The 72,089-nt window shown below is 42.0% G+C and overlaps 3 protein-coding genes across 7 annotated transcripts in view; 1 reads left to right on the top strand and 2 right to left on the bottom strand.

Moving 5' to 3' along the window:
- The first annotated feature begins 10,006 nt into the window (after window positions 1–10,006).
- On the top strand, window positions 10,007–21,747 carry ARMC12 (armadillo repeat containing 12). Its single transcript, XM_054980414.1, has 6 exons — window positions 10,007–10,145; window positions 11,678–11,832; window positions 12,784–12,918; window positions 19,793–19,966; window positions 20,111–20,182; window positions 21,367–21,747. Exons 1-6 carry the CDS (start codon window positions 10,007–10,009, stop codon window positions 21,745–21,747), a joined length of 1,056 nt encoding a protein of 351 aa, XP_054836389.1.
- Window positions 21,748–23,285: 1,538 nt separating this feature from the next.
- BRPF3 (bromodomain and PHD finger containing 3) lies at window positions 23,286–51,413 on the bottom strand. Of its 5 annotated transcripts, none has more exons than XM_054981375.1 (12): window positions 50,059–51,413; window positions 49,100–49,256; window positions 47,623–47,754; window positions 47,086–47,214; window positions 46,387–46,699; window positions 45,725–45,991; window positions 40,038–40,541; window positions 33,611–33,704; window positions 32,088–32,185; window positions 31,556–31,653; window positions 26,565–26,719; window positions 23,286–25,723 (listed from the first exon to the last, which is right to left on the bottom strand). In XM_054981375.1, exons 1-12 carry the CDS (start codon window positions 51,405–51,407, stop codon window positions 25,540–25,542), a joined length of 3,480 nt encoding a protein of 1,159 aa, XP_054837350.1. In that variant the 5' UTR covers window positions 51,408–51,413; the 3' UTR covers window positions 23,286–25,539. The 5 variants fall into 5 exon arrangements, 4 of the variants coding, with proteins under 4 accessions (XP_054837350.1, XP_054837351.1, XP_054837353.1 ...); XM_054981376.1 differs by having other exon boundaries at window positions 40,038–40,538; XR_008597095.1 differs by lacking the exon at window positions 23,286–25,723 and adding an exon at window positions 28,733–28,821 and having other exon boundaries at window positions 26,654–26,719.
- Window positions 51,414–68,560: 17,147 nt separating this feature from the next.
- The window catches only part of MAPK13 (mitogen-activated protein kinase 13), a 25,591-nt gene continuing 22,062 nt past the window's right edge, over window positions 68,561–72,089 (bottom strand). The window contains exon 12 of the mRNA XM_054980026.1: window positions 68,561–68,876. Within this exon, the coding sequence (XP_054836001.1) occupies window positions 68,797–68,876 (80 nt within the window). The 3' untranslated portion in view covers window positions 68,561–68,796. The remainder of the gene's footprint in view (window positions 68,877–72,089) is intronic.

Raw genomic sequence — 72,089 nt, 5'->3', positions numbered from 1 at the left:
GTATCCTGGTCACCCCTTTCTGGCCGTGACAGTAATGGTTTTCCACTCTGAAGGTTATGCCCCAAGGCTACTACTTCCAGCTTCCGGCAGTACCAGACCTTTTGCTCAGGGGTCAAGATCATTATAAATGCTTGCAAGTTATTGACATGCACCTCCTACGGTCACAAATGGAACCCTTTCACAGCATGGTTGGAACTTAGACAATTGTCACCTTTTTTCTCTCAGTTGGTGCAGGTTTTTGAATATTTACTATCACTCCAGAAACAAGGGCTATCTGTTTCTTCTTTTAAAGTACACTTGGCTTCTATTTCAGCCTTTCATGAAAGGGTTGAGAACAAGACAGTTTTCTCCCATCACATTTCTAAGCAGTTTCTTAAGTATTTAATACTTTCCCACCAGTCCCTCAATGGAATCTGCCCTTTGTTCTTTCTCAACTCATGCTACCACCCTATGAACTAATGCATTCTTGCCCCCATTCCCTGTTAACTTGGAAAGTAGCACTCCTGATTGCCGTAATTTCGGCCAGACAAATGGGGGAGATCATGACCCTACAGGATGATCCTCCTTTTATTCAATTCTTCCCAGAGAAAGTTGTCTTACATACTAGCCTTGAATTCCTTCCTAAAGTGGTTTCAAAATTTTACCTACAGGAGCAAGTTATACTACCTGTGTTTTTTTCCAAACACTGCTTTGGATGCAGAATATACCCTACAAAATGTGGATGTAAAGAGAGCTTTGTTGTATTATTTACATAGAACAATGGGTATTCACAAATCCAAATCACTCTTTGGAAATCACTCTATTTTGGAAGTCACAAAGGTTTTGCAGCGTCCTCTCAGACTTTATTGCGCTAGATAGTGACAGCCTTTAGACCACGTTATGATAAGGCTGGGGTCCAATGTCCTTTGGTGATCAAGGCACACTGGACCGGGGCATGTGCTTCGTCAGCAGCGTTTCTGCAAGGGGTTCCTCTTCAACACATTTGTCAGGCTGACGCATGGTCCTCAGCTGAAATCTTCATAAAGCACTATTCTGTAGGCCCAAATGCCAGAGAAGAGTTGGCAGTGTGAACAGCTGTCCTGCATTCTTTGTTTGGCTGATCCACTCACACCCGCCTCCATTATATTCCCAATGTGGGACTGCACCAAAGTATGATGACAAAAATGGTACCTGTTGTTTGTCGAGTATCTTCTGTTTAGGCACACATTCCCTTCCTCCTGCCCTGCTGTGAATACAAGATTTTGCCTGTACTTTCCCTACTTTGGCAGCTCAAGAGAACTGAGGGAAATAGGGGCACTCCACCTACCTAAATTTTTTTTGTGGGAAAGGGACTTGTGTATGTGCCATCAAGACAGAGTGCCCCTCTTTTGAGGCTGACCTGCATTTATACTGTCCCAATGTGTGCCTGCTAAGAAGACACTTGATTAACAACAGTTACAGGTAAGTGCAACCCTGTTTTCATTAGTGACTACCAGGCCTGGTGACTAAAGAGAGCCTACATGTCCAATGTCCATAGGCAGTAAACCTCTGAATACTGCTGCTAGGCCCCCTCTTGGATACACAACTTCATTTGGTGAGGGGGGTTGAGTGTGCCAGTGAAGCTGAGAGCAACACCATGAGGAGTGCAGGCTTGGTTAAGAGTCTAAACTCCTAGAAGAGTCACTCAAGGCAGAATGTTCAAAGCTGAGACATCAGATGAAGACGCATACACATGCCCCCTTCAGGAATCAATGGTCATATCAGCAGAAGAAAATTGACTGTTCCAATGGTGATGGAAGTGGAAGAATTCTTGAAGTCCAGCTACAGTGCAAGAGCAGTAGTAGAAGGTGACACTGGCAGAGGATCTTTCAGAGACAACAGCAGTGTCACTTCAGCTAACCCTGGTTAGTTCTGTACAGAAGGTGGCAATGGCAAACCACTTTTGCTAATCTCTTACCTTGAAAACCCTAGGATGAGACAATCCAAAATGAAATAAGATATAGTGCTAGAAGACAAGACCCCCAAGGTCAGATGCACTCAATTGGCTACTGGGGAAGAGCAGAGGACCAGTATGAATAATGCTATTCTTAATGATGGGACTGGATTAAAGCCAAAAGAATGTCCAGTTGCAGATGTGAACAGATGCAAAAGGAACATTCAAAACTCTGCAATGTACATAATAGGAACATGGAATGTGAGAAGTATGAAGTCAGGTACGCTAGAAATGGTAAAACAAGAAATGGAATGTTTAAACATTGCAATCCTGAGTGTTAGTGAACTAAAGTGGACCAACTCAGGACATTTTCAGTCAGAAAACCATAAAGTGTTTTACTGTGGAAATGACAAAATCAAAAGAAACAGTGTTGCTCTAGTAGTGAGGTGTGACATAGCACAAGCAGTCAAGAGCTACAACGCAAAGTCTGACTGATTAATATCAATCAGACTTCATGAAAGGCCTGTTAACATAACCATCATTCAAGTTTATGCCCCAACTACAGATGCTGAGGAGGAAGAAATCAAAAACTTTTATGCAAGTGTCCAAGAAGAAATTGATCATACACCTAAACAAGATATTCTGATAATCATAGGTGACTGGAATACAAAAGTAGGAGACAAAGCAGAATCAAACACTGGAACATTAGGACTAGGATCACGAAATGAAGCAGGAGAGTGACTCATAGAATTTTGTGAAGCCAACAACCTGTTCATTGCTAACGCATGCTTCAGGCAATCAAAAAGAAGATTGTATGTGGAAATCACTGGGTGAATCCAGGAACCAAATAGATTACATAATCGGAAGCAGAAGATAGAGAAACTATTCTCTTTGCTAAAACAAGACTAGAAGCTGATTGTGATACAATCATGAGTTGCTTATATCAAAAATTACAATAAAGCTGAAGAGAAACACTACAAGAATCATAGCGCCAAAATACAATCTAAATAATATTCTTGAAAAATGTAAAGACTGTGTAAAGAATAAATTTGCAATACTAAGTTTAACTGATCATGAACCAAAAGTACTATGGGCTGAAACCAGAGATATTATCAAGGAAGAATGTGCAAAGACTACTCCTGTAGCCAAAAAAGGGAGAAGCCTAAATGGATGACTAAAGAAATTCTTGAAATTGCTAAAGACAGATGAGAAGCAAAAGGTAACAGAAATAGAGTTATAATTCTAAATGCAACTCTTCAGTGACTTGCACACAGAGACAAAGAAATCTATTATAATAACCAGTGCAAAGAAATAGAAAAGAACAACAAAAAAAGAAAAAGAGATCTGTTCCACAAGATCTGGAAAATCAAAGGGAAATTCAATCCATTGCCCAGGATGCTGAAAGATCAACACAGAAATATAGTACCTGATCAGGACAAAATAAAGGAAAAATGGAAACAATACACTGAAGAGCTATACAGAAGAGATGAAAGGATGACAGATACCTTCAAAGAAGAATTTTTTGACAAAGAACTAGAAATCTTAGAAAGTGAAGTAAAATCTGCACTCAAAGCAATTGGGAGAAACAAAGCACCTGGAGTAAATGGAATACCAATAGTGCTATTTCAAGTTACAGAAATAATCCGTCAACAAATATGGAAAACAAAACAATGGCTCACAGACTGGAAACACTCAATCTACTTTCCAATTCCAATAAAGGGGATGCCAAAGGGTACAGCAACTATACTATTGCATAAATTTCCCATGGAAGCAAAGTGATGCTCAAAATTCTACAGCAAAGACCATATAAGGAATGAGAAATGCTAGATGTTCAAGCTTGATTCAGGAAAGGAATAGGCACTAGAGATCAAATTATGAATTTACAATGGCTAATGGAACATACTAAGGAATTTCAGAAGAAAATCAGCCTGTGTTTTATAGATTATAGCAAAGCTTTTGACGTGTGGATAATATTAAAAGAAATGGGGGTGCCACAACATCTGATATCGCAGGGGAATGGAGATACCTGGCATAGAAATTTCAACAAAGAAGGACAGTAAATAGAAGAGCCTTACCTGGGATGGCCAGGTCAAAGAGGGAGAATGTTCCAACACCTATATACCGATTCCCAAACCATGGGCAATAAGGAGGAACTTGATCTACTAATCTTGTTAGTCATATAGGTGGTACTGGACTCTTGCTCTTTTCTATTATGTATTTAAAAGGCTGTCAGAGGAAGGAAAGTAGCTGTTCTTTTGGCAACAGAAGATAGGATTCAAAACAATGGGTTTAAACTACATACAGGAGGGAAGGTACCAGCTGGACATTAGGAAAACTAATTGGCTGCCTAAGGATATGGTGGGTTCCCCCTCACTGGCAGTCATTGGATGAATACTTGTTGGGGATGTTTTAAGCTGTTCCTGCACTGGGTAAGGGGTTGGACTAGATAGTCCAAAAGGCTCCTTCCAAATCTATGGTTCTGTGATTGTTTTGATGTGCAACCTGTACTGTGGACAAGACGCTACTGTTAGGACAGAATACGGGGAAACCAAATGCATATTATCTCCCTACCTGTTTGATTTCTATGCAAAGCATATCATAAGGGAAGATGGATTAGATTCAGAAGAAGGTGGAGAAAAAATTGATGGAAGGAGTATTAACAATTTGAGATATGCAGATGACATCACGTTACTGGAAGAAAATAGTGAAGACGTGCAACAACTACTGATGAAGGTTAAAGGAGAAAGCACCAAATCAGGATTACAGCTGAACATCAAGAAGACAAAAATAATGACTACTGAGAAATTACACAATTTTAAAGTTGACAATGAAGAAATTGAAATTGTTCAAGATTTTCTATTCCTTGGTTCGATCATCAACCAAAAGGAAGACTGCAACCAAGAAATCAGGAGATTGAGACTTGAAGAGCAGCTGTGAGGGAACTAGAAGAGATCCTTAAAGATAAGGATGTCTGAGGATCAAGACCAAGATAATCCAAACTACGATACTCCCCATTACTATGTATGGATGTGAAAGTCAGACGATGAAGAAAGCTGACAAGAAGAAAATTGATTCATTTGAAATATGGTGCTGGAGGAGAGTTTTGCGGATACCATGGATGGCCAAAAAGACAAGTGAGTTCTAGATTAGAGATGGGCACGAACAGGAAAAAAAACCCAACACGATGTTCGTTGTTTGTTGCCATCCACGAACAGGGATTCACAAACATCAACAGACATGACATGTTCACGAACATGTTTGTAGTTGGAGGTTCATGGGAGCCAGAACGGCCCCCTTTGGACTTAGCTGAACTTGAGCTGGGGAAAGAAGAGTCCATGGGTCTCCCCCTTATATGTCAATTTCTCTTCACAGTGGCAAAAACGGGACTGTCTGCTGGAAGCTACTTTGAGGGGTTACAAACTGACCTTTCCAATGTCCAATACCCACCAAATTTATAGGGGACATAGTCTTCACTGTCCTCTGAAGACCCCCAAGTTTCAGAGAGATTGCACCCCGGGAAAGGCATGATCCATGGGTCTCCCCCTTTCATGTCATTTTCTCTTCACAGTGGCAAAAATGGGGCTGTCTGCTGGAAGCTACTTTGAGGGGTTACCAACTGACCTTCCCAATGTCCAGTACCCACCAAATTTGCAGGGGACATAGTCCTCACTGTCCTCTGAAGGACCCCCCCCCCCAAGTTTCAGTGAGATTGGACCCTGGGAAAGCCAGATACATGGGTTCCTCCCTTTCTTGTCATTTTCTTTTCACAGTGACAAAAACTGGACTGTCTGCTGGAAGCTACTTTGAGGGGTTACAAGCCAGAAGGAAAGCTAGAAGGAATTCAGACAGAGTTCAGACAGTCCATGCCTATGTTGCCAGGGGAATTGATTGACAGGCGCCAGACTGTCTGGCTTTACAAACAGCTGATGAACGCCACAAAGAGGGCTTGGAACGAACGCATGTTCACTGGGAACAGGGCCTCAGCTTACTTGCGAACAGTGGATTGGGCTGTTCATGGCTTTTTTTTGTTCGTATTGCTGTTCATGCCCATTTCTATTCTAGATTAAATCAAGCCTGAATTCTCCCTAGAAGCTAAACTGACAAAGCTGAAGCTATTGTACTTTGGTCACATCATGAGAAAACAGGACTTTCTGGAAAAGTCAATAATGCTGGGGAAAGTGGAAGGCAGTTGGAAAAGAGGAAGACCCAAATCAATATGGCTTGACTCAATAAAGGAAGACGTTTTCCAGTTTGCAAGATCTGAGGAAGCCTGTTAATGATAGGAAGTTTTGGAGGTCTTTCATTCATAGGTTCACCATAGATCAGAGGTGACTTGACAGCACATAACACACACTCTGGTGCTAGGAGGTAGTATCATGAGGGAGGTTTTGGGCTCTATGCCTTGTTTGTCGAACCTTCAGGAAAACTGGTTAACCATTATGTGAAATAAGATACTAGACTAAATAGACCACTGGCTAACTTGATAGCACATCTTTTATATTGATCTGCTCCAGAATTCAGTGTCTATGCATGAATTGTCATTTTTTCCAGAGACGTTTAAAAGTGCATTTGATCTTCTATCATTGTATTTGTGCAGAATACAGGAAATGGTACAAGTGTATGTTTTAGCCAATGTAGGTTTTATAGCAGCATTATAGAAAATGGCAACATTAAAAGAACATAGGCCTTTTGTCGTCTCACACTTCATAAGAGGCTGTGACTGTAGCTGGAGCAAAATGTACTTGTGGTCTTTACAGATGTTATACTTGGTAATGCAGACATTGCACTATCACTTGGAGATCTGCTTCCAAATAAGGTGCATATGAACACATCTGGTTCTTTTGAGCAGGTACATTAGGCAAGAACATACCTGTGTTTGGGAATACTTTCAAAGGTACAGCCATGTTAGTGTGTTGCAATAAAAATAAACAGGGGTCTCATGGCACCTTAGAAGCTAAACTACATTTTATTTCAGCATAAGTCTGTGGATAAGACCCCACTTCATTAACAAACATAGAATCATGTAAAGCTATCTTATACTGAGTTAGACTGGCTCTCCGGGGTCTCAGGCCAGGAATTGAACCTTGGACTTTCTTTGTCCAAAGCAGACACTCTATCACCAAGTCATGGTCCTTCCTCATCAGATATATGGAATGCACAGTCATTCTGCAAGTTACACTTTCTGGAAGGGGGGAGCTTAGAGCAAATCACTGCTGGGAGCACTTTACACCAGCACTGCTGTCTTATCTTGCAGCCAGCGGCAGTCCCAGGCAGGCTACAAGACAGGCAGAAGTAAGGCAGAATAGACACAAAGCAGGACATGGAGGCAAGCAGGCAGAAGCCAAGACAACAACAGCAAGCCTTCGGGGAGCTGTGGAAGCAACAACGCTTCCAACTTTCTAAAGACTAATAAGAAGCTGGTATCCCTGACCCTGACCTTTCTGATAACTAGGGCCGTTTCCAGACAGCTTACCTGGCTCCGGAACGTTGCGCCATCTTGTGGGGAAAATGCAAAATATCGCGTTTTCTCGTGCGAGTTTTGCACGACATCATGCGACGTCGCGCAAAACTCGCATGAGAAAACGCGATATTTTGCGTTTTCCCCACAAGATGGCGCAACGTTCCAGAGCCAGGTAAGCCGTCTGGAAACAGCCTAGGTTAAAGTCCCAGCTCCTGTCAAGAACTACTACACCTCATCTCCTTCCTTGGAGAGAAATAGACTCAGGGCTGCTCCTTGTGGGTTCCTCCACCGGGTCCCTGTTTCTGCCTTGGTCCTCCTTTGTCTCTGATCCTGAGGTTCTGGAGGAGCCCCTGTGGGCACATGACCTTGGCAGGGCTCCTGCAGCAGCTCCAGGTCATTGGAAACTGCCGATGGGGTGCAGGACTTTCCAGGTGGTTCTTGGTCTGTTGGCTTGCTGGGGGCAGGGTCCGCAATTGGTTGCTGTGGCAGGACCGCAGGGTCACCTCAGAGATCTCAGGCCTGAGAGAGACTCCTTATCATCTGAAGAGACTGCCCCAGTGGAACTGAGGTGAATAATCTCAGCCACATTGTTCGCTGTATCCTTCCAGGAACAATTCAAGGTACTGCTTTTGACATATAAGATTTAAACAGCCTAGTCCAATATAACCTAGAGAATCTCACTGACAAAGATGAAACTGAATCTGTCTCTCATCTGGTATGCCCTACTAAAGACTAAACTAGAGTGCCCTCTTGAGGCTATTGCTCTTGCATCAAATAAGAATAATTAGGGCATGCAGAGAAGCATTTTCGGTGGAAATCCCTGGAGATCTGCCAGACTTTCAGCATGTCTGGCTTTTGGGAGCCAAGCCAGTAAACAATTCCAAGAGGCTGTTTTATTTTTAAGCCGCCATTAAGCTTTAGCTGTTCTAATTGCACATCAACTGAGCATTTTATATTTCTGTTATGTAACTTTGCGATTTTGGAATGGCGCAAGGTTATTTGTACAAATAAATGGTAGGATCTCCATGAGAATCTACTCACAATTTCCTATCCCTTAGATTGTGCAGCTCTTTAAAATATGCACATTCGTTCCTTTCTTGTTGGAGGGTGGGTGGGTGGATTTAACATCATCATTTCAGAGCACTCCAAAGCTGCAAACACTATTCTGTGTGCAATCCTAAAACAATGTTTTTTTCATATGCAAGTATTAAATCCTAGTAGACTTCCCTAAATTAAATGGCGTTCTAAAGCACATGAATTCAGGAACAAGGAACCCGAGCCTTTGATAGATCTATCCACCTGTATAATGCCACACAAGGAGGGGCCTGCACAGCTGAGGCAAGTTTCCCTTACAAAGAACAAAGAGCATATTGTTGGGTTGCTGTTGCCATCTGCTGGAAGGAGGTCCCTGTTTTTTACTGATCAAAAATGCATTAACTTCAGATTCTACCTTTTTCATAGCAGTTCCATATCAGATCTATATCCTCAGTTCAGGTTAAATTATTCCACTGGAAGCAAGAAAAGAATCAGATCTCTAATACTTTCCTGATCAATAACTGGCAGAGGAAAAGCATGAGAAGCAAGAACTCACATGGGGATGTACAATGTGTCTGTGTTTAGTCTTCAGGACACAAGACCCTCAGAGATCCCTGCAATGTATGAGTGCACTCTCCAAGCATAATGGGAATTTTACTTGTCATAGAGCATAAAGTGCTGACATTATGGTCAGTGCCCAGGCTGGAGACCTGCACTGAGCAGGGGATTGGACTCAATGACCTCCAAGTTTCCTTCCAACCCTAATACTCCAAGATTCTTCATCAGAATCTTGTTGATATTGGCGTAGGACAATGGAGCATGGCCATAACAGCTAAGGGCAAGGCTTGCCTCTATTGTAATAGTTTCCAAGCAGAAAACTTCCCTTTTTCCCATAAGGCATCCATTCGTTTTTTGGGAGGAAATAAAAGGTTATATTTGGGGAACACTGTTGATTGGAGGTCGAGCAAAGCCCTGCTTCTGCAAGACCCCAGTGTCTGGGCAGGTTTCCTTATTTCCCTAAGGGTCTCATATGGCCATCAATTACATTGCCCTATAGAATTCAGTAGGATTTGTACAAACCAAGCCACAGCCAGTCTTCTTTGTAACTTTGACCTGAGTCTTATTAAGGTATGACAAAGTGGTTGGACCAGATGTTTAATCATGCATTATTATTAATTCAAACACTGTTAATACTTCCCATTCAGTGCAAATCATAGAATGTAATATAAATGGTTTTTTCCAGTGCTGTAAGACTATCAACTTATAAAAGGAGAGGTTTATCATGGAAAAGCTCATTCACTCCTGTACTTAGCTTTCATCTATGGAGGTTCTCCCAGGCTTATCCTTAGATAGGGAAGAACAGTACTTGTTTCCATTTTACAGATGAGGACAAAAGAACAGTGACCTGTTGAACTGGTCAGCAGAACAGGAGAACACAAAAACCTTAACTTCTTGCTGCTTTACTTTTTGCAGCTGCTGTGACAGTGTGTTGCAGATGTCATGATGGAAGCTGGTGATGTCACAAACCATGTAGTGAACAGTCTAGCGTTTTCACTGAAGGGCCTTGTCAATCTGGATCACTGGGGGTTTGAAAGGAGATGAAGTACTTAGAGATGGTAACCCCCCAGAATTTGGCAACAATGGCTACAGGAGCTGGGGCTGTCTACCTGGTGGCTAAAACCATCATGGCAGGGATACAGAGCCCTCCCTACAACCCAGAGCCACTTCCCTTTGCCAGTGAGTAAGAGGGAAATACAGGGAGATGGTGAAGCATTCCCACAGCATTTTACTATATTCTGGTACTGGTTATGGCCATGCAAAAAACCATTCAGAAGAAGGTGCATCCATTTGGCAGATTTCAAGCTGTACTGGGTTAGCTTGTCAGTGCCAAACCAAAAACGTGGGCATCTGGCCTTCTGGATATGCTCCTAAATAACCAGGGGTAACATGTACACTTGCCTGGTCAATGTCCCTTGCATGATGTTATGTGTGAATCAGCTGTAACACAGGCTTCCCAGCAGCTTACAAAGGTTGATTCAGCTCAGACAGGAAGGACTGTACCCTTTCCCTACCCAGTTTGTTCTAGAGCTTTTCACAGTCTTAATCCTACAAAACTCTGGAAGTGCAACTGTTAAGGGATTTTTATTTTATACCTATATAGTTTGAGTAGAGCTTTATGTATCATGTATAAGTAAAACTTTGGTTCTCTGGCTCTCTTAAGTTGCATGCTGGGATGAGTCCTGGGCTGCCTCCCTCTCTTTGCCTCTCACATCACCTACATGTAATGGTCTTGCACAATTAACAATTCAGCCAGAGATAGTGGGAGATGGGGATGTTCTGGAGTACTGTGATTTACAACAGGAGATAGCCTCAAGACTGCCCTAATGTTGTGACTTTGATTACCCAGTACTCTTCTCTTTGTCTCCTCAAAGTACTCCTGATGGTATGCAAAAAAATAACAAAAGGTGTCATCATGAGAGCGTCCATTGTAACACTTAACAGATTTTAGTTGCCTATAAATCTTTTATTATTTCTAAGTAGATGTGTTTGCATTTGTATAGAAGTAACTTGATATTCCTATTTCTTTGACAACTTGTTTGTAAGAGGGTGTATAAGATAGTTGGCATGCCCTGGTGGTATACACTGTCAGAGAGATCTGTGGTACATCAGTTTATCCAGGGTTTTGCCCTATTCTTTGCCAGTATTTCCTGCTTTTTACTTGGTTTTACTTGGGTGCTGATTCTTGATATTGAGGCCTCCCAACATTGGGATGCGGGTGAGTCCCCTCTCAGCAACCAAGGGATGTCCTTGTGCTATCCTCAGAATAGTTGCATGAATGAAACGTTGGCTCTCCTTGGTCTCCTCTCTGCCCCTAGGCTTGTTGAGTGGCTTTTTTCAAGGTCTGCATTATTGTCTTCAAATTCCTACTTGGCATGTGCTCAAAGGCTGCCTTTATTTTGTCCATATCTCTGCAGTGAGACAATCTGCTTAATGAAATGTGAACTGCTAGGAGTTAAATATCAGATATCCCCAAGTGGCTGTTCCTGCAGCTGGCATTGTATTCCTTTTAAAACCAAAGCTCCAAGAGATCAATTTGTTGAAAAAGGAGAATGCATTAAATTATTATGGCCTTATCAGAGCATACTGGGCATTTTTATTCATTTCCATACATGTCCTGTTCATTGCTGATTTAACGTTCATACCCATCTCTCTGTTTACCTTCCCGCCATTCTCGATGCCTTTCCTTTCCTTCTTGCTTTTGTTGCCAGAACTTGCCATAGAGCAGCAGACTCCAAATGTTACTGTGAAGGACTCTGGAGAGCTCAGGGGATTGCTGCTTTCCCTCAATCCAAGGTTAGATGACTATGCCAAGAGAATGATTCTCCTTGGCATCACACGGTGTGTTTACCTACTGGACAAAGAGGTGAGAATCCAGAATTGCAACAGACATGGCACAGTTTGGAAGAGCAAGAAAAGCAGTCAGGCATGGGCAAGGTAGCTGGAGTCAACCCCTGGATTGTTAAAGCATGTTTCACAGGATCCGGGTAATACAGGATGGCAGCAGACCCATGCCTTTAAACACAATCTGCCAATAAACACATAAAGCTTACTCACACTAAGTCTGACCAAGGTCAGAATTGTCTCCTGTGATTGGCACTAGTTTCAAACCATTCCCCCAACCCCACAATTTCTGCTTGTCTTCTTCCCACAACCCCTTCCTCAGCAGCTTTTTCCCCAGTTGGGTTCACTTTGGAGAGGAATGCCCCTGAGGAATGGAAAACAGGGAGATGTGGTGGATGGAGGAAGGGTTCAGTGCCCTTTCACTGTATGATCCTTTGTGTTTGAAATCTCACCTTCACCCTGCTTTTCACACCATTGGCAGGATCATATTAGCAAACTGCTGCAAAGTGAAATGCGATCACCTGAGAAGCAAATATATTACTTTTTCTAATAAAGATTCATATTGATTTTTTTCAGAATATAACATATTAACATCTGGAAGATATAATTTAATTGGGCATTTTCTTGTTTATTCCTTATCTACAGACAATCATTAGAACAATAAAATCATGATCCAATCACTTTTCTGATCATGAAACTGACTTCTAAACTTTCATTTAAAATTATTTTCAGACTCCTAAATTCGGGATGTCTAGAAAATTAAGTTAATCACATTAAAGATTAAGTAAGTGGTTAAAATACTGAAACCACTGGAATCAAGATGGATCTGTTACCAGACTGTGCAGTCCTTCTCCAGTCTTAGCCCATTGAGTTCATTGAAAGTGTTATTTGAAAATGGATGGGGAGGAGAGTTGTACCTGGTGTTTCAGTACAGCCACATTACCCACTAATTTCCTGTGTTCTGCTTCTTCAGGCATCTGCCTGTACCTATGATGACATCACACTAGTGGCCTCATTCCTAGATGATCAAGACATGGGTATCAAGATTCAGGCACTAAATGCCCTCAAGGCCTTTGCTAGCATCTGCAAGTTCAAAATCAGAATTCAGGTGATTCTTTACAACAATAATTGTTCTTCTAGACCAGGCTTTTTACAGTGTAAAGGGTTGATTTCTGTGCATTGCCATTGGATGACTTACAGCTGAATGTGTGACTTGGCTGTGTTGAAAAGCTTTGGGTCTAAAGATATGGGAAGCAGTGGCATAGCGTAGGTTTGGAGTGCCTGGGGCAATTCCCGGGCTCCACAAGCACATGTGCAAAGTGTGCACGTACTCCCGGGACTGTGCGATGACGTTGCTGGAAGTGACGTCATCGTGCAGGGACTGGGAGTACTCCTACAATTCGAGCCGCTTGCCTCCCCGCCCCCATCAGGCAGCCCTCCATGGCAGCCGCCTGCCCCACCACCACCAGCTCAGCGTGCTCCTCAGCTGCGGGATGGCCAGCTCAGCACCCAACGAGCCAGCCGCCCCATCAGCGTGGCAGGTGGCCAGGGTGCCGCAGGTGGCCTCCCACTGAGTGCAGGCTGCCCTCGGTGCAGTGCCCCGTGGTACCCCCCCCAAAATTGTGCACCTGGGGCGACTGCCCCTTCTGCCCCTCCCCCCACACTACACCATTGATGGGAAGTGATGTTAATACTCTGTTTGGAGGATTGGATTTGTGAATGCTTTTTCAAAAAACCATGCAGGGATTAAGTGATGAACATGCCCATGTGAATTCAACCTTGGTACCAAAACAGATCTCGCACGAAAGATCTGTGTTAGGAGCTTCCAGGCTTTTTTAGAAAAGCAATCAGTAGCACCATGTGGTTCCTTTGAACCCTTTCCTCCAGTGCTTCTTTCCAGTTTAAAATACTTGTCCAAAGTTGCCATTTGATCTGTGCGGAGAAAACTAATTTATGTGCTTGTGCTTGTCTTTTTCCTATAGTGATTTGCAGGTTTGGAAAGGAATCTGGAAGATGCATGAGAGAAAAAGATTAAACACCCTCTCGCCTAGTGACCCTTCCCCAGTCTTCAAAGCTGCCTCCTGCCATTGCTAATTAGTTTTTATAGAAGTCAAAGATCCTAATCATGGATCTTTCACATCAAATCTGTTTTGACTGTTAGAAGGAGAAACAGCACATTTGATTGTGGCTGCTATAATATCAAGTAAAAGCATGGCTCCTCCCCCGCTGCTCCATAAGGAGAAAAAAAATCTTTCCTTTAAATGCTCTTAAACATTCATATCCTGCACTCACAGCCCTTTCAGGCTGATGAAACAGTTAACAGAGATATCACCGGGAAAATATAAAGGAAATCATCTTCTTGTTTCAGTAGACAGCAACAAAGAGGAGACAACATGAGTAGGGTCCTAAGTAGAGATGGGCACGAAATGAGGGGGGGGGAATGCACCCTGAGTTTTGTGGTTCATCGCGTTCCACAAACCACAAACTTTCATGAATGTCTCGTTTTATGAAACAATTCATTAGGTTCATGATTTGTCAGATCCTGGGGCCTTACAACAGCCCCCTTCTTACTCAGAGATGCCAAACTCATAAGGAGACTTCAGCAGCCTCTCCTCCAGCCACCCTCCAAGTTTAGTACAATACAAGGCCCAGGGTCACAAAAAATCAAGCACTCAATAAAAATGTAATTAGTGTATTATTCAAAAAGTGCAGAAGTGCAAGTGTGCAAAGATATTTTACATAATACAATATCACAACAATTTGAAATGCATATTTCATCAGAACAGGGGTAGTCTATCGGATAATGAGTCAATAAATACATTCATACAATCCAAAAAAATCATCACTGGTGTTGAGGAAGTGCAAAGAGTGCATGGAAACTGTCCATATGTCCAAAGTTGGAATGCGAACATGTCCAGAGACACCTAGCCGACGGGCTTTAGCTTGCTGTTACCAATTCCCGTTTCGGTGTTTCTTCTTCCTGGGCTAGACTCTATGAACTGGAAAAAGAACTTTCCCCATCAATATTATAAATTATTATATTATACAAAAATTAAAAGATTACAAACAGTCATTTCCTTACTGTCCAAAGGCAACTCTCCTCACGGCACACACCATACCAGTTAGAAAGAACCCGATAGATACAATTAATCCAAGACACACCTCATGTATAAATAACACGCCTTGGGTCACGAAATTGACAGAATGAACGGCCCCTTAAAGGAACAGTACTACCTGAAACAAGTACTATTAAGCTGCCATATACCAGAGATCGCAACTCAAATACATACTACCCTTTTTAGGGTAAAGGTAACCGTTTCTTGCTGGGTTCCCTTTCAGGTAGTATGTATTTGAGTTGCGATCTCTGGTATATGGCAGCTTAATAGTACTTGTTTCAGGTAGTACTGTTCCTTTGAGGGGCCGTTCATTCTGTCAATTTCGTGACCCAAGGCGTGTTATTTATACATGGGGTGTGTCTTAGATTAATTGTATCTATCGGGTTCTTTCTAACTGGTATGGTGTGTGCCGTGAGGAGAGTTGCCTTTGGACAGTAAGGAAATGACTGTAATCTTTTAATTTTTGTATAATATAATAATTTATAATATTGATGGGGAAAGTTCTTTTTCCAGTCCATAGAGTCTAGCCCAGGAAGAAGAAACACCGAAACGGGAATTGGTAACAGCAAGCTAAAGCCCGTCGGCTAGGTGTCTCTGGACACGTTCGCATTCCAACTTTGGACATATGGACAGTTTCCATGCACTCTTTGCACTTCCTCAACACCAGTGATGAATTTTTTGGATTGTATGAATGTATTTATTGACTCATTATCTGATGTTTTGATAAAATATGCATTTCAAATTGTTGTGATATTGTATTATGTAAAATATCTTTGCACACTTGCACTTCTGCACTTTTTGAATAATACACTAATTACATTTTTATTGAGTGCTTGATTTTTTGTGACCCTGGGCCTTGTATTGTAGTGTTGTCTGTGTCCCCAGGGGGTTCCTTGTGTTCTTGTTGTTACCCTCCAAGTTTAGTGCAGATTGCAATATGTTGACTGGGAGACCACCTCCCTTCTGTCCTCCCCTGAGTGCCATGGGCTTGGGGTGGGGGGTGGTCTCTGTCAAGCTAGGCCCCAGAGCCAAGCAATGCCCTGAGACTGGAGTGGGATGGAGTGGAGGGAAAAAGGCACCCTCACCCAACAACCTTCCCAGCAAGGACAAGAGCAGAAAATAAGAGGCTTTTTAGTCTCTTTTGAAGCAGCAGCAAATCCAGCCAAAAGCTCCCAAATCCACTCTCACTCCAAATCCCAGCAACAGCTCTTCCCTCTCCCTCTGTCTACTGGAACTGAAGGCAGGAGGCACAGAGCTGTGCCTTATATAAGAAACGCTCACATAGAGCAGAACAGGAGCTCTCTGGTTGGCAGACAGACCTACCTAACAGGGTTTGGAGGGATGAGATTGGTGTTCCCATGGCTACAGAAGGCCCATCTCCCCCCTGCTCGTTGCTCTCATAGAACAGAATGGGAGCTCTCAGGTTAGCAGGGACAGCTGCCTATCAAGGTTATATGGGCTAAGATTGGGATTTCCATGGCAACAAAAGGTCTGCAGACGTTCCGGGCCTATGTTGCCTAGGGAATCAATGGGTTGGCGCCAGCCTGTCTGGCATCATGAAGCATTAACAAATCGACTGAATCGGCCCCAAAAGTCGTGGATTTCATGAAAAACGCAGCCCCACAATATGTGTTTTTGCGATACATGAATTGGCCCGATTCGTCACAAAATTTGATTCATGTTTCGATTTGTGCCCATGTCTAATCCTAAGCAATGAATCTGTCACCTCTAGAGGGCACAATTTACTCACAAGAAAATAAGCCTCAGGTGCACTTGTAGAACAAGATCCTGGTCCAATAGCACCTTAAAGACCAACTAGATCTCCAAGCTCCCTTTGTCAGATATGAGGAGTGGAAAAAGGAAGGAGTCTTTATAATCCAGGCAGAGGATGGGAGGGGTATTGAAAATTAAAGAGTGTCCAGAAGCTATCTACAATATATATTGTAATTAGCTTGATAGAGCAGGGGTTAGTCACTTGCCATGAAAACCCCACCAGGGGGTTTCATGGCCATAAGTTAGCTATGACTTGACAGCACTCTCCACCACCACCATGAAGTGCAGAAAATTAGCATCTGTAATGTGAGAAAAATCCTATCTCCTAATTCAATCCTGGAGGATCCATTGTTCCAAATTTGCAAATAAACTCAATTTCAGTAATCTTGCTTTATAATTTTCTGCTTTATATATTCCCTTCAACTTTCTACATTGGACAAACAGGGCCGTTTCCAGACGGCTTACCTGCCTCCGGAACATCGCGCCATGTTGCGGGGAAAACGCGAAATATCGCGACGTCGCGCAAAACTCGCACGAGAAAACGCGATATTTCGCGTTTTCCCCACAACATGGCGCGACGTTCCGGAGGCAGGTAAGCCGTCTGGAAACAGCCCAGGTCAGTCCTGTCACAAAAGAATAAATGGACACACGCCTGATATAAAGATTTTCAACTTTCATAAAATCAGTGGGAGAACATTTGAATCTCCCAGAACATTCCATTGCTGATTTAAGAGTAGATTATAAGACTCCTTCCTTTTTCCACTCCTTGTATCTGACAAAGGGAGCTTTGATTTTCAAAAGTTCATACCTTGGAAATCTAGTTGATCTTTAAGTTGCTGTTGGACCCGGAGCTTGCTATTTGACTGCAGACCAGCATGGCTACCCACCTGAAACTATCTTCATAGGTGCACTTCTAAAATATACACTCTCACAAGTGCTTCTTCTGTGCTAAAAGGACTGGATCTGACCCACACATACTAGGTAAGGGGATATGCTTGCTCAGATTGGGGCAGAAAAAGGAAGCTGTGCTTGCTGTTGTACAGCATTTTTTCTTGTTAAAATCTGCTCCTGTATTGTACAATGGGAGAGTGCACATCTTCCAAAGAATTTCCTTTTTAAAAACCCACCAAAGAAAAGATTCACAAATGGCACCATCATAGGCTTGGGGAGGTCACTACTTACGTTCTAAATAACCAATATGAACCCAGGATGTTCTTTCAGACACCGTCATTTTTCAAACTAGTATCAAATTAGTAATGAATGGGAGTAGTATTTTATTTTCCCAGGTACAAAATAATGCACTTTGAACTCTTCCGAAATGAAATATTCCCAGAACAAAAGCACTACTGAGAGGACAGATATATACAGGTCATGCTCAGCAATTAGGAAATGAAGCATTCGTTATGCAAAAAGAAAAAACGTTCCTACAGAACACCTTAACAAAGGTTGACATCATTCTGAATTGCCTTGAGCCCAGTCTAGTATTTTAATAACACAAGGAATAAACAAATGAGATATGTGTTGCAATCAGTGTCTGCTTCTTCTTATCCCCTGGAACAAAACCATTTATATTCTCCAAGAAAGGAAGCACACATGGAGAATCCTATGCTGCCTCTCCAGAGAACTGGTTGGTGTGCTGCCCAAACCTGTTCCCTGGGAGCCCCTGGCACAGTCATTTTTAATTTTGTTCTAGGTCAGGGGTCTGCACATCTGTAACTCACCTCCCCAGTTAACCAGGCCAGACTCTGATGGCAGAATCTCTTTGTTACAAGCACCCTGATGTGACTTTTGACTTTCATTTTTGCATAGCTCCTCTCAGTGCATCCCATACATTGTGAAGGTTGAGATTTATCATATTGTTCAGGTTCTTATAGATTTGCCAAATCCAGGCAGGAAAATTCCTGGAGATTTTAGGGGTGGAGCCTAGGGATGATAGGGTTTGGAGAGGCATAAGATTTGGTGTGCTATAATGCCACAGAGTCCTGCTTCCAACACAGCCATTTTCTCCAATGGAGAAGGCTTTGTTTTAATTTCACTTTCCACTTGCCAAGTTTGTTCAATTGGTTGCTGACTGTGGCTAGTTGTGACCTAGCAGGACCCAGACTGCCTTGATGGAATTTGATGGATTATGTGAGTGGGCTGAGTAGGCTGAGAGGCTGGAACATTATTTTAAAGCAAACAAGACTGAAGATGTAGAGAAATAGAATTTTTTTTTTTTTACGGTGTGTTAGCAAAAGATGCATACCCTCTTAAGAAAGTTGGTGGAACCTCAAAAGCCAGGTGAGAAAAATTTGAAGAATTGTGCACTCTGGTACAACAGCATGTAAGCCCAGAGATTTCAGGAGTAGTCCAGTCCCTGAAGTTTTGTAGTTGCCAGCAGAAACCTGGTGAAGCTATTTCTGAATTTGTGGCTGAGCTGCAATCTGTGAATTTGGAGCTTCCCTAGACCGGATGCTACATGACAGGCTTGTTGCAGGCACACTTGATTAGGCAATACAACGCTGTTGGGATAAAGATGTCAGAGTACATCAGTAGGGTTTCAGGTGCCCACTGGTGGTGGGCAGACTCGTAGAGATTTGTCCCCTCATCTGCCAATTGCCCAGCGGTTGGCAGGAGGGAGCAAGCTCCTGGAGGTTGCCTGCCACCAGCAGGCACCTCAGGAACGCGCACCACGTGCTCCCAACAGGTGTGGTGATATCACTTTTGGAAGTGACATCATCACACCACCCGGGACAGTGTTCCCATGCTTCATTTGGGGGCTGATTTGGGGCCCCAAATGGATTGAATTGGCCCCATGCCATGCACTAGATAAGTAACAGGGACTCCACCCTCCCATTGGGTAGTGAGAGAGAACTGGCAACCCTATGCACCACATGCATGAAACTTTGAGTAGAAATGCTCCTCCTGCCAAAATGAAAGGTAAAAATAAATATTGTGAGCATTGACCTTGGAAACCATTAAATAACAAACATGGCAGTCAAAGTTCTCAGGAAGCAAAATTCTGTGATGTTGATTGCTGTGTGCAGTGACATGTATAATTCAGGCTGTTCAAGAACTAGGTTCATACCTATTAAATATTTCTTTGTTTTACAGGAGTTTGTCCCCAAAGTTCTTGAAATGATCACTACCTTCTGGGATAATGATGTGCATATTGCTGGGTTGAGACTGCTGAATGCACTGCAGTTGCCGGCTCAAACTCATTTGCTACCGAAAAAGCTTATGCCTTCCTTGATGGACATTCTGCAATCGGGGAGCCCTGTGGCCCAGGTATTAAGTTATGTCTTGCATTCAGCCCAAACCTCCTGTGCTATCAGTCTTTGAGGTCATTTTTGGAAACCAAGACATATACACAGGCATTCAATTGTACTGCAGATATAATATATCATCTTCATCTTCTCTCTTTCTTCTTAGGTGCAGGTTCTAAAATTTCTTAGCATGCTAGCCCAGAACGAAGATCTATTGTATGACATCATGAACTGCCAGGTAAGAACGACCATCCTACCTCCATTGGGAACCTTAGGGAGGAGAGCAGCAACAGGCAAAAAAGGAGGATAAGATTTGATTTTAGAAATCTGCTGAAGCAAAGAAGTTTCAGCTAAGAACAAATACAAGCATATGTCCTCATGAGTGTCTAAGATCTGTGGCTGGTTGCCACAAATCTGGTTACACACAAATAACATACACATGAAACTGCCTTATGCTGAGTCAGACTGTTGTCTACTCCGGCTGGCAGTGGCTCTCCAGGTCCTCAGGCAGAAGTCTTTCACATCATCCGTGATCTGATCCTTTTAATTGGAGATGCTGGGGATTAAACCCGGTACCTTCTGCATGCCAATAAGCCACAATCACTCCTTGTTGGCCACATACTGGATCTAAGCCATCTGTTTTGCCATGGGCTGACTCCAGGTTGAAGGAGGAGCTGGGTAATATGCTTTCTGATACCCCTTTCCTGATGAATGAGTTTTGACCCCCTCCCCTATTTAGACAGCACAGGAAGATGGAAAATGCTGCTTATATCCCTGAGGCCTTGCCCGATGGATGAGTTGTGATGGCTGACAGCAGCAGCCACCAGGCAGGGCATGAAAGAGGAAACGGGCCAATAAGAGTGGGCATGGGAGTAGTGCAAGGGTACTGCCTACCCTTTTCCTTTGGGAAGGGACAGGTGCTGCTGTTTGATCCTGACAGCCACAACCTCTTGCTTGCCCATCCGCCTGCAAAGGTGTACGGGCAAATGATTGACCTGCAAGGACTGTTTTATCCTCTTTCTCCTCAACGAGGAGGGGCAGGGAAGTTGCTTCCAGCTGTGGTGCTTTGATTCCAGAGGCTGTAAGGAGCAGCTGCCACCACTTGCCCCTTCATGCAAGACATGAGCAGTGGTGGGTCTCCTCAAGAGAAGCAGGCCTCCTCCAAAAAGTGAGCAGCAATATCAAAGTGCAACCCCCAGAGGGAAAGTTTCCTTGTGTGAATAATGTGTGGGAAGAGAGAGAGCCATTGAGCCACACAATGAGGGCAGGTGCCCAGTCCTCCCAAGGGAGCCAAATCCTGCTACTGACCCCCAAAGAAACAGTGCAGGCAGTGGTGGCTATTCCTGTGTTGAAGCCTTTCAGGTCTCAGCTGCCTGAAGATGTTGACTCATGATGCTGACCCTTATGCTGTCCCTTTCTAAGGTGCATCCTGAATTCATGAACCTCTTTCAACCTTCCCAGCTGGGAAATCTCCTCTTTGAGATGCTGGTGCTTGTGGAACGGCTAAGTGAGGGACGTCTGACTCCCCAGTACCAGTCAATGAACTGGCAGTACAATGAGTTGTCCCTTCATGAGGTCCTCTTTGGAGAAGACTCCCGTCTATCTGACCGCCTTCTCTCCCTCATCATTCACCCTGAGGAACAGGTGCAAATCCAGGCCTGCAGGGTCATCTTGAAACTCCAGCTAAGTGAGGGCCCAGAGATAGTAGCTGCCAGTGAAATTGATTCTAGCCTCAGTAACTTCCTCTTTGACTCCACGGGCAATGCCACTATTGCTGAATCCAGATTGATGTCTGAGTATTGAATCGTTGCAGAATGTAACAGATAATTAAATTATCTGAAGCAGAATAAGGCAAAGAAACTAATAAATTAGTTTGGGGAAGATGTGATTTTGTGTGGCTCCATCACTAGAAACGTTCCATTCTCACTAGGATCCAAGATCCTACCTAAACCTTGACCACCAGGACAATTGCCAGGTTAGTATATAGCAAAAAAGAAAAAAGGCAAAAGGTTTTCTGCGCCTAAGAGATCTAACTGGTTTACTGTGATTGGAATTTTCCTAGGCACCAGTTGAAGTGGTAAGTACATCATCTATTGAAGTCAGTGTTGTCTCCTCTGACTGACAGCAGCTATTCAAGGTCTCAGGGAGAGAGCTTTCACATCACCTACTTCCTGATCCTTTTAACTGGAGATGCCAGTGACTGAACCTAGGACCTTCTGCATGAAAAGCAGGTGCTCTACAAACGTGCCACGATCTCATTCATTGGAGTTCAGCCTTTCACATGTCTTAGCCAATATGATGCCACTAGGATTTCTGCTCCTAGATATGATGTACCTTGAAGAACCTGTGGGAACACTGAAATTGATGGAAATGCATACAGCAGACATGCTGGCCACAGTGCCTCAAGAGTCCCAAACATGTCTTGTTGTGAATCTTGATACCTGAGTATTTTCAGGAGTTGCAAATAAAATCCTCCGCTAGTGCCCAAAGCAGGAGAAATTAGTTGTTGGAAAATCTAAAGGTACACCAGCTCTAGAACCAAAGTCTAAGTGAATTGATCTGCGGCTTCATTAGCAGATCATACTAGATGTTCCACCATGATAGACTGATGGTGTTCTGACCATGTCGGTAAGATACTGGCCTCCAGATAAAACAACAGGGAATTGATGCCCATTTCCAGTTGATGTAGGTCTAGATCCTGACCCTGGAAGGTAGATTGCTGTGATGGTGAAGTGAGCCTGGCGAGGATCCCATATCCCAGCCATGGTTAGCCTAGACATTAGTTGCCATGGCTCTTTTCCAGTTTGGTTTTCCTTTATGAATGCAGCTATCACAATACTAGCAATCATTCAATTTTAGAAGAGGGAAATAAAGCACGTCCTAGTCCCAGCTTTGCAGGTCAGTTCACACAATCTACATGGTATGCTGAGGATATGTATTGACTTGAGTGGAACTGTGATACACTGAACACGTGCAAACTGATTGCCAGTTTGTTATTCAATTAAAAGGAGTTGTGAATATGCTCTCATAGCTGGAAGAATCTTATCGATAGTATTTCACAAAATTTGTAATATGCTTTTCATCTGAAGTTCAATATCTCAGAATAGCCTAAGTGTTCAGCCTTCCTCACATGAAATCTCAACAACATACATACAAGAGGTATTTCTTGTCCCAAGCAGACAAGAATCCAGGAGATTTATGAAAGTCACTGGGGTTACAGAAGATTGTTAATAACTTAGGTTTCAATTATCAAGCAGATGATCTCCCCAGATCAAGGCAATTCAGTCCAAAATTTTACATTAGAACATTTATTTCTCAGAGAGAAAATATAGTTTCAGACAGTCAGATTATAGTAGGTAAAATTAGCATTTTTTCCTTTACAAGCATAGAATTTTATTACCTCTTATACCATCTGATATAAACAGTTCTAGAAAGCAAATAAACTCACTTTCTACAATAAATAGAGCCATCTGTGCTTTACAGCAGATTGACAAGTCACGTTTAGGTCCCATAGCAACAGCAGAATAATTAGCCAATTCAAATCCTTAAAATGCAATTTAAAAAATGAAATAAAAGTCAAATGCAAGATCTTAAAACAGTTATACACAGGTCACAAGTCCACAGCTGAGCTACAACCTGGGAAAAGTGTATGTCGCTTTAAATTAATTACACTGTGTGCATACAAAAGATCCAGCAACATAACTGAGGACTTAAGAATGGTAACAATCGGCCTGAATAATTTAGAACTATATTTTACAACTATGTACATAAGTTCCTTCTGTAGCCAAACTCTTTAGGCATTACTGACTTAAAAAAAATTCTTTTCACCTCCTTTATATGTTACAGATATTTTCCATAAAGTGTGGTTGTATATAAGATGTATCCCAATATATAAGATGTGGTACTTCTACAAAAAGCAGACCACGTAGAAATGGCAGTGATCCCCCCATATTATTAATCTTTTGTTCCACAATCTTTTTAGTATGAAAAAATAAAATAATAAAAAACTGAATTGAAAAGAAAAACATTGATTTATTCAAATTACAATCTTGCTCTGCACCTTTGGTTCATAATGCTTAAAAACAAAAGAAAAAAATCTAAGGTACACCAGAATTCAGACATGAAACACTTTGTCAACTTGCAGACTTCTGCACTCCCTGTTTTTCCAGCACATGCAATGTAAAAAATAGTATTCTCTGAGCAGCCGTGCTCTGTTTTAAATGGATCTCAATAATGGGGGCTCACACAGCAGAAAAGTGGAGAGTGAAGCGCTTAAGGAAAAGTGAAGTATGAAACTTCAGTATGTTCAGGTAAGTAAGAAGAGTGATAACATCCTGATTTAACACAAAATAAGAAAGGGAAGATTTACAGGGTAGAGGAAATGTGATTTGACATGAATGCCCCTATCCAAAGCTGCACAATTCAGTATACATATGGCACTCAATGCAAGCAGGGATTGCATCATTCAGATCTGGAGTAAGTTCTGCACATGCACTGAGGTGCACAGCAGCCCCCAATTCATCAATGGGCAACGGAAATAGTTTTGTATTCATGTATTATCTTCTCTACATGGGCAAGAGGCTGATCCTGTATCCAGCAACCATCACAATTTATGGATCAGGGTGATGGTGATGGAAATGGGGCAGCCACCACTCATTCTGTAAGCAGCACCTTCACACGGAGGCTATGGATACAAGTTATGTTTTCCTCAACTCCTATCTATCTAACAAAACTGTTGCGGCAAAGTAGATGCTTAAAACACTGTTCTGCCCAGTTTTAATAATGTATTCATCAGAAGGTGAAGCTCCTGAATTATTGAACTGAAATGTAAAAAAACCCTACTTCATAAACTTAATCATACAAAACATTTTAAATAGAGATTTCTTCTTCATATTTAAAGCTCTGACATGTAAGTGTGCATGATGGAAAGAGGAAAACTCACCATAACGTTTTCTGTTGGTTTGACTGAACATGAAAAAAATATAACGCATTTAAACTTAGGAATTAGATTTGAAAAACTAGGCTGTAAATGTATAGACACAGAGAGGCAAATCAGAGCTTTAAAAAATGACATGGGAAAAGTATGGTAGATATTACTGTAAATTTGGCACACAAGAGTCTTCTATATTGGGGCTATTTATATCGCTGGCAGGCTCCCGAAAATCCTTCAGGACTAGCTGAAGATTGAAAACTCAAGAGACTTGGGGGGGCTTCAGTTCCAACCAGCAAATGAGTTCAGCTTTCTCCTGCCATATAACCTGATCTAAGTTTCTTCCAGGGCCAAGGCATTACAGTGCAGATACTCCTGACCCTCTTGCTGGTCAGACCACTACCTCCTTCTGCTGGCTCTCTTCATTGAGACGTATTCAGAAAGAAACCAGACAGACTTTTGGCACATATCAAGGACTTTACAGGAGTTTTCCCTACAGCTAGGAATATTGCATCACTCCTCTGAACATCAAAAAAAACCCAAAACCCCACAGCACGGAAGAATCCTACTGATCCTATTAATCAGTGCACACCCACCACTGCCTCTATAGATGCAGACATTATTCCTGGGGTAAAAAGGAAGGGCAGAGCAGGTTCTTTCAGCCCCTACAGATAATTTGGTGTGACAAAAGGATGATCTCCCCGGACTCGACTCATATGGATCATGGCCCGATCATAAGCCACCTGGACAGATTTGCGGATGCTGGTTTTTCGTCCCTCCATCATTTTTAGTTTATCCACAGTGTCATCTACTCCAAGGGGAAGAACTTTGTCCCGTGGAAGCCACTGCCTACAATTTAAAAACAAACATCAAGTCACAAATTATTTACTGAGAGTATAGGGAATACGTTTTCCATGACCCTCAGCCTAAAACTGAATTTAGACATTGCTATAAACCACAGTTAAAACAGTCTGTGCAGCTATGAGACTTAAGTCACGGATAGTGGTTTATCTGCTTTTTGCTTTCCCTATGCCTCCAAGGACATCCTCCACATTCCACTGTTTCCATGGCTAAGAAACGACAAGAAATGATGTTGTGATGCTACTCTCCAAAACTGCACAGACATTAAGTGTTCAGAATTCATACACATTTGCATTATTTAGTTTAACTGGAAAGGAAGCTCTTGAGAAAGATCAGCAATTCTGTTGAACAGAATTGTGACATGCAAACTCTCCAAAGAAAGAAGTTGTACAATGGTTTTGCCTCAGGTTGCTACAAACAGACCTTTTCATCAAGCACTTATTTATTTAAGGATGGAAGGTTTGCCGGGTAGCTACATTCTCTAGCATTTCCCCCCATTCTTTTGTGCTGCTTTATAGCTTGGATCTCAACAAGGATTTCCATACATCTAAGGGAGGGGGAAAATTTGCCAATCCTGCCTCCTGTGGAAGCCCCAAACACCCCTCGTGCTGCTTCTGGGGACTGGAAATCCTCATAAATAGTTGGAGGAAGGGGAATCAGAGGTATCCTGTGGGAGTGGAGAATTATCAAAAATCGCCTTCCTCTTGCATCTGTAGAAATTCTAGGCAGGATTCAAGCCTATATTTTTAACAGTAAGTTAATCAAAATAACTTCCTGACACTCTATAGGATAAGAAATGTTTCCACTTCTTCTATTCACATTCACTCACCATGTCCTCTTGTTATCAAAGAAAAGGACAAGGAAAAGCTTTTCTCCAGTTTCTGCCTGTTTCTGCTCCCCTAGCTTCAATACCTCTAGGGGGGGAACAGGGATTGGGACTCCATTGTGAAGGAGACCCTCTCGAGGCATTTCAGGATCAATTATCTGTAAATACAAACAAGTAATAGCAGTAAGATTCTGGAAACTCATAACTAACCACAGAGCTTAAAAATTCAGCCCTATTTTGTAGTGCCTTAGGACACTGGGGCAGGGGTGGGGGGGAGTTAAGCATTTAATCTATGAAATGGGACTTCTTGATTTAAACTGCAATTAAATGAACATGTCAGAGCATTTACACAGAGCACCCAAGCATTTACGCTTGTAGTACAGAGCCAAGAGATCTGTGAAAAGAAATCTGTTAGTGGGAGAAAAGCAAAACATTACTAATTATTTAATATGTGCAGCAGGGCAGAGCCCAGAGGTGTTATGACTAGAAGGCTTTTAAGCAAAAAGCTTTAGTAAAAAGCTTTGAACAACTGTGCAGTGATCATAGCTTATTTGTACTCTACATTTCCATTGGTCCAAGTTAGTCATTTAAAGTAACACGTAAGGAAGATGACTAATATCCTTTTATACAAGGCAAAGATATTCACTATGAGGCTCCCCACCCCAGTTGCCTCTTCCAAACCCACACCTTTTCAAAAGAAAATCCGATATACTTTTCTCTATTTTTCAGCACTGAACTACTCTTACAAAAGGTCAAGTGAAGAGAGATTTGTGTGTTATTTTTGTCAAATCAGAAATTAATGTGAACTAGTATTTTATTCAAGTGACTCCACCACACCTTCAAGCACAGGAATAGTACTAGCTAGCTTACCCAATTTTATTTCATGCTAAACAATTTTATTCAAGTACAAGTTACTGATTCGTGGCTTTTCCTCTCAATTTATTTTTAGTAGATCAAATACTGCCAAACCAGTGTCAGTTTTGGAGCATGATAAATAATTTAAGCAGATGTAATGGACCACAACCTTTTCTCCACAAAACAGGTATGCTACTCATCATTTTTAAAAAAGAGGCAATGTATATGAGATGGTATTTATTACTTGACAAGCTACTAGCTTCCACATTTCCAAACACGGAAGGATAAACTCTAGTAACTGTAACACAGTTAAGCTACTTTGTGGTTGCAATCCTAAGAACACATTCCTGGGAGCAAGCCTCAAAAATAAAATGGGACTTGCATTTGCTTAGGATTGCTTCCTATGATTATTTGAAAGAAATTACCTAAATGTCTTAGTAAAGAATGGGTGGCATAGAACATGTCAACTTTATACAAAAAAAAAATAGGCAGGAACTCTTGTATGAGACAATGCAGCCCCCACCAGCCCCACTACCCTGATCTCCAGCACCAGCTTTTACGGCTAACTAGGGGGAGGAAGAAAGGATCTGTGAGCCTCAGCACCACCAAGCAAGCATTAAGAAGGATCCAGGCTGTAAATTACAACAATAAGGAACAAAACTCTATAGGAACCATCTGCTAAAGGCCAATGTTTATTAAGAGACACACAGTTAAATTGACTCTTGAACATATTTGTTTTCATTCAAAAAGAAGCATTTATTGACACTGGCCTTAGTAACTGATGCGCTCAAGGAACTACTAATCTGAACTGACAAATATCCTTGAAAAAACTCCATTCATCAAGTGCTTCCAAAGTCTTTTCTACAAGTCTACTCCCCATGCAGATGCTGAGCATACAGCAAACATACCACCAGGGAGCTGTATTTTTATAATCTATTTAATAGAAGAAAGCATACAGTGAAGGATTTCACCACACGTAACAGTACTTACATCATTTATATCATCCAATGCTCATGCAATAAAGTGAATATAAACAAAACAGCTAAGCCATAGGGAGACACAAAAGTAATGTACTGAAACATATTTCATGAGTAGTTCGGTTGATAGACCCAAATCACAAATCTAATAATTTGCTATTTTGGCAGTAGAAACACTTAAAATACTTACAATGCAAACCTATGCAGAGAAGCTCCAGTCTTAAGTGCATTGATTTCACTGGACTAAAACTGGAGTAACTCTCCACAGGATTGCATTGCCGATGACTCTGTGTTGGACTGTAAGTGGCACTCCATTTGGAATGGATCTTTGTGTCTCACCATTCCCACTGCAGCCTGATGTGCTCTCCAAAATACAGATCCTTGAGGCTGGTGGACCCTCAGGAACAGCATGCACTACAACAAGGGTTCTGCAGTGGAAGGAGGGAACAGGTAAAAATTGCTCCTACCCCCACCACACATCTCCTTCCACACATAGAAGACGACTTAGGATTCAATCTCATTTACTGTTGCATAAGGAAGCATGAAGAATACTCATAAAAAATAGCCTCATACCTATGAAAGTTAATGAAAGCACTGACGGATCATTTACTAAGACAATACAACAATGTAATACATGGATTTTATTTTAGTTCTTCCATGGAACTTCCAGTATTACATCTGTTTTGACCCTTAGATCCATGTCTTCAGATGGAGGCTCAGTTCTCTATAACTGCCTAGCTATGGATGTAGCCGTTCCTTTGATTGACAGGAACTGCCCACAGTCATTCACCTTCTGAATACATTTAGAAAGGGCTCTTGCACTGTGCTATATGTGGGGCTGCCTCTGACACTTTGGCAGCTTCAACTGGTACAGTATGCAGCTGCTGGATTACTCACAGGTTAAAATTATTTCTTCCGTATTAACTGGGTGTAGATAACAGAGCTGGCTATTATCTTTAAATCAGTCTCAGACCAAAGTACTTATCTCCATATGACCTGGCCTGACAACTAAGGTCACTTGCTGAGGTCCTTCCCCCCTTCCTATTTTTGAATGTATGGTTGGTGCCTACTAGAGATAGGAACTTTTCTGCAAGGCTCCCCATTTACAGAACTCCCTCCTTTTAGATCTCTGCCCAGCACGTAATTTTCTTAGTTTCAGTCACCACATCAAATTGTTTTTATTCTCCCAGGCATCTGATATTGAACTGACAGTTTTATTCAATCTTTCTCCCCACTCCCACTCTCCTTCTGTGAAATGGGTTAACCTGTTTGATTACGCTGTATATTAACTGTGTTATTGATCTAGCCATGTTGTTAGATCTCCCAACTTTCTCATTATGGTGAAACACTACACATATTGAGATAATCAGAGACACAAGTTGAATGATATATCTAAGGGGTCCATTACTGATTGAAAGATGCAAGCCCTGACACTCCTATGATTCTCTTTGGGAATCATAAGAAAATAAGATAGCCAGAGCAGTCTATTGTATTTCCAATGGCCACTTGTACAGATCTGCTGCTGACCCGATATGCTGCTTTTAAAATCAAAGATGGCAATGCAGACCACTTATATGGTTGAATCCAGACTATATTGGCCATTTCCACCAATTCCCCCATCCCAATGCAAACCACACACCTCCAGTGTTGTTGCTCAGAATCCTCTATCTCCTAGGAGCAGCAGTTTGTGGAGATCAGTGGACTACAGTGGGAGGAGAGAAGCAAGATAGTTCTATTCTGCTAATGGAAATTTAGTCTGGATCCCAGCCAGAGACTTTGCCTTTATATTATTTCTTCCCAGCACAACAGATCCAGTCGTGATTATGTAAAACCTTGCAATATTTTCATGCATTGGTTAGGTCAGATATGTATAATGTCACCTATTTCTCCATTTCATTCTGGACCCTCATTATTTTAACTTTCTTTACTTCATTTTAGTTTGCATTTCTCACAGACTCACTAGATGTCCTAAGACTACTGGACTCTTTTTGATTTTGCTACTACAGACTAACATGGCTAACTCCTCTGGATCTATGTCCTAAGAAAGACTCTTAATGGGTGCTTTAAGACCTTATGAAGAGCCCTGCTAGATCAGACTAGTGTTCCATCTAGACCAGCATCCTGTTTCACACATCAGCTGACCAGCTGTCCTGGAGGGGTATGTTAAGCACAATTTCTTCAGAGAATGTCTTCTTTTCCCCAATTAACTGAATTGAAACCTAAGCAATAGACACTAGGCCAGTGATGGCGAACCTATGGCAAGCGTGCCACAGCTGGCACGCAGAGCCCTCTCTGTGGGCACGCGAGCCAAGTCGCCGATCGCTAGGTCCAGGGCTCATTTGGAGGGGGAATGCCTGGAATGGCATTCCAGTAGCTCTGAGCAGAGATCACATGGGTTTTGGCCCTGCCCACGTGATTCCTTTTCCTCAAGGCTGCCTCCCTGTTGCCCGTCTCTTTAGCAGCAGGAAGCGGAGGCGGCAGCCAGGCTGCTGGGGCTGGCTTTCTAAAGAAGAGTAAGCTGCTTTGATTTAACTTGCTTTACTTTCAGTCGTGGCTCTTGAGCGACGGGAGAGAGAGAGTGCATGCAAGCAGGGCTGCTGGTCTAAAGAAGGGCAAACTGCTTTGATTTAACTTGCTTTACTTTCAGACGTGGCTCTTGAGTGAGTGAGAGAGAGAGAGAGAGAGAGAGAGAGAGAGAGAGAGAGCATGCAAGTAGGGCTGCTGGTCTAAAGAAGGGCAAACTGCTTTGATTTAACTTGCTTTACTTTGTCGCGGCTCTTGAGTGAGGGGAAGAGGGAGGGAGAGAGAGGGGGAGAGAGAGTGCTTGCAAGCAGGGCTGCTGGTCTAAAGAAGGGCAAACTGCTTTGATTTAACTTGCTTTACTTTCATTCATGGATCCTGAGTGCGAGACAGCGAGACAGCGAGAGAGAGAGAGAGAGAGAGAGAGAGATGTTAATTAGTTGGGACAACTGTATGAGTTGTTTTTTCTTAACTAAAACCTCAGTATTCAGGTTTAATTGCAGTGCTGGCACTTTGAAATAAATAAGTTAGTTTTGTGTTGCAGTTTGGGCACTCGGGCTCAAAAAGATTCGCCATCACTGCACTAGGCCATCAGCATGTCATCTGTAGAAAGAAGGTACCGTGCAAATGAAGTGTACATACCAATGCAGGGTAAGAAGGGTAGCCACGACACTTTGCCCACACAAGCTCCAGTGGTTCTAGTTCAGTTTGCTCCTCAAAGGACATCAGTAGATTTCTACCTAAGAAGTTTCAATAGAAACTGATTTAGGACCTTCTTCAAAAGGAAATGCAAATCTATGGCTTGAGGCCAGCATTATAAGCATGAGGGTGAGGAATGTTCTATCCAACATATCACTTCTGCTTTGAATGTTAACTTAAACAGTGAACAAAATAGCGATTTACAAGCAATTTTGAGGGGAAGATAAACAAGTGGAAAATTCTACCTCCCAGTTCAGTCCTCAGAGTATGCAGAAACCTGGACACAGTCTGCAGATATGTCTTTGTGACAGGCATTCTGCTTACAGCTGGATCCCTACCCATGCCTGATCAAAAACAAGTTGCTTAGGATTTATAGCCTAATCTCCTCTGGCACAGCCAACAGAAAAAGAGCACCCATAAAAGACAGAGTCCCACCTCTCTGCCTTGAGCGTCACTTACACTGTTGTCTTCTCACCTGAGCTATTGTATTCCAAATCTCCATTTATACCATCCAAGAATGGGACCCGTGCAAGAGCAGGCTTTCCTCGGCTACGTTTGTGAGGAATCAGACCACTATGATAAAGAAATATGAAGAGAAAGGAGATCAGGTTAAGCCTTATCTCCAACATGTAGCTGAGTTCAGTCCAGGTTGTGCCATGGAGTGGAGGATAATATGGAGCTCGGCCATGGAAGTGCATTTGTTTTTTGGAGGTGGGGGTTACAATGCTACCGTAACATAAGAACAAGCTTAAGTCTGTGATTCCTCTGGGTCTGGGAAGGGATGTTAGCATCATTCTGTTACAAACACCATGTCTCGTGGGAGGCAAGAGCGGCAGCTAAAGCCATATAAATGACAACAAGCTCTTAAAAATAATTGCTACATGTCATGGTGGAGAGTGCTCTCAAGTCATAGCTGACTTATGGCGACCCCTGGTGGGGCTTTCATGGCAAGAGACTAACAGAGGTGGTTTGCCATTGCCTACCTCTCCAACCCTGATCTTCGTTGGAGGTCTCCCATCTAATTATTGACCAAGGCTAACCCTGCTTAGCTTCTGAGATCTGACAAGATCAGGCTCACTTGGGCTATCCAGATCAGGGTGCTATATGTCACAGGTAGTCTAATAAGTGGGTTGTTGGTGGTGGAAACACGCAGCTTCTTAGAACTGCAAAGGAGGGAAAGAAACAAGTTGATGTAACGCTATCTGGAGGCAAGGTGGGAAGGGTTGGAAAAAAACAGTTCAGGGCAATTGTGTTTCTATGTGGACTGATAAAGTGCCAAGCATTTCTGTCATGTTAGAAGACAAGGAAACTGGCATGGATTTTTACTCAGGCTGGCAGGCTAGTAGTAGGGAATAGGGATCATGTTTTAATGAAAGACTAGTTTTAAAAAGAGAAATAGGTCTGAGGCTTTCTTTCAGTGCTCTTGTTACCATGGGTCAGAAGATGGATTATTTGAAGAACTGAAAGAAAAATACAGGTTGATAGAAGTCACAGAAAACAAAGATGTCCAGGATACAAATGCAATGTAGGCATCAATGTTATAATTTATTTGGTACACATTACGCAGAATAGCCCTGCCCTGGATAGCCCTGGTGAGCCTGATCTCGTCAGATCTCAGAAGCTAAGCAGGGTAGGCCTTGGTTAGTACCTGATGGGAGACCTCCAAGGAAGACCAGGGTTGCAAAGGCAGGCTATGGCAAACCACCTCTGATAGTGCCTTGCCTTGAAAACCCCACCAGGAGTTGCCATAAGTCAACTATGACTTGAGGGCACTCTCCACCACCACACAGAACAGATGCCTGGGAGAAACCACTCCCTTCTCCATCTGCAAACCTGACACAATACATGCAGCTGACACAAGATCATGCTGCTAACGGGCATGTTCACTAGAGCGCTGACTATGCCAAGAAAGCCCTGCTATCATCTATTTGCAGAGGGGAAAAGGACTAAGGGGGATAAATATTTATTCTAAGCAAGACCTTTAAAAAGAGAGCTTACCTCAAAACATCACTCGGGAGACCACTGCCAAGGCCAGAACTGCACTCTGAGTCAGATCCACTCTCTATATGTTTCCTGAAGCCATTGGTCATTGCTATTGAGAAGAATGGACATGACAATGAGTCTCGCTGTGTGCACTGCACTTAAAAGATCGTTAGACATTAATTAACAGAAACAGAAGATCACAATTTTATTATGTACCTAACAAGGCCATCTCAAACAAATTGTTGTGTTCAAAGAATGCATTTAAGAATTAACAAAATGCATGAAATTCTTGTCCCCAATGACTGGACACAGTTACAGTCAAGAAGTGCCTTACAACAACTATCTTCTGGTTCCAGGCTAGTCCTCTTGCTTTTATCATTACCAACTGCTGTCCAGTGACGAAGAAATTCTCCTCAGCAATCCTCTGGATATCATTGCCAGTGGGAAAAATAGGGAAAGGCTCTGGATCGTATGAAGAGTTACTCCAGTCTAAGCCTATTGATTTAAACAGGTAGACTGGAGTGACTGCATAGCATTATACTGCAAGGCCAATAGCCACTGATGGACCTGTCCTCCATAAATCTGTCTACAGCAGAGTCAGCTAAATTAGTGGCCATCACCAGCAGCAAATTCCACAAGCCAATCACTCTTTGAGTGAAGTCATACATCCTTTGGTCCATTCTGAATCTACAGCCCATCAATTTCATTCAATGCCAGTGAGGTAACAGGGATAATAATGTACTGAGCTGCTTTAAAAATGTATACAGTATTCCACTTTCTCCCTTACAGCACTTGTTTTAAAACAATAAGCCATTATATGTATGTGTGCAAAAGGTGACTTCAAAAATTCATCTCAGGAACACTACAGTTACTTTTAAATCACACTCAGAACTGCAGACTATAACGTAAACTCATTGCTGTTTCAACTAAAAAAGCATGGCAACATCCATTTCACAATGCAAATACTAATTCAAGGAAATCAACAGCAAATTTCTGGTGCTCTTATTTTCCTCTTGTGCACTACATAAGGAATATGATAAACTGGGCAAAGTGGTTTTAGGTAAGTAGCTGCATGGTTCTGCAGTAGAACAGCAGGACTGGGGTCCAGTGGCACTTTAGAGACCAACAAGATTTTCAGGATATAAGCTTTTGAGAGTCAAAGCTTCCTTCTTCAGTTGGGACGTCAAAAAAGGCAGTATTTTTTGTGAGCACACAGAACACGTTTCTTGTTCTACACTACACTAACACTGACAGCACATACACCTGCACTGAGAACAAGCAGTAGTCCAGAATGTGATGAAGTATGAGATATGTGTGTAATTACATGTGACATGAACTGAATATATATCTGTCACTCTTCAAAACCATTTTAAGGATATACCCTTAATTCTCAGGTAAGCAGTCTTCAAAAAGTATAATAAACTTTATCAGACTTTTCAGAAATTAGATTGTATGGTGTGAACAGATAAACTAAAACAGAAAGAAGCTATTCAAAATATTTTCTTGCACCGTTTATGGATTACAGGGCATCTGTAAAAAAAATGGCTATTATAACACAAGCAACTGATTCATAACAAATTTAGTTCAGATCCATGGATTTGAGTTTACATATCACCAACAACCTCATTCCAAACAGACTGTCAGAATAATGGATATGCCTAAACCAGTTCAGGTGATAATGTCCTGAATGTACTATGAAGTCCAAAGCTTAAATCTCGTTCCTGATTATTTATGCATTTCTTTTATATCCTGCTTTTCTTCCATTATGGAACCTAAGGCAACATACAGAGGATCCTTAGGAGGTCTCTTATCTAGACATTGACGTATTTAGCTTCAGCAAGGATGTTGTATCCAGTGCCCTCAAAACATATTCTGATTAGTGATCTGATTAGTCATTTGCTCCCATTATTTTTTTCCTGAATAGTGCTACTAAATTTCACCTGGTCCCTCACCACAGCCATTGTCCCACCATGCCTCCTCAAGTAGCAAGTGTTTTTTTTTCTTTTTAAAATGTTCTGCTTTAAATACCAACTGCACTCCTACATATTTATACAGCACTCAGTCCCCTAGGGACTTCACTCCCTTCCTGTTGGGGATGTTTGTGTACATTTGTTTTTGCCAAAGCATAATCTCAGATGCTTTGCTCACCCATACCGGTCCACCCTTGGGTTTTAAACAATTAAACTCAACTGTATCATATTTCTTCCTGTTGCTTATTTTAAAAAAAGATTAAAAGAGTTGCTGTCAATCTCAAGAGGAGAAAGAGTGTGTTTCATGACACATGTTAAGAACAACATCAGAATAAAACACGACAAGGAAAGGCCAAAGAAAATGTTAAGAGGGTGAGCCATTCAGGCATGTCAGATGAAGACTAAAGAGACCCAAGGTATAAACGCTTGTTCAAGTCATGGAAAGCAGTGAGTGATCTTGCCCCAGCAACTGTCACTCAGCCTCACCCATTTCATTGGACAATTGTGAGGATTAAGTAAGAGGAAAGGAGAAAAGATGCCCAGAGCTCCTTGGAGGATAACCATGTAACATATAGGGAAGGAAGGAAGAAATGAAACAGTGAAACACAGACATACACTTTTTTTAAAAAACAACCCTACATTTCCACAAACTGGGTTTGGGCACAGCACTGTCCTCTTGGAGGCAGTTTGCCTGTGCAAGCACCTATGAAATGAATGTAAGCCACAGCGGTGCTCTAGTAAGGCTGACATTCATTTCAATTAGATTTACACAGATAACCTTTCATAACAACTGCACTGTGATCTCTGACACAATGAATATGGAATAATCCTGGAAAGCATGTTGGTAAGAGAAATCATATTCTGCTAGCAGATTTCTCACTGACTGACATGTTTTAGTGGCAAGGGAAGTGGATTGTAGCTGATGTTAAAACAAAAGCAGCTATGTTCAGTGTTGGAGAAGGAGCAGATCACAGAAGTGAGGTTGTCCCTGTTTTCTTATGGCATTCTACGAACATGATAGTATGTCTTCCTGGTGATCCCAGCACAGCCTGAGAGACCCCCTCCTCACTCTGAGTTCTCCTTACATTGGAGGAAGGGTGGTTTCTCTTTCTCCCTGTCAAGTGGAAAAGGTTCTCTCCCCTGAGTCCTTTGGCATATACAGAGGCCTTGGAGAGGGACTGGTTTCTCACTCTGCACCAGGTTTTGCAGCACCTGGAAGCAGCAAGAAAGATTCTTTCTTCTTTTCCCTGTAAAATTAGGCACAAAGTGAAAACCTGACTGCCCCTGCCCTGCCACAGCCCTCTGACTATGCCAGATAACTCATAAGAGAGGAGGAACTGAGGGAAACCATGAACAATGGAAAATGATCAAGACCAGTCCAAATTTGTGGACTGTCAAACAAATATTACAAAGTTTAAAACAAATAATCAAAGTTTAAAGAAAAGATATTTTGTATACATGTAAATATTACCAATACCTGTCTCTCCAGCAATGTCAAACATAGTTGGAATTATGGCACGGCTAACAGGGCCAAAGACTTTGCCCCAGCCAAAACTATAGGATGAAAATAGTTCAACAGATTATCTATTTCAGTCTCCTGAACACCAACTCTTCTATTAAATTCCTCCCTTCAAGTCTAATTTCAACTATTTCTGCCAATTACATTTTTATTCTTTTCCTTAGGAAATGTTTGCTGTATTATCCTAAGAGGAACAAGTAGACATGGACATAGCATTAGCCAAGCAGGAGGTGTTACCACTTCCACAACAGGCAACATCAATAGATGAACTGAAGCAACATCACACAAAGCTACTGCACTGCATTGGAGAATATGGAGAGCGGTTAACTTGCCTCCACAGCACCTTAAAGGCATTTCAGCCATCAGAAAACCAGCCATTATCAGCAGATATCCAGGACCTTATGTTAGCTGTACAATCTGATCACTGAGAACATATTATACCAGCACTACAGCTTATGCACTTCCACCCTACAGAATTTAGGCCCACTTCTCATTGATAAGCATGACTGAAAAATATTAGACTAGGTTAGTCTCTACCTATTTGTCTTCTCTATGTCCCATCAAAATATTCACTAAAGAATGCCCTCCCAAGAATTTCTTCTGCATGCAACAAGAGCACAAGACAAATGTTATCGGTGGTGGTCTTACAGGTGTGTAAACTGAGCACGTGTTGGATCTTACAAACAGATGCATATATATATAGGGAGTTACAGGAGGGTAGCTATGTTGGCCTGTAGTAGAAAAGAAAGATTCAGGTCCAGTAGCACCTTAAAGACCAACTAGATTTCCAGGGTATGAGCTTTTGAGAGTCAGAGCTCCCTTTGTCAGGTATCTCATGAAGAGAGTTCTGACTCTCAAAAGCTCATACCCTGGAAATCTAGTTGGTCTTTAAGGTGCTACTGAACCTGAATCTTGCTCTTGTACATACAGGCAGGTGTGAGTAAGCCAATATTTTCAACCTGATACAATGTCTGATATTTTCTGGACTGGATCCTGATACTGTTAAAGGCTTTCTCAGTATTTCCCATTTCTGATGATTTTTGTTCCAATATCAGAAATATTTGGAATCGGGTTGGGGAGCCTTTCACTGTTTACAGCTGGTCTGCAGCATAACAGCCCTTTAAACTAAAGGGCCATTATTTTCAATGAGAAGACCTCTCCTCCTTTTTTGAAAATAATGGCCCTTTAAAGTTTAAAGGGCAGGTGCACCTGAACAGCTGAGGGTGCTCTAAATAATGGGCAGTAGAGCAAGACTCAGGTTGCCAGGTCTACCATCCATTAAATGTTAAAGGGGTTTCACTTTCAGCAGCTGGGGTGGCTCTCCCTTCTCCTTTGCTACTCCTGCTGTCTGCTAAGGAGAGGAGAAACCTGCAGAGGGGCTGGGTGTGCCTCATCAGTGAGAATAATGGCCCCTAAAATACTGGCCTTTCAAACTTTAAAAAAGCATTACTTTCAGTGGCTGCGTTGGCTCTCCCTCCTCCGTCATCACTCCTCCATCCTACGAGGGGGAAGCCTGCAGCCTAATTAGGTCTTGCCCCAGCCATTAAAGAAAATGCCCCTTTAAAGTTCAAAAGGCCATTGTTTTTAATGGACGGTAGACATAGCCTCTAAATCCTGAGGTAAGTTCTACCATCAATTATTTTGAGCACCCCCAGATCAGCAGCACATCTGCCTTTTACATTTTAAATGGACATTATTTTTAATGGAGATATACTCGGCCTTCAGAGTTTGGAGGCCAGGTCTTCCTCATGAAAATAACGGCCCTTTAAAGTTTAAAAGGTAAATGTATCATGGAATGGTTAAGAACCATTCATTCATTCCATTCCTCTCTCTCCCACCCTACTCTTGCTGCTTCTGGAGGGAGGGGTCATTTGTAAAATTATCTTTTTAAAGGGAAAATTGAGAAGGGAAATATTGGGAGTATTGTTCCAATATTTCCAGAGCAACTTTCTGGAATAATGACAGTACTCCTGCTATTTAAGAAAACCGATAATTCCCTTCCCGACTGATGTTCACTTGTGAATCAACGTGCTGAGTTTTCAAATGATATACAAGAATGTGTGAACCACCCCTATGTTCTGGCTCACATTCAGATCAAAGTTATGTTGATTCCTATAAATAGGTGAAATCTCCTAGCACTGATGGCCTGCCTTAAGATTCTCTTGACTTGTCTTCTGCCATCAAACCAGTATTATCTTTCTGCAATTGAAATTTGTACTTTTCTGGTAATATAGCAGCACAAGAACGAAGGTGGAAGACGGCCTGATTTAAACATTTCAGAGGACTTGTTGTGCCCTAGCAATTTCAATACTGGTGCCAAAAGTCACTGCATGTAAAATAAATATAAACAAATAGTTCACAAACCATCTCATAAAATTGTGAAGAAACATTTATACTATATAAAATTCAGCAGAAGGTTGATAAAGGGTTGTGACAGTTAGCTAGTAAAGAAAAACTGCACTCACCTCCTTCAAGTTAAACTATTAAGTGCTACATTAACCTCCTAGCAGTCATCAAGGAAGAAAAATCCTAAAAAAGTTATATATTTAAAGATAATTCATCTGACTTCCTCCACAATACCAAAATCAAGACCTATGTAAGACCAAACATAATGACTGAACACACTGTGTTGTCTTAATAATGGTGGGTCTTAATAAAAGGCATTGCATAGATTTTTGACTTGGATTTTCCTATGGACCAACACGGCTACCAACTTTTAAAAAAAACACATTTCCAGACCGTCTTTCACTTCTAAACCCATAACTTCCTCTCAACAGTAAAACTAGACATTGGTGTTGGGATTTATGTGACAGACACTAGGCAGAACTCAGTTACCAAAGGATTCAGGGAAATGGTTGCAGCTATGGAGAAGAGTGAAGATTTCTTGTAACTCCTGCCCTGGGGATCTCTGGCTTTCCAAGACATCAGAGGAATGAAAGCTCAAGGGAGTCACCTGTCACTCCTGCCTGCCTGGGGGATTTCTCGTCATCGCTCTCGCTGCAGCTCCCACTCTTGGGCCGTTTCCGGGATAGCCGCTCACCCTCTATGCTGGAGGGGGAGAGCTGCCCACTCTGGCTGTGGTCCTCTCCATTCTCAAGGGGGCAGTCCAGACCTCTTTGCAGTTTCACCCCGTTCTTGGCTTTTTTAAAAAGGACAGATGTCCGCCTGCCCACTCCACTAAATGGAGGGCTGACAGAAGTGCCCGTGGCCTGAAGGGCCAATCCGTTCAGGCCGTTGTCGCTGAGCAAGCGCTGGAAGGCGTGGCTCTCCCTCTGCAGTGTCTTCTTATCAAAGAGCTCGCCCTCGGACTTCAGCCGCTTATGTAGTCTGTTCAAGGACTTGCTTTCGCTAATGGGTTTGAGAGTTGGAGGGTCCTGCAGAGAGTCCAGCTCCGATAGGGAGGGTGCAGGTCCTGTGGGCTCCAGGGTGGGGGGAAGTGGGGGCTTGGTGTCATCTGCTAAAGAGAAAAAGAATCTGCTTGAACATTTCAGAAAGTATGTATCACAGATTTCTGCCCTTTTCTATGGTCAAAGGTCAGTGGTGGGTCAGTATAACAATTAAATTTGTCATACACACTTAAAGGAAAACATTCAGAGGAGAAAAAAACAGTAACTATGACATGCTGCAGAAGAAGGAAAATACTCTCATCTCTCAAGAGATAGCTGGCATGCCTATAGTTTAATCAATCAGGTTGTCCAAGGCTACAATCCTATGCACCCTTACTTGGGAATAAATCACACTGAATTCAGTGGGACTTATTTCCTTGTAACCTGATTTAGGATTTTGCTGCACAACATTTATTTTCTCATCTTTTAAACACAGTTTTTAAGATCATCATCTTAATGAGCCTTGTGATGGCAGAAAGGCAGGATATAAATTTTGTAAAATCAGTAAATAAAATAAAATCATCATATCTTTCCGATAATTTAACCTCTACGCATCCCTGAATGATGTAGAAAGTTTAGAAGATATTGAATGAGGAGGGAAGGCACCATGGTATAGTCTGTCCTCATCAGATCTCGGACGCTAAGTAAGGTCAGTACTTGGATGGGGGACCACCAAGGAAGAATCTGAAGAGGGAGGCAGTGGCAAACCACCTCTGCTTCTTACTTGCCTTGAAAGCCCCTTGCTGGGGTCACCATAAGTCAGTTGCTACCTGACAGCCAATATGTATGTAAGGGCCTACATTCTGTTGTAAGTCAGTGAGTAACAGTCTTTTTAAACCTGCGTCTGTCTCTTGCACTAAGGTCACCAAAGATACCAGAGCTCATCAAAGAAGCAAATCTAGACTTGAAGAATCCCAGACCTGTGTTTCTCCCCTCTGAGCCTTCCTTTTTTCAGCCTGTGTCCAAGCACTTCATTCCAATTCATGGCCAAATGAGATGAGAGACTAACAACCCCACGGATCCAAAACAAGAAAGACTATCACCAATAATTATTATGGTTAATCAAAGTATTAAAATATGGCAATTTTTCTGTTCTGAAGCTCTTCCAAACCCTTCACTCATAGGTAATGATCTTCAGTATCTTGGCTGACCCTTCCCAGAGAGTAATTGATTACAAGTATGTCTTGCAGGAAAAAAATGTGTGCGGATAGAAGCCAAGAACTCTTCAAAGTGCCCCTCTCAAGTTATTCTTCAAAGTGTTCTATGGCAGAAACTAGGACTCTGGAAAGCTGTCCGCCAAGGTTCCAACAATTATTGACCTTCTACATCCTATTTCACTGGCCAGTGAGCTTTTTCTGTTGCTACAAAGTTGACTATTTGATTGCATAACCATTGCCCTCTTATAGAGAGCTTTAAAAAAATTTAAAATCTCAATATACATTTTGAATGTTTTAACTGTTTAGCCTGAGTGTTCCAGGAAATACCAAGAATATAGGTTGGATCCAAGCATCCCATAAACAGAGTGAGTTCATGTTAACAACTTTTACCACGTTCCCCAGGAGCCTGTCTTGCCCCCGCCCCCAAGTCTATGTTGAAGACCAAGGAATCTTCCAGAACAATATGCCATGTGGCACATAGAACCACAGCTAGAAATCTCTCCACTCCCTTGCTTGCACAGGAGAGTTCAAGCTCACAAAATTTGATCTGTTTGCGAAGAAGCCAAAGGGAGATTCCATACACTTCTTTCTTCTAGCTGTAGCATTCCATGCAACATGATATATTTTTGTGGAGGTTCCTTCCCCAAGTAGTGGATTTTAGAGGACAGAGGGAAGGCAAAGGAAAGGTGGTACTGCAAATTTGGTCCATTCATAGAAGCGTTGGATTCAATCCAATGTGCCAAAAGGTCAGAAACCAGAATGCAAACATGACTGCAAGGGGGTTTGGGGAGGGGGGAGAGAGAGTTTAAATCTCTTCTGCTCACAAGCTTGACTCAGAAGCTGTACCAAGAGGGAATGTTACTATTTGCCCTATCCAATAAGTCTTCCCCATTCCTAGCTGCTAGAGCAAGCATTACCTCTTTACCTCTTCCTTCCCAGCATGATACCTGCATACTTATTAGAGCTACTGGGTAGCAAGAATTCAAATGGATCTATCCTATAAGTAATGGAATCCTAAGAAGAATTACTCCAGTCTCAGTCCACTGAAATCAATGGGCTTAGACTCAAGTGACTCTGCTTATGATTTTACTGAGAAAGTACCACCATCCCTAGGTGGAGGATCTTCTTGATCAAGTAATTTTAAAAAGATTATGCATGTATTTCACTCTCCACTCTCACAGCGATATAGGAGGGAATGAAGAAGGAGCAGAATTTATTCTAACAGCCTGGAAGCAGATGCTAATATTGGTCTCCAGAGTTGAGAACACATTGACAGCCAGCACCAGATATTGACGAGTGTTTGTGACCACTTGGGAAATGCAGTTCTCAAAATCTAGCTAAGGAGGAGGAGATGGACTCTTGCTTCATTAGACCAAAATTATTGAGACATGCTAGTATGGACTGAAACAGGAAAAGTAGTTATGGGGCAGATCCCAGGCACCATAATGCATGTTGGTGGATATCTGAACATACTGCTACATCTACCAATTACAATCCACAGTTGCAATGTGTTACTACAACAAAAAAATGCCAAGTGAACTGGTTTTTCAAACTTTTCCTCAGCAGAGGTGGTTGGAAACATCTTTTACTATATGCTCCATGATCTGGTTCAAACACAAAAACACACTATGATTTGGAAATACATGAGTGAGCCTTCCGCTTCCATGACCCACCCACCCCTCGGCTTTCACTTACATGTCAAACTGCAATTACAAACCATCATTTGACACCTTACATCTAAATTAAGCTAACATCCCTTAATAAATGCTCCTAAATCCCTTTTACTTTTTTATCTTACTGTGGTTCCTTTTCAAGATTACAGGGCTACCTTGAAAATGCAGTTATTTTTATTTTTGGGATAGTATATTGCTGAGAACTGCATACTCAAATGGTGCATGTATCATACAAAAATGCAAGAAATTCAATTCTCAGTGTCAAATTCATATCATGTGCCCATACAAAACTGATGTTAATATAGTTAGGAGAGCTAAAGACAGATTTCTGTGAACTATTTGGCCATTTTGTGCATTATAAGCATTGTGAAACAGTTGCAGCTGATGCTTTTCTTTGAACTAGAAACAAAGGTTTGTGTATTATACTATTATTTCTATCATATTATTTAGCTATTGGTAGAGATTTCAGATTTCTTTTGTTGTTGGCACTACTCTCCCATGACCTGCTTGCACCTCATTCCAAATATATTTGCTTGAGGTAAGTAAATCTTGTTTCCAAGAAACTGCGCTCAGGAATGTAGCCTTATATCCCAGCCTTGCATTTCTTGTTAATTTTTCTTGTTTTTCAGAGGAACCAAAAGAGGTTGAAAATTCTAGGATAGGTTTTTTAAAAGACAGCTTTTTAAAAAATCAAGGATATGACACCTTGCTGATGCTAACTATGCTGCACTTGTTGCATATACTCACAATTAGGGGTGTGCGCTTCAGGTATCTGATTCGGGTAAAATATCCGAATCAGACCCGATTTGGAAAGCTTTGTTATTTCCGAATTGGGGCCAGCATGCTGGCCCTGATTTGGAAATCCCGACGCTTCGGAGGCCCCAGGGGTTAAGTTTAGAGGGCCCTTTTGCAAGCGGAAGGGCCCTTTAAACTTATCCATTTCCACCCTTTCCTCCCCACCCCCACCTACCTGGCACCGGCTGGAGGAGGAGGTCCTCCCGCCTCCCAGCTAGCCTCCAGTGGTGGCAGCCCTCTCTGCCTGCCGGCTGTGGCGGCTGCGGCAGGGAAGGCCCTCTCTGCTGGCCAGCCACAACGGCGGCAGCGGCAGCAGGGAAGGTCCTGTCTGCTGGCTAGCTGGCCAGCGCAGCATTGGTAGCTGGAGCCTGACCAAGTAAGGGGGGTTGGGGGTGGGAGGACGGGGTTAAAGGGTGGGGGTGGCCTTCCCCCCTCACTTCAGTATTCTCCGAATCTTTATGGAGCAGACCGAAGCAACTTAGAAACCTGAATCCGATGCGGCATGCTGCTTCAGATTTCAGGGTTTTTTCCAAAGATTTTTCCCGTTTCAGGTAAACCCAAAGTGAGAAACCCGAATATTTTTCGGGTGCACACCCCTACTCACAATCTTCCCCCGCCTTTTGAATGTAGAAAAACTCTTTATGGCCTCCCCTAATTATATCTGGTCACTTTGCTTCTGGTGTGAGGTTGCAGGACATTTAGGTTAGGCTCTGTACACACAGTTTTTATTTTTTTAATTCTTATTTTGGCCTCATTATATTCTGTTTTCACTTTTTCCTGCTTAATTCAACTTTATATAAGTTCTTATCCTTTCCCTCCAGATTTATTGGCAGTCTTATCTCTTTCTTTTTTCTTTCCTCCCCTCCCTTCTCAATCTTATCAACTTATTTACATAAGGGAGGTGAGAAGTCTAACAGTATGGCTGCTGACAGCCATCTCTTTTAACTTTATTTTAGCTTCTCTTCTTTTTTGAGGATCTATTAGATTGTGTTAAATTATTACAAGGAAAGAGGAAGATTTAAGATATTTATGACTGTGTGTGGGTGCTACTTAATTTGGTATTTATTTAACTATTAAGGTTTTCTAAAGTTGTATTTAACCAAGTTCTATTTGTCTGCGCTATAGCTATTTTTATCTTTAATAATTATTTAAAGTTATTTATATTTAGACTATTTAAACATCAGGATTTTTGTTAGCAGGGCATTTGTGTTTGGGGTTTTGAGTATTTTGAGTTTTGAGTATTTGTAAGCATGCATTTTCTCTACCAGTTAGAAAAAAAAATCATGGCCGAAATTGCAGTTTCGGGATTTAATTATTTTATATGCAAAAATGGGGGCTTTTCTATGATAAGAAAAGCTACAGACATATAGGAAGGCACCTATGTTCCAGGGACTGGTAGTTTGTCTGACTTTGCATTAGGCAATTCTGACACTATGCTCAATGAGGGCTTTTGTAAGTAAAGCTTCTCAAAGACAAGCTGAGATCACACAGATGCTCTGATCTTTAAGGGTTTGGTGCAGAGGCAAACAACAGTGTCACATATGCAGACAATTTCCCAGTGAAACAAGTGCCAATCAGCCTAAACCAGTTTCTCAACCCCTGTTATTTGTGCTCTTTGAAACCTCTTACTTTTCTCCCCATCCTCATCCTGTTCTTGTAGCATCTTCTCCAAACCCTCCTCCCAAGAAGCCAGGTCTCCATTTGGCATGGTTTTGTTCTGTTGCTGGGCTAGCTTCTGCCGGATGGAGTTGATTTCACGTCTCAGGAGGCGAATGCGACGGGTACGGGCACCACTTGACCGCATGGTGCTCACCATGTCCAGCTTTTCCAATAGTTCCTTCAGTTGTACCTCCAAGGAAAGGTGAGCCCGGTTCTCAGGAAGGAGAATGTTATCCACTACAGTAAGAAAAGTCATGGCATGAGTAGCCCAGCATTGAGACTTTGCACCTTAAAGAGATAGGTTATCTGACCTAGTCTTTGAATAAAGCAGTAAAAGCCATAATGATGCATGGTTCTGACTGCAAGCAAGCAAGTTGTATGAATTTCCAGGATGAGATTCCAAGAATATTTAGAACATGCATCACAGAGACAATGAGAAAGAGTGAAAATGTGCTGAAAGGAATATAAGAGAAGTTGGGGCCCAGATTAGGATTAGAAAAATTAAATGAAGGATATAGCCTTCAAAGAACTTTACTGAATTACTATCTATATTTATACACATGGAATTTTTAATCTTTAAATTTTTTTAATGGCCTTGTATTCTTAGGACAGAAACGCCAATGGAAACTCACCATCCTCCCAAGAAAAACGATAAAAATCATCTGTCTTTGGTGATTCAGGTAAGTGAATCCCCACTTCGGGGTCAAAGCCAATACTGTCAGCTTGCCGCCGCGCATGACGCAATATTGCCCCTCCAAGGTCTCTCAGTCGGACAGCTGCTCGATGGAAAATTGTGTCCTTAGAATTATACCTCATGCAGTTGGTAACAATGAGATTAAAGTCTTCTTCAAACTCTTCCAGTGTTCGGTACTGGTAGTAGTTCAGCTTCTGCCTCATGGTAGAAAAATCCATTGGTTTGGAAATGAATTCCAGGTAATCTGGAACCTAAACATATAAAACCTGTACAATTACAAAAATCATTTACTAGCCAACCAGGGCATATCCATCACAAGCCCTCTAAATGCCCTCTCAACGGCACTGGGATAGTGCACAAATGCACTGCAATCTCAGCTATATCCACATGATACCTGCCAGCTATAAAATGTCCTTGCTGAGAAGCAATACCACACATCCTCCAAAAAAAGAGTGCCCATTTGGGATGCCCTCTGCGTGAGAGCCTCAGAGATTTTCCTTTGTTTATGCAACTACAAGGCAAGTATAGCAGAAGCAGTCCAAACAATGCCTTGGAAACTATAGCATGTAGGGGCTCCAATTTCATCAGAACAGGCCTTCAAATCGATATTAATTACAGTTCTGGGTACAGTACTTGCCTCACTCAGGTTTACAGGTTCTGCAAAGATCTGGGCCGGATCCTTTTCCTGTAGCAGATCCAATGTTGTGCGGAGCAGTACATTGAAAGGTGTGAGCTGTAACTCCATAGCAGCTTGCTGAACCTTTACCTAAAAAAAATCAGGAAAGCAATACTCCACAAAGCTATCAAAGATACAAAAACCAAAGGAGTCCCCATCAATATATCTAATACCCTAGATGTCTCCATACTTAAATCAGTGGATTGGAATAATGTAAAGAGAAGGGAAATTTTAATTAAAGACAAGATAGCAATAACAAAACACTAAGAAACTATTGTGGAAAAACAACACTGATAAGTTCAGAGAGCCTTATAGGGTCCTAGTGATTAAGGATGAAAGTTTTCAAGAATCACAAAGCTGCACCCCATAGCAAGGAAAATTCTGTGCAGCTAAAGAGCACATTATCACAAACAGCTCTGGGAGTGTTTGCTTGGGCAGCAAAGTTACCCTGCAGCAAACTGAAATATGCCCAGGCTTGAGGAACATGCTTTTACTCACCTGCTCACGTTTGAGTTTCTCCCGCTTACGTATCAGTTCAATGAGTAGCCGTGCCCTTTCCAGGTCATGTCGCAGTTTCTGCCAGTATTTCAGTTCTTCCTTTACAGCACTTGTCTTTTCATCCTGCTCTTTCTGTGAAATGGAGATAAGTCTTTTGTTTTGCCTGCTCTCACTTCACATCTCTCCTGAATCAGCGCTCTCATCTTGTTTGCAGTTATTTGCAACTGGACTCTATACCACAGAATCTACTTTGCAAGCACCTTCATCCAGTTCAGCAGAAGCCTAAGCATATGTTTGGTACTGAACACCAAGTCTAACACAGGTTATAAGCATGTTTTGGAAAATGTTCTTAAGCATGGTTCACTGATCTTTCTGTAATTTTCATTCTATATATTTTTTAATTTTTATTTTTTCAGCTTTTGTCATATACAAATACAGAAGTAAAATCAGCTATTTCAAAATACATTAATAGTGTTAGTAACATTATATGGATCTTTTGATGTTCATCATGTTCTGAGGATTCTGCAAGTTGTTAATAATTCTTAAATCATGGAGCTTCAGTGTATCTGACGAGTTTTCAGGAAGCTGAAAAGCTAAATTATTTCCCTATTATCATGATCAATATCACATAATTTCCAAATGGATATTGTGCATCGTCCAGATGTCTCATTGAACAGTTTTGTAAGAATGTTAGGATAAGCATCTGGTTGGTTTTGTGGTTGAATGTCGTTCTCACTTATATATTCAAAGAAAGGGATCCATTTTTCAGTAAAGTCAGTTGATTTGGGGTAGGTATCAGCTTGCAGAACTTCATGTCTATATTTAACTGAAAACAATGCTCCACTGTTTTCAGTTCTTCCACCAATGACTATCAACTAAGAAAAATTACAGGGAATAATAAATATTGAGGACTAATTCTGCTCAGTTCACTGTTGTTAGTACATGGATATTGCAATAGCAGTGCTTATGACTTGACAAACTGCTAGATATGGCTCTATAGCTTTGAAAACGAAGGGAAAGTGTTTCTAACATGAAAATAAATGCAAAATTCTGCTCAGGAAATAAACACACAAAACAGTAAATGTGAGCAGAAGTCACATTTAACAAAACTAGAATACGATTTCAAAGAAAGTAAACGTTATCCTATGAGATAAGAACATTTTGATGAGAGACACATAAGCCACTGATATGTCTGCTTCACTCTAATTACATAAAAATATACATTGCAAAATCCTCTATTATAATTAGAGTGATACTTAAGCAATGAAAGACTGTACTAAGGAAGGGCGTGTAAGTTCCACCTCTACTACTCATTACAAATGTCTGCAATTAATTACCTACCTACTTCCTCTAGCCAGCAGTGGAAACTTCAGAATTGATTATTTCCGTTTTCTCCTGCCATAAGATTTCCCACTCAATTCAGATAATACTTCTCTGTCATACAATGTCAGGGTACAGTAAAATCATGATGTCCTACCTGTTCTGCATTCTTTTGAGACTGTAGGTGAGAGTGCAGCCGGCGTATCAGTGGGACTCCATTTCTTGACTGACGTTTTAACAGCCAGTAGTTGTGAAGCCTCTGCATAAATTGATTCTTTCTCTGAAAGGAGAGTCCACTGCATATTTTATTCAACCTATGGAAGACAACAGAATCAAGAGATCTCATCATGTCTATCCGTTTTCATTTTCTTTAAGAACACAGTGACACAGGATACCCTCCCATTTCAATTATGTAGTGCCCAAAATTGTAATGCCATATGAAAGCATATTCAGAACTGTACAAATATTGTAAGTTTACTAGAGGCTTTTCAACTATGAAGCTGTTGTTCCATTAGAAACAGCTCAACAGCGCCAACAAAGCTGCAGCAATAGGAAGAAAGGGAGCATTCAGCAACCAGCTACATTCAGATTGAGCAAATTACCTCACCGCATAGTGTTCATTCAGAATCATTTAAATCCATTGTCAATATAAGCAAATCCAGCTATAGTCTAAGGCAATTCTGTGGTTATGCTGCTTAAATGATAGATCCCATTGAAGTCAATGGGATGAGTCTGTATTCAGCCCATAACTAGTAAGTTATTGTGTTGGCACTTCATTTTCTTACTCTGTTCAAGAAATTTATTATCTATCACACTGTGGTAGATTCTTCCTTATGGCACACTTTGTACATAGAGCAATTTTTGTTTTCAAAATGTCCCTTGCCTTCTAGGACACAGTAGTTACAATGGTATCAGTCATAAGAGCTTACAAAGTCAACATAGCTATCACTCTGGCTCTGGCAGACTTAAATCAACCAATGTACTTGTTAAAGTGGGAACAGAATAGAAAAGATCTCACTTAAAAAGACAACAGGAGAGAAGTGTTGAACTAGTTTATGGATCAGCACAGAAGCTACGACCATGCTATTTTGCCCTTAGAGTACTTGTAGCACTCACCGGTAAGAAGGAATTTGTGTAACCGTCAGCAAAGGTGCAGAAGCACAGGTTTCCTTCTTTACCTTCTGCTTCAACTTCACTTTGCTCTTGTTCTTGGGAGGGCCCTCATCCTCTGTTTCATTCTTTGCAATCTCCTCCTCTCCTTCACAAACAGTAGCTGTACGCCCTTTCTTCACTGTGCCAGGAGGGGAATGTACTTCACAATAAGCAGTTTTGCGTACAGTGAATGTTGTGCCATTGAGGCTGGTCTCCCTCATGGGCTCAATCTTCATGAAGAGACCAGCCCTCTGGGCACAGGTAACATGGAAGGCAGTATAGCAATTCATCTTGTGACACTGGATAGCAGCCCCCATACCCTTCTGTTTGCAGATGCAGCAAGTTAGCTTCCAGCGAGCTGGTGGGATATTGTCTATCCCCTCAATGGGTTCCAGAAACACAGTGTTCGCAAAACAGACTTCAGGGATCCAGATGGCACAAACAACATGTGCCCAGTGACCATCACTGGTCTGTTTGAAGGCTCCACCTTTGTTTGGGCATAAAACACAATCAACTGGGCGGGAAGGGGATTGTAGGCAACAGCGACAAAGCCACTGTCCCTCAGGGATATAGGGCACTCCATAGCATTCCTGGTGGACTGCCAAGTTGCAAATGTCACAAAACAAAATGACATTGCTGTTATGACACTCATCATCCATGCAAACACAACAGACTGCATCTTCATCTATTAGAGTCTGCTGGGGCCCATTGTTGCGACTCTCCAGGTATGATTCCTTTTCCAACCGATCTACCAGCAATTCAAAAGTCTCTGCAGAAACTGACCCATAGCCATCATTCTTCCTCTTCTCATTGATCATATCAAGCCAAGCAAGATCCTCCTCATCCATATCGTACTCCACTTCAGCATCAATGTCCTCAGGAGGTTTCTCAATGTACTGATAGTATGCTGTAGGCAAGGCTGGAGCATCTGGCTGGCTGAGGGAATCAATCATCCGAAAACTGGGTTGGGGTAGATGGAAAGATGTCCCTGATGCATGTTTGGTGCCTGACTCCTTTTTTTTGCCTTTAGATTGTGTTTTCTTGGATTTGGAAGGAAACAGCGGCTGTTCACTGTTTTCTTTATTACTATTGCATTCCGTAATGTCCTGGGCAGTCAGTTCATCCTCTGTGATTATCTTTAGAGGATCATAAATGCTGATGCGATGGAGACGTCCATCAATATCAACCTCCACTATTCGCTGGGCCTGAGCATATGTCAAAGTCTCCCGAGTGGGTGAGCATTTCAAACTATATGGTGAAGGAGAACGTCTCCCTTCTAGGACCTGCTGGGACCTCCTGCGAGGTTTCCTCATAGCAGCAGCTCAGAAAACCTATGGGATAGTCCAAACAGAAAAGCAGTTTTAAATAGTGTTATAAGCAAATGTGAGCAGCCAAGATTCCAGAACAACATGGGGCCTGAAACTTTAGTTGATCCATTAGCTGGAATGAATTTTAATCAGTGATGCTGAGAGTTACTGGCACAGTTATTCTGAGGTGTTTTGATTGTGGTGCCTTAATGTAAGAGGGGGAAAGACCAAGTCAATAAGGTGCAATGATCATTTAACAGAAGATGCCTGATGTGATTCACCATTCTTCATCAAGAGAATTTGTTCTGTAATTATATATCTACATTTCCTTCTAAGCACAGGTGCACATCTCTAACTGTTACATGGACCAAAATCAATCTTGACTGGAACTAAGCAGACTGTATTGTGAAAATACATTACCAGTACCTTCCTGATAAATTTCAGGCAACACTTAGGGCTCAAACAAACAAGATGAAGACCATCACCTCTTTCCACAGATAAACTGCAAATCATGCAGCCTCAATTCGCATCAGGGTTGTGCAGGGAAAGGTTTTTTAAAAACCTTCAGCATCGACTCCATTTTGCTGTTCAAAACTTGACTCCCATTTTTGTTGTTAGCAGGAAAACACGTCCTGGGTATTGCCTATTGGCAGCCTGTCTAAGATTTGCCGCATCTTGTGGCACTGCTTCATTGGCACCCAGCCACCTGAGCTGGTCCCTGCTCAGAGTTGCAACAAGTTAGGGGCATGGAGTTTAGCAGTATCTGCTGAGTAACCAAGTCTGTAGTGGAGGCTGCATGCCACATCAAAGGTATTGGAGTGTTCTATGCAGTGCATGGGCCATATGTTGTCTACTCCTGTAGTAAGTCAAGTACTGAGGTACTCTTATTTCCAAACGTGTCAGAAATTACCTATTAAATAATAATTACACCTTATTGGCTTTACCGTTTTTGTCCCCCGCACTCTTCTTTTGCTTTTAATGTAACACTGCTTTGAATGCCACTTTGAAAGAAAATGCAACTTCAAAAATGTGTGAAATAAATAATAAATTGTATTTATATGTTATTGAGGTAACATCCAGAATTCTTTTACAAAACACTAGATTCATCACCTTTCAAAACTCTAATTGGTCCTGTAAACCCCTTTCATGTCAGATAAAAGTCAAGAAGTTCAGATGCTAAAATAACAATGAATTGGCTCTGGGCATGAAGAAAAACAGGTTCCATGACTGACACTTCTACACCTGAATAATTTGGACGAGAACGTAATCAGCTCATTGTCTTGAAAATGCTGAAATGAGAGAAGGGTAGCCTGGTCCTTGTACCAGAAAGAACACCAAGCCATTTCAGCTTGCATCTGCTTAAAAAGAACTCACATTTTCCAAAAACCACTGTTCTCAAACAAGTTATAGACATATGTAATTTAAACCATTAAAGTTATTTTAGATTAAGGTGTTCTGGGCTGATGCAAACCTACCACAGCTAGAACTGGGAACATCCCAAGAACTTAATTGGCCAGCTTCTAAAATATTAATGCTGACATTTAAGATTGTATATATTTTTCAACTCTATAAAGGGCCTACTTCCTAAAGATATTATTTTGGCAACTAACAACTTTAAATATTTTAACAATTATCAATGGCTTGTCAGAAGGGCTGTAAAAAACCCAACCTCTCTTTTCCTGATGAAGTTTTTTGGTTGTTAAATCAGTACAGCAAAAATAATAAACTGGCAACAATTCTTTGATCGCTTACTTTGAATCCTGCTGATCTCCAAATAATAATGCACAGGATCAGGCTGTTAAGGTATCAATCATATATAAATCAATAAACTCAATTTTTGAAAAGATCATGATTTTTAAAGCCCTTTAGACAATTAAACTTGTAACACATGCTATTTTTTGTCAAGGGAGAACATTCCACAAAGGGCTGAGTTCTTCCACCCACTTAGCCCTGTTTCACTGGCTGCTCAGTCCTGAAAAGGAGCTGCTTTCTGAGACATATTGACAGCCTATGAGTAGTGGAATTTTCCTGATTTGAAATATCTGTATGCAATAACAGAGGGTCTCTTATTGTCTTATTGTTGTTTTGTAAAAAAGTGTGTGTGTGCATGTGTATATACACACATGTATAGAAAGCTGCTTTGAATCCCACTTTTTAGTAGAAAAATGAGATAAAAAAACAACTAAATAAACAAAATGTTGACTGCTAAAAAGAGACTAGAAAAAAATGAAAAGGAACTTTAATAAAGAGAAACAGATTTCAAAGGAAAGATAAATGCTGAAAACTTAACAAAAGCAAATTGCACAAATAGTGAATTCAAGGATATCTGAAGAAAGAGTCACCTGCTAATCTATATCATTCAATTAAATGTATACTACCTTTGCACATGAGACAACTACTTATTTATTTCAGCTTCCATTTATATGAAAGTCTTGCCTAGGAAAAGAGAAAAGAATGTCTCAGGCTACAATTATATATGTATTTTTCCATGATGGTGCATGGTAATATTTAGGTTAGACTATTACAATGCATAATGCAGTTGGCTACCATTGAAGATTTTTAGGAAGGTACAATTGTTGCAGAATGCTGGGGCTGGAATTCTGACTGGCGGGAGTCATAGGGACCATCTCTCTCCAGCTAACTGTTCCATCTACACTAGTTCCTAATTTGCTTCCAGGCTAGGGATGCCAGGTCCCCTTACCCTCCAGGCAGGAGGTGGGAGACCTGGTATTCACCTTTTTAGATGTCTTCACATGTGCACTCTTGAGTTTTGACATCATCACGCAGGCCTCGTGCTGCCCCTGGGAGTGCTCCCGCAGAATGTGGGAGTGCTGCTGGGGCAGCACGACAGGCCCCAGAGTGTTCCTGCACTACACAGTGGGCCAATTTCAGCCTATTTGGGGCCAAAATCGGCACACTGCGGAGCACGGGATCGCTGCTGGGGCACTGTGACAGGCCATGGTGAGCTCTTGTGCTTTGCAGCGGGCCAATTTAGGCCCCCAATGGGCCTGATTTGGCCCATTTTGGGCCCAAATCGGCCCACTGCTGTCTGTGGGAGCGCGCTGCACTGCCTGGGAGCGCACCCGGGAGGCATGTTCCCCCACCCTTTCTCCCACCAGCCAGGTAAACAGGGGCAGGAGGTGGAGGGTGAGAGTGGGGGATCTTCCACCCCCAATGGAGGACTGGCAACCCTATTCCAGGTCCAATTCAAGATGCTGGTATTGACCTTTAAAGCCATACAAGACTTGGGGCCAGCGTACCTTAAGATTGCCTAAACCTATATGAACCTCGCCAATAATTACTGTCATCTTTGGAGGCTTTGCTTTGGTACCCCCACCACATGAGGGTAGACAGGTGGCAATCCAAGAAAGTGCCTTTTCAGTCATGCCACCAAAATTATGGAATTTCCTCCACATGGACATTAGTCTGGGCCCTTCTATCATTTACTTCTGCCAGTGGGTAAAAAAATTTCTTTTTTGTCTGGCATTCCCTGACTGATTTTCATTGATCATTCCTCCTATTCGTGGATAAAAGCGTATTTATATGCTTTTAGCACTCATCCCCCACCCCGCCCCTGCCCAGCAAACACCCTTACGATCTCCTCTTTGCAAATACCCTTGCCCACCCCCATGGCTCCCTTCCAAACATCCCTATCCTTCTCCCCCATCAAACGCCCTTTTCCCTCTCCCTCCCAAACATCTTCCCCCTTTTCTTACCTACAGGGGGCAGTTGGGCTGGGCCTGTGAAGTCTCACTGTGCTGGAGTATTGGAAATACGTGGTGGGGCAATGCACCCCAGAACTGGCTGGGCGCATTGCAGCCCAGCACTGTGAGGGAGTGTTGGTGCTTCCCACAATCCAGTGCTGGGTGGGTGTGACAGTGCTTCCCATGTATTTAGTATTTTAATATTCAGGCTGGATAGCATGCACTAAGTTTGTTCTCACATTTGTAACCTTTTGTTTCAAGAGCTCTGAAAATGCATAGTGGTCTATGGTTTATCTCTTTACTATCTGGTGTGTCTTCTGGGGACTGGTTTAGAATTGTACCATAGATTTATGTATCATTTGCTTATGCTCTGCCAGACTGCCTGTACGTGTCCCAAATTATCTGCTGTAGCCATATATATTATCTGCTATAGCCATATATATTTCCATGCCTTCTCCCATGTATTCATGTGTCATTATCTGATTCAGTTTACTTTTGAGTGTATTGTACAAACTGCCTTCCAATAAACTACTTCACTCATATTGGTAGCATTCTGTTGCATACATCAGGATGATATGAACCCGTAGGAATGAATACCTTCTGCTTAAGGGGATCAAATTACCAAAACCCATCCATGATCTTGGGGAATGGCTTTAAAGACAGCAGACAATCAATGAAGTAAATACATATATACATGCTGTACCAACTACCACATTTCTAATCAGCTCCCAGTCATTTAAGGAACCTATGTTTTGTCTGGTCTCAAAGAGACATTTGATCAACTACTAATTTTTATATTTTCAGCTGGAAGTTGACATTGCTCCCTTTTCTTCCCAGAAGGCCAAAGGTGCAACCTGAGACAAGCTCCACCCAGCACCAATTTATCTATTTAAAACTGCCTGACACAAGATGCAAGGATGATCAGGATCCTTCTCCCCTCCACTTTGTTTTAACATCCAGTCTGATGGAAATGTTCTGGAAAGCTCAAAGGTTTGCACACTCTTTTGTGTTATTTAAATTGGTTTGCAATAACAGGTAATGTGTGCTTTTTATTTTTGGATTTTGCTTTACATTACCACCTCTTTCCAGTTAGTGTATCATAACACCAGAGTTGCCATGCTGGCTGCACTGGATAGGTATTACTGCTTTCCATTCTCTTGTTTTCATGTTCAAATTACCCTATCCAACCCTAGGTCTCACCTCAGAATTTATTGGAATTATTTTGCCACTGAATAACTATAAGGATTATTCACAAGGATTATTGTTTCATTGTATTTTCTTATTTGTTTCCCTCCCCTGTGACTCCACACTACCCTTCTTCCAATATGTTATTTCACTGATGAGCCTCTATGGATCAAGTCCATCTTGTGTAGCACTGATAGTGTGGCATTCTTCCCACAGTATCTCCAAATTTCCCTTAAATGACCTTATATTTTCTCCACTCCAGATCCAAGACACTAGACCTGGCCTATTTTCATTAATCAATTATTATCAGACCAAACTCCTTTAGCAATGCCAAAATGTCATTTTGCTACCATCTCCAAATGACACACAACAGTATAGCTTATCCCCACTGCAACTTTTGTTTCCAGGCCACTCTTTTTTCATTTATATGCCACCCTTCAGGGCAACTTAAAGCCCACTCAGAGCGGTTTACAAAGTATGTCATTATTATCCCCACAACAAAAGACCCTGTGAGGTGGGTGGGGCACAGAGAGCTCCAGAGAACTGTGACTAGTCCAAGGTCACCCAGCTGGCTTTAAGTGGAGGAGTGGGGAATCAAACCCAGTTCTCCAGATTAGAGCCCCCGCTCTTAACCACTACACCAAACTGGCTCTCCAAACTGTTGTGTTTCTCTTCATGAGGCCTTTGATCTTACTTCTTCTATATGCTTCTAAATATTATTCCTATCATTCAAAGTAGAGAATTATATACCATATACCTCATGCATGCAAAACTGTGACAAAGTTCTGTGACACATATCTGATCTGTAAGCTTTAACTAACATTAAGAGATTCTACAAATTGCAGCACTACTACATTGTTTTGTGCTTGTGACAATGAAGCCACTGACAGTGACTGCCTGACCTAAGAGAACTAAACAGTTTGCAGTTGATGTTCCAAAAGGGGAGGGAAAGTTGTCAGTTTGTCTGGCATTAAGGCCACACACAGGGTACAGGCTGAGGAACAGGACAGAAATCTAGGGATGTAAACTAGCTAAGGGAGAGGTTCAGAGGAAAGGAGGCTGAAAGAAGGGTGCAGAGTACATTAATAGACAAAAAAGAGGGATCTGAATGAAGGGAGGAATGTTTGAAGAAAACAGCAGATGTGACAGAACTAAGAAAAGGGATAATGAGAATTTCTGAAAAAAACCCTTCCATGTACTTAAAATAAGTAGGCTGCATGCCCAGGGGAAAAAAGAGTATTAACCAAATGCATTAACTAAAACAAATAGGATAAAGTAAACAGAGCCTTGGAAATCTGGATTCTGAGGAAACTATGGATAATGAAGACATGGTATTAAAGAAAAGGAGCAGCCATGGAGATGCTCAGGCTGGGATCAAACTATACTTCAGGCCTAGCAATAGGAGCAGTTTTGCACTATTGCCTAGAAGGAACGGCATAGGATGGCAAGGAAAGGAGCTAAGGAGACGTAGGATTGCTGCTAGTTGTGGCTTTTAGTGTCACGGCAGCATTGAGATCTGGTAATCCTAAAGGTGCCATAACAAGAAGCTGTTGGCAGCAAGTTTTTAGTGTGGATGTAATGAGTCAGACATTACTCCAGCAATTATAGGACCATCCTGCAGCAAACAAAAGTAAGTGCAGCAAACTGTAAGTGCAGACCTTGAAAAATGTTCTGTTTCTGTATTATGAAGAAACACAGGCAATGAAAAAGTACATCACTAAACAAGTTTTCTTGCCCTAGAACGAGAAAAATTTTGTCATGTGAGGAAGGTATGCTCAGTTCATGATTTAGCATTATGCCTCAGAAAAATAACAATGTTGCCAATATGGCCAGAGGCATGGGAAGAAACTCCAAAGTGACAATTTGCTTGCTTTTATGCACTCAAGTGCACAGCAGCCTTGCTCAGATCTGGATAGGCCAGGCAAGCCATCTCAAGAAGCTAAGCAATGTAGACCTTGACTAGTAATTGGATGGGAGACCTCCAATGATGACTAGAGTTGCAGAGGCAGGCAATGGCAAACCATCTCTGTTCACCTCTTGCTATGAAAACCCCATCAGGGGTCACCATAAATCTGCTATGACTTGATGGCACTCCCCTCCACTACATACAGAAGCCTTTTTAAACAACAAAACTTAGTATCAGTCTCTACATTCCTATTTCCCAAAGTTCAAGTATCTGAGCCCCACAGGACAGGGGGCTATAGAGTAAGGGGACCCCACTCTTACAGGAAGGTGACTCCCTGTCACAACACTCAATACCAGTCACATATATGCCCACCAATCCTGTGTGTGTTTCAATCCTATGTTGCAATTCTGTGTTTCAATCCTGGATGGACTCCTAAATTTCGTTCATGTTTTAAACTGTATTAGCAGCCTTAATGATATAAGATTGGATATAAATATTTTAAATAAAATTAAAGACAAGGAGCATGGGCTTATTTGTTTCCTATTACACTCCAGTAGCCATGCAAACAAGGTGTCTCTAAATTGAAAAGGTTTCTCAGAACCGCGCCTGCATTTATCTGAGCCTGTGTTGTCGTGGTGGCCCTTGTTAGAAAGAGCGCCTGCACATGCGGTGGCAAATATCAAGCCTCTCAAGCTGACTCTCTATGGTACATACTGGAAGGAAAAACTAGCAGACCAGTTCTTGCAACAGAAACTATTTCCTAAGGTAATAGCATTTAAACCAGGCTGTGTCAGAATTCAGGCCCATTTCACGTGACAGCACACGCAACCACCTCGTTCTACCAATGCAAATAGCCCCACTGCTATCCTGGAGAAGGGTGGGGGGAGGAGAAGAGAGAGGTCGAATACAAATTTGCCAACATCCACGAGCCCCTCTGAGGGGGAAATCCCTCGACTAATTACAAGGAAAGGCAAGAGCTTCAACCATTATCCCATTGGATACTATTACTGTCAATCTTCTTCGGTATCGACCAATAGCAGCAGAATACTCTGAGCGGGAGAGACGTCTTGCCAGCTAGGCCAATGGAACAGGGGAAGGGAGGCGTGGTCAACGATGTTCCAGTTAGGAGGGCGAACAAAATGGCGGGGATCGGGTTCCCCGTCCCCCCCGCATTCTCACTCTCTCTCCCCTCTCAACCTCGGCATAAGTCGCTGTGGAAGGAGCCACACCTCATAGCTCCGCAGGCACCTGGCCTTCGTGGCTCCAACACACCCCCCCTCTGGTCCACCCGGTCACCTTCCCGCGACCCTGGGGGCACCGCCGAGGAGGGCGGGAGGGAAAGGAAGGGGGTGGCAGGCGGACGGGGTTCTCGGCTTTACTTGCCTGCGCCGCCTCCTGAGCCTTCTCTTCCGTGGCGGCGGCGGCACCGGGTCTTCCGCAGGGCTAGCGAGGCGAGCTCGCAGAGTCGGCCGGGGAGGGGGGACAAGATATCGGCTCGGCTCGTGTCTCCTCAGCGCCGCCCCCTCATGCCCGCGGCTCCCGGCCCGTTCGGCCCAGCTGCCACTTGCTCCCAAGCACCTCCGCCGCGGCTTCGGCTCCGGGGGGGGGGGAGGGAGGGAGCGAGGGAAGGCAAGATGGAGGTGGCAGCAGCGGCAGGAGCGCAGCCCGGCCGAACGATTGAGAGGGAAAGGGGGGAGGAGGCGGCGAGGGAGGGGGCTGCCGCCGCTCTCCTCTCTTTCGCTTCTCCCCCCCGGACAGGGACCGCCCCCCCCTTGCTTTTCCCTCCCTGGACGCAAAGCTTGGAGGCCCGGGGGCAGCGGCCGGGGGGAAACCGAGACGGGCTATTGAGCTCTGCTGCCACTCGCCTTCGCAGTGTGGCTGGGAGACCTGTGGGGCTTGTGCTACTCGGACGCACTATTTGGGGGGGGGGGAGCCGGGAGTCTTGAGACTGGTTTCCCTGAGGGGCAGCTGGGAGGGGGCAACAGATCTTTCTTGCTGTCGCGAGAGGGGAAAGCTCCCTCTTGTAGAAAACTTTTAGTAGCCCACCCAAGGACTTGTTCGTAGTCGTACATGAGGAAATTCTGTCAGGAAGTCCCTTCTGTGCAGGAATGTTTGTCAACTTCTCATATAGACTTGTATTTTAAAGAATTTTTTATTTGATAAAGTGCTTTGGGAAGTTGGAGCTAGTTAATGAATGACATGTATAAGAAGAAAAAGAAATTGTCAGCCAATTTGGTCCAAAAGAAAAGTCCAAAACCCCAGAACATAATCCACATAATACCTTTTATAATACCTTTTGCTAGGACCAATCAAATGACATGCCACTATATGAGTGTTAAATTCTAGTTAAGTCTGCATTAGATGTTGAACTAAGTGCTGTTTCAAATGTTGATCATATCCAGTCACACCCAGCTTTTTCAAGCAAGAAGCAATAAAATGGTTACAAATCCATAGACAAAACAAATATTAGAGCCATTTGCTGAGCTCATATATCACACACTTGTGGACAGCTCACCCCTATCTACCTCCAATTCAATTTACTACCAATGACGTAGTCATCTGAATGATTTGTGTGGATTGTAATTTTGCATGTTGCTCCAAAATTTCAAAATATGGATCAAGTAGTGGCATGTAAAATTGGGCCCATGTTGCTGGTTTGCTGCTGAAATACTGAACTGGAGAGGTTACTTTGCAGACAGCTTCTCCCATGTGTGGTCAGCACTTTGGGAAAACTGGAAAAATCCAACTAAGTAAGTATTAACTAAAACCTATGCATATTAGCAGCCTCTAGATAATTTAATTTGTGGGGATGTCAGTACATTATGGGGAAATAGTGATTGTCTTTATTACCAGGACGGTATGTGTATTCCTCTTGAACAATTAAGGGAAGGCAAAGAGAAAACTCCTGATCACTTACTGAGAAGTAGCATGAAACAATAGGTACATTCTTATTCTGTTTTTTATTTATTTAAACATTTTTTTCTGCTTTTCCACCCAGTTAAGGCCCTGATCCTATTATATAAAAGGCAAACCGTATTCCAGACAACTCGCCTCTTATCCTGGTGCACCACCAGAGGGTGCTGCCGCGGAGGAAAGTCCAGGATCAGGAGGGGAGCAGGTGACAATATCCACCACCCACTTTCAGCTGGGATCAGGAGTGGAGCAGGTAGCAATGCCCGCCTCTGCCTTCACCCAGCTGGGATCAGGTGCAGAGTAGGTGGCAGTGCCTGCACCCCCCCCCCCCCGCCTTCACCTAGCTGGGATTAGGTGTGGGGCAGGCGACAATCCCCCCCCCCACCTTCACCCATTCGCGAACAAGAGCAGAGAAGGTGGCAATGCCGTCCCACCTTCACACAGCTGGGACCAGGAGTGGAGAAGGTGGCAATGCCTGGCCCCCGCCTTCACACAGCTGGGATCAAGAGCGGAGAAGGAGGCAATGCTTCCCCCCCCCACCGACCTTCACCTGGGTTGGATCAGGTGCAAAGGAGGAGGCAATGCCTGCTTGCCCCCCACTTCACCCAGCTGGGATCAGGCGCGGAGCAGGCAGCAATGCCCGCTTCCCCCAACTTCACCTGGGTTGGATCAGGTGCAGAGGAGGAGGAGATGCCCACCTGCCCTCCTCTAGAACTTGTATTTTTCCCCCACAATGGACTTCATTGCTAGTTAAAACAAAAATAGGGAGGAGTGTCTGTAAAGAACCTGCTGCCAGATATAATAATAAGAGGGGATTGTGGTGTTATAAGCATGGTCAACTAATTAGAGTATTCTTGTACTTTACACTGAAGAGATGTTTAATGTATGTCTGTTCCTGAAAGTATTATGTCTTTAAATAGATAATTTATTATGAAAATAGCAGTTCTAGGATTTTGATTATTGTAGCTGCCAGGCATGCTTAGTTAATGAAAAGGGACTTGGCACACTGTGTCCCTTTTGTCTTGAATTCGTTCCTAATATTCATTCACTAACCAGGTAACGTGTCAGAAGTGGATAAGTCTTGATGGAACAGTGCTCGCTTCTCTCGCGTTATATAGGACTGAAAATGATTCACAATACTGGATAGGAGGTTGAGATTGAAAAAAGGGTGTCAGTGCCCTTAAGGGCAAACTCATTTCAAAATATGTGCAACATGCCCATCATGTATTCAGAATATCTTAGGTGTTTGCTAATAATCCATTTAGCAGTTCTGAGATTTATGCTGCATTTGTAATTCTCATTGCAGAATAAGCTGCATGTAGATGTGCTGAGTTTTTGAAATCCATCAAAGTGTCTTCTGTTATGTAAATATGGACAATATTTTCAGCGCTTCGAGTGGAACAACATGTAAATAAGGCAAGCTCAGTTCCCATGTAATATAGTATGGGAGGAGTAGGGATTCTTGGACCTTCCTAGATGAAGATACAGTATCCATTTCCCTATGGGTATGTTTTCTCTTAGTAATTTATAATGGCTATGTGCAGCACTGTTCCCAGCTCCATATAATGGAAGGATGAAGGGATAGACAGACTTTTGTTGTTGTTTGTTTACTAGATGCATGTGCTCAAGTGCTGGATTCAAAATCTGTTGTTCTCTCTGGCCTCTTCCTGTAATAGATTGTTTAAAAGGCTTATAAATATTTATCTGAATCGGCTATCAGTACAGTAGAATGTAATTTCAGCTTTTCATATAAATCATGTCAGGATGTCATCTCATCATTGTAATAGCATTTATTTAGTTTTTGCTTTATTTAGCAAAGTGAAGGTATAGGGGGTCAATACTGATGGCACAATATTTCTGTATAAATTACTAGAAAATTAATACAATCTATACTTGATTGCTTACTAGGAAACTGGTGAGGGAAAATAGTGTAATAAACAGTAAATACAAAGGACAAAAGTAACACAATAGGTCCAGTTGAATTAAGTTCCACAACATATTCTGGAGAGAAATTAATTACATTTAAAAAAATAAGCATACTTGTTTGTTTCCCTTACCAGTTTCATAGTAATCAATCATGTATTGATTGTGTCAATTTTCCACTAATTTATTTAGAAATATTGTTCGCAGTTGAAATGCTTTCTTTCTTGTCAATGGTTTGGCTTTTTAGAAAATCTTGGGAGGTTATGCATTGCAATTCTGCATTAAAAGTCAAGCAATATTTTATTTTAAAAAAAAATTAATATATAAACTGCCCAGCCTTAACAGTTGATGCACTACTGTCAGAGTGCTTGGAGCACAAGATTACAGCAGAACAGCATGATTACTTTTAGTGTTTCAAGGCTGACAAGTCTGCTTTGGCTGGCAAACAAACTAAGAAACCTTTACCAGAACATAATTTGGAGTAACTTGACCTGTGCTGGAACTCAAATGTTGGTGCAATCTAATGCCTGTACCTGGGGACCATCCTAGACACCCTGCCAGTAATTTCTCAGGGACGCAAGATTAGGAAAGTTACAGCTGTGCAAGTTAAAAACTGGTCATACTGGCAAGAGAGTAGCAGGCATGCAGAGGAGTAGGGCCAGAAGAGGGAAGCTGCGAGCTAGTTGCCATGGTAATGGGGATACATCTTCCAAGCGGGAGAAACCCAAGTGTAACATGAGAGGCCAGAGCAGACTGGGGCATATACACAGACTATTGTGGGACATTTAGGGTCAGAGAAGCAACACTGTGATTCCTCCAAAGCTTGTCAGGCAACCCACAGCCCAAGCTTTGGGAGTACTCTTCAACCTGCCTCTCCCCGCTGGATCTGATCCTTATTTGTGGTTGTAGGAAGGGCATTTTGGACTATGATCACCTTTGCATCCTTACTGCCTGTTCATAGTAAATATATGTCTTTGTAAAATTGTGTTTATTTACTCTATGGCATTGTTTATGGAAATGTCCTTGAAACTGACTCTGTGTAATCCACCTTTAGTCTCAGTGAGAAAGGCAGACTATAAATGACATAAATAAATAAAAAACTAACATTTAAAATACTTCTTAATAGGAAGAATTCCATGCATGCCATTTATAAAGATCCATTTAAAGGTTTAAAATTGATGAAAATATTGGAGATCAATTGATTTATGAATCACAAGGATACAGCTTTTTTTTTAATTCCAAAGAGTTTGTTCAGTTTTGCCTTGCTGCAGTGCAACCACTTATAATCAAGGGGTTCCCTGGATTCAAGCTACCGGTTATAAGATACAAGTCTTTTATGGGAAAGAAACGGTAGTAATTTATAATCTAATTTGATTGAATAAAGTGCACAGTGCTCACAGTGAATAAATAATCTTGTATCTTAAACACTATTATAAATACAATAAATATCAATAAATATATTCACATCCTCTATATCTTCAAAAAAGTCTTTAGACGCAACCATATAGTTAAGATAATAAATTTCTCATATGTCCATAACATGCTGTGCTTGTCTTCATCAATCTGGAAGCATGTTCAACAAATCAGCATACATACGCTACATCACATTTAAAGATAACGTCAATAGTAATTTGAATTTTCTTCCAAAACTTTCCTTATTGCATATTTATCCCTTCAGGTTCCCCGTTCACATGGATTTCTGGGTTTACCAGATGAGTTTCAATTGTCATGTCTCAACTGTGCTTCAGCCATGAGAATGTTGTCTCCTGAATTAAATATCATGTTCAACAGGTTGCTAGCTCTTACCCTGTTTCGAACAGCCATCTTTTTCAAGAACATCATAGATATCTTCCTAAGTTACACAAGCACAAAATATCAATGAACATTGACACGAGTATAATAAATAAATAGTACATTATCTCTTTTATCTGTTGTTCATGTTCTTTACAATAAAATCTTAGAATACTGTAGCATGTATATTTCCTACTGCAAATTCCAGAACATGTATACAGTCATACAAGCAGGGTGTGGAAGCTTCAGTATCATTCCATTTCAACAGTGGTCCACATCAATTAGAAACGTTACAAGGGCATACAATCCGAATGGTATACCAACCTCTACAGAATTGGGACTTCCTATTCCAAATAACATGAATAGTCTATGGTCTGGTTAAGTCCCTTGGGAGTAACTCCAAAAATCCAGAAGGATTCTCTCTGCAAGAGGTCCCTCTGTAGACTTTTGTTCTAACCACCTGAAGTACTGAATATTGGAACTCTCTCACTTCCCTGTGGCAGTTTATAAAATGCTGAACTAGTGGAGCCTTCACTGTCCTGATTCTTATTCTAGAAATGTGTTCCTGTATTTTAATTTTAACTGTCCTCTCTGTGCTGCCAACATACAACCTCGGTCATGTATATATTACATAGACTGCACCTGTGGTATTACGCAGTGAAAATTCCCGTAATTTGATTGGGTGTTTGGTGGAACTCACAATGAATTCCTTTCCTGTTGCAGCCAGATCACAAACTTTACATCTCCCACTTCAGAAGTGACCCTTGGGTCCCTCAGGGGTGTCGTCAGCTGGCTTAATATCTAAATGAACCGGTGTGTCTTTCGGTGTTCTAGTTCATCTAAATCCAATTGTAGAAACTCTATCGCATCCTGGGGTATCTTCCATGGGGTGCCAATGTTTCTTGATCTTGATAATCATTCTTGCCGGGTGAATATAGTCTATAGCCCACCATATATGCAGATCTTGTTCTGGTTCCTTAGAATTAAATAGTTCCTCCCTTGGGACCTTGGCTGCTCTAGCTGCTGCTGTCTAAAATTTGTGAATGGTAGCCCCTGTCAAAAAAATTCTCAGGAAATCTTCCTGGTAGAATTGTGGCACAACTGCAAGTATTGTCCGTAGGGAAAATTTTTACAGAGATGATCAGGGCGATGAGAGGTAAAATGTAGATACGAATTTTTATCAGTACATTTTTTAAAGAATCTAATGCCAATTTGGTTGTTACTACTCCTGTAACTAACTACATGATGGAAATTAACGCAATTGTGGCTGTAATGTCAAGTGTACTGGATATTCAGGTTTATGAACTCAGTTTCCCAATGATACCACTAATTCAATATCTTCATAAATTAGATATAAATAATCAATATACCTTTTGTAAAAAACAATGTGGTAGAATGGGTTTACTTCCTGATTCAATATACTTTCCTGTTCCTGTGCAGCCATGAAGAGGTTAGCAATGCTAGGGGCAGTAGAGCTGCCCGTTAATCTGAAAAAAATTCCCTCCCAAAACGAAAATAATTCTTGTCCAAAATAATGTCCAGTAAAAAGGGGATGGAAGAGCTATTGTTCGATGTTAAAGCCTCTCATACCACACGTTGTACATCTTCATGCAGGATAAAGGTGTATAATGAATTCACATCCATAGTGACTAAGGCTGCCTCAGATGGTAAAGCCTTATTTCCCACCGACTTAATAAAGTGCCTTGTGTCCTGTAAATATGAGGGTGTATTCCTAAACAAGGGCTGCAAATGATAGTCCAAAAATTGTGTGATTCCAGGATCCAATTGGATCCTGAAACTATTGGCCTTCCCTTGGGTGGGAAAACTATGTATTTTGGGAAGGATATACAGTGTTGGAACTCTTGGATGTTTATTAATCAAAAATCTATGGGTAGCTGGAGTGATGTCTCCACAACCTAGGGCTTCATCTACCGTTATTTATTTTCTCTGTGCGAGCAGTAGGGTCACCAGTTATGGCTTTATAGCTAGTTGTATCCTGTAACTAACTGTTTACCTCATACAGGTAATCCTCCTTATTAAGAATAATGATGCCCCCTCCCTTATCTACTGGTTTTATTATTATACTGGGATCATTGGCTAAATTTTTCAGTGTTAGTCTTTCATTACTGGGCATATTGTCCCATCTCCTGTGTTTAGTTCTTTCCAAATTCCCAACATCCCTGGTAACCCGTTTGAATGCCTCAATGTTGGAATCACATTAGAAGTAAATGAGGATTTACTCTTAAACAAAGAATTAGAGTTATTTTCCAGATTGGTGTCATTTCCAAAAAATTCTTTAATTTCAATGTCCTAATTAACTTGAATATATCGATGCTTGTGTTCCAAGGAGTGGGAACAAATTTCTCCACCGGACTCAAGCTCCTCGTAAACAAATTAAAAATCAGGTCTACCTCTTCCCTTTTCTGTAAGGTCGGGAGCCTCAACCTAAAAAATGGTCTCTGTTCTCATATGCTACAGTCTGGTTCCTTAAAGCCCTAGTTGAAGTACCCTCATCCTCCAAAGTATCAAGGTCGGAGGGCTCTGTAGTTTCTAAATCAGATGGTCTATGTTTTTAGTTCATTATATTCTTTTCCGTCTATTGATGTTGGCCCCCTGGTTATCCCAGCACTGGTACACGTTGGTGGAAGCATAGTCCCAGCAATCCTAGCGGTACATCTTGATTTTATTCTCTTTCAATTTGATCTCAAATTCCTTTAACTTTCTCTCTCTAAATCCTTGAATTTAACTTTAAACTCTTCTGTTGTCATTTTTTCTGATTTCTTCCCCTATTTTTTCAGTTTCTAACTTGGACATCTCTATGAGTTGCAACATCAAATCCATTGCACATTTATTAAGAATTGCTACCCATTTTGACTTAAAATTCTCAAACATTCCAGGAGGTTTATTAATTCTTTAAAACCTAGGTATTATGTTAGCCTTATAATATTCTGTAAGTGAAGTAATATACAATTGTAATTTTATCTGTTTGCCCTGCAGTATCTAAAGAATTCCAATCCTCCTGCTGAGAAGTAGTTGCTTCCTCCAGAAGGGATGGAGCATCTCCCAAAATCTTACTCTTTTTCATCCTCAGAATAAGCTAATATTCTTTGGAATATACTCATTTCCCCTCACACACAAGTCACATATATTCAAGGGGTTCCCCGGATTCAAGCTTCCAGTTATAAGATACAAATCTTCCGTGGGAAAGAAACAGTAATTTGATTTAATAAAGTGCACAGTGCTCACAGTAAATAAATAATCCTATATCTTAAACACTACTATAAATACAATAAATATCAATAAATATATTCACATCCTCTATATCTTAAAAAAAAACTATTTAGAGGGATTCAAGGGATTCAAAATCAGAAATCACTCTGAAGTCTGAAAGACTGCCCATGTTCCTTGGGACTCCCTCTTGCCAGTAAGCAAAAATGTTGCTTTCTTATGTACATTTTTTATTCACACCAATATGTATTTATTTAAAGCATATGTTAATTACCTTTTTACTTTGCAGGCACTCAAAGGCAGCTTACAGTATAAATAAAATAATTTGTCTTGCCTTATGCATTTGAAAATGCAAGAATCTTAATCTTTTTTTGTTCTGTGAAGGCTGGAGAAGGCCGTGGAAGCTATAACATGAAACTGTTATGGAAGCATTGGAGGTTTTTTTAAAAAAACAAGGTGGAGAATCAGCTACAAGATGTATACAAAAAGGCAAAACAAGGAGGCCACAATTTTATCACAAAGGGCTTTATTTAATAAGAAGCATATTCATTACTGGTACTAAACGATGTTTCTGGTACAGTTCTGGCATTCAGATGAAGGTTGTACTCCCCTATGTGCTCAATGTCTTTGTGTTCCACACTCTGCAGACTTTTTCATGCTGATGAATATCTGCTCCTTGCTGGGTTCAAGTCAGTGATTAACATTCTTTCATGGGAAGGGTGTCTCACGCTGGACATGCCCATGACTATAATGTCATACCACTTCTTCTCTTGGAGTCTTTCCTTACAATTGGGCTGAACGACAGTATTTCATTGAAAGTATGTCCTTGAAAGAGAAGAAATCACATGAGTGTAATTGCCTTAGCATTTAATTAGTGCACTGAAGGATTACAAAGAAAGTGACTGCAACAAAAAAATCAGATGGATACCAACCCTTCTTATGGCTCATGCCCTTTCAAAAACCCAGAAACAACTTGGAATTAAGCATTCCATAATTCTGTTTATATAAAAGGGCAGGGGGCATTCAAGTCTGAGTGCCGAATACTTTCAAAGTCAGAAAGAATTTGGACAAGCACAACTAAAATTTATACAAATGAAATTGGTCTTATTTGGCAATATCAGATTAATATAGTCTGCAATTCTATGCCAACTTCCTAATAAATCTGAAACAAGGAAAGAAAATGCAATTGATTCCAAAGATACAGTGCTGATAGGAAATAAAAAAGAAAGGATGACTGCTTTGGGGAAGGTGATAAAGAAAAGTAGATTTTCAAGATCAGCACAAGCAGCAAAAGGTGTGTTGTGAAACATGGGAGCTACTCCAGTGATAGCAAGAGGCAATAAAGAAAAAGCAGTACTGTATATTCCATAGGGAGCCATTTTAATCTGTGATCCAGAGGAGTTAGCTGTGTTAGTCTGTAGTTGCAAAATAGTAAAAAAATCCTGTAGCACCTTTAAGACTAACCAACTTTATTGAGGCATAAGCTTTCAAGAACCACTGAACTCTTCATTAAATGCATAGAGGGTATGAAGAAACTGGCCAGAGATATGCAGGTGGTGAAGGGATGGGGGAGAGGGTGCAGGGAGTGAGGGCCATGTAGATGCAAATCAGTTGCAAAAGTCATGAAAGAGGTGGAGTGCACAATCCAGGCTGGGTGTGACCCCTCCCCTCCATAGCTGAATCTGAATGGAATGCCTGAAAGGCAGTTACTTCTGATAATGAGATGACCATCCAGAGTCTCTATTCAATCCAAGTCTGATTGAGTCAAATTTACATATGAATTCCAATTCAGCTGCTTCCCGTTGGATTTTGCTTTTGAAATGTTTCTGTTGAAACCTTTCTGTTGGTAACCTTTAAATCATGGTAGATTGAAGTGTTACAGCTGCTCATCCTCCAATGTGATATATGCCCTCATGTGCCAACAATGACCCTCTACTTTGTACATAGGACAAACCAGCCAACCTCTGCACAAAAGAATAAATGACACAAATCTGATAAAAAATAGCCATATCCAGAAACCAGTAGGGGGGAGCACTCCACCTCTTTCATGACTTTTGCAACTGATTTGCATCAACATGGCCCTCACTCCCTGCACCCTCTCCTCCATCCCCTTCCTACCTATATATCTCTGGCCAGTTTCTTCATACCCTTCATGCATTTGATGAAGAGTTCTGTGGTTCTCGAAAGCTTCTGCCTCAATAAAGTTGGTTAAAGATGCTACTAGGCTTTTTACTATTTTAGTCTGTTGCAGTGAACCCAAAAAGGCACCAGAAAGACTAAGTCTGCATTGAGACATCATGGCAGACATCTGATTGTTCATGAAGGGTTTAGTCCTTGTTAATGCCGGTCTCTCTCCTGCCTCCCCTCAATACAGATCATGATTGAAGGCTCCCTGGTTTTGGAAACATTGAATCAAACTGCAATTTGACATGATGCCTCATTGCAAATGCTTGGGCAAAATGGAGTTTGATTCTGCTCTAAGGGTGTGTGATCTGGGATTCATTTTCTGGCTAAATAGCTGGATTTATGTCCATTTGGCATAATCTCGCTATGCTGGATCAAATTGGAGAATCCTGGATCAGATCTGGGGAGATGAACTCTGCTGGGGCATATTTATTTGACCACAGGCAGCCACAGCACAAGTGGAGCAACAGTGAGAAAGAAGGCAGCAGCTTAAAGCAGAGACAACCTTCATGCCACAGTAGTAGAGTGGCACAAGGCTGGCATGGACAGCAGGCAGTGGGCAGAGTGGATTCCCACCCCACCCCTCCACTCCTGTCCAAGCTCCAGAAAACCTCATTTCAGCTACAACCTTTTAAATTCCATGAGTCCCCCCATCAGTTTGGGATTCTCTACTTCTACAGTGTGGTTCTCTGATTAGAAATTGAGATTTCCTGTATTGTCGAAGGCTTTCACGGACGGAGAACAATGGTTGTTGTGGGTTTTCCGGGCTGTATTGCCGTGGTCTTGGACCACGGCAATACAGCCCGGAAAACCCACAACAACCATTGAGATTTCCTGGTTGGACAGTAGGATCCTCTGATTTGACCTTGCTTCCTCTCCTTCACTTTGGTTCTATTTGGCTTTGTTGGTTCAACTTGCATGGGAGTAGGACTTGCATTTGGGTCTGGCTTTTGGGCAGAGGTTGCCTTTGCTTAAGGTTTCCCTTTGCCTGGAAAGCCTTGGAAATGCTTTCCCCATAGGAAACAATGAAGAGTGGTTGGGGGCACCTTGTTCAGGGCCCCATAGAATTGGACCCCTTGGTCCAATCTTCCTGAAACTTGGGGGGTGGGGTCTTTTGTCCAGGGTCTGAGGCTCAGGCCCTGGACTCACCAGGAGAAGAGGACAGGGGACAGCTGGGAGACAGTGGCGCAGCTGCCTCAATGGACACCCAGGTCCAGAACCCACCGGCACGAGAGGGAGGGAAAGAAGCTCCCAAGCCTCAGAGGGTCACACAGGGCAGGTGGAAGCCAGCTAGCCCCACCCTCTGGTGGGAGGCTATGAGTCCAGGCAGGGAGAGCAAGGGCAGCCAGGAAGGGACTCAACCAGAGGGAGAGGGCACAAGAAGCAGGGACAGCAAGCCAGCCAGTAACCTTACCAGCAGGGAAGGAAAGGTAGCCAGGGCAACCAAGGCCCATGCCCCAACCTGCAGGCAGGCTAGAAGAGGTTAGCCAGGACTAGGTGAGGCTAGGAGCAAAGCAGCCACAAGTGCGGCTGCCTGAGGCCATCAGCAGAGAAAGCCCAGCAGCCAGCAAAAGAGGCGCAGGTGTGGCTGCCAGAGAAATTTGAAATTCTGTAACCGGATTAGAGAATCTGCCCAAAATTTCAGGCATAACAATTTTTTTTTGCTATTCTTGAAACACAGAACTGGATCACCTGAATGTGTGTGTGTTTATCCCTATACTCCACCACAAAACATGATTACAGTAGGATTCTGCTTGTCACAAACAGAGGTCTGTGGTGACGTCTTGCCTAACAAATTTGTTGTGACATAGGCCTTTGTGGCCATTTTATCTGATGAAGTTGCCTCTAAGACCA

The sequence above is a fragment of the Eublepharis macularius genome, chromosome 5, assembly GCF_028583425.1.
Source record: "Eublepharis macularius isolate TG4126 chromosome 5, MPM_Emac_v1.0, whole genome shotgun sequence".
NCBI lineage: Eukaryota > Metazoa > Chordata > Lepidosauria > Squamata > Eublepharidae > Eublepharis > Eublepharis macularius.
The sequence above is the reverse complement of the archived record's forward strand: the minus strand, read 5'-3'. Positions and strand labels throughout refer to the sequence as shown.

Coding starts and splice junctions, on each gene's coding strand:
- ARMC12 (XM_054980414.1), top strand. CDS start 10,007: ATGAAGTACTTAGAGATGGTAACCCCCCAGAATTTGGCAACAATGGCT. Junction 12,919..19,792: donor AGTTCAAAATCAGAATTCAG/GTGATTCTTTAC, acceptor TTTGTTTTACAG/GAGTTTGTCCCCAAAGTTCT. Junction 20,183..21,366: donor ATGACATCATGAACTGCCAG/GTAAGAACGACC, acceptor TCCCTTTCTAAG/GTGCATCCTGAATTCATGAA.
- BRPF3 (XM_054981375.1), bottom strand. CDS start 51,407: ATGAGGAAACCTCGCAGGAGGTCCCAGCAGGTCCTAGAAGGGAGACGT. Junction 49,257..50,058: donor ACACAAATTCCTTCTTACCG/GTGAGTGCTACA, acceptor TGTCTTCCATAG/GTTGAATAAAATATGCAGTG. Junction 40,542..45,724: donor GGATGAGGATGGGGAGAAAA/GTAAGAGGTTTC, acceptor TTTTCTCTTTAG/CAGATGACACCAAGCCCCCA.